The sequence below is a fragment of the Agelaius tricolor genome, unplaced genomic scaffold (assembly GCF_023055355.1).
Source record: "Agelaius tricolor isolate 1412-34295 unplaced genomic scaffold, bAgeTri1.0.p SCAF_30, whole genome shotgun sequence".
In the NCBI taxonomy this organism is placed as follows: domain Eukaryota; kingdom Metazoa; phylum Chordata; class Aves; order Passeriformes; family Icteridae; genus Agelaius; species Agelaius tricolor.
Genome location: NW_027269290.1, coordinates 1,214,199 through 1,268,640, shown reverse-complemented (window position 1 = coordinate 1,268,640; position 54,442 = coordinate 1,214,199). Strand labels below are relative to the sequence as shown.

General features: G+C 45.3%; 2 protein-coding genes across 3 annotated transcripts; one reads left to right on the top strand and one right to left on the bottom strand.

Annotated features, from left to right (window-relative positions):
* Positions 1-3,141: 3,141 nt before the first annotated feature.
* CEPT1 (choline/ethanolamine phosphotransferase 1) lies at positions 3,142-35,674 on the bottom strand. 2 transcript variants are annotated; one of them, XM_071450225.1, is made up of 9 exons: positions 35,564-35,674; positions 33,678-34,078; positions 30,255-30,402; positions 29,049-29,190; positions 21,388-21,472; positions 7,911-8,042; positions 7,098-7,256; positions 5,753-5,878; positions 3,142-4,055 (listed from the first exon to the last, which is right to left on the bottom strand). In XM_071450225.1, the coding sequence occupies exons 2-9, from the start codon at positions 34,014-34,016 to the stop codon at positions 3,936-3,938; spliced, it is 1,251 nt and encodes a 416-aa protein (XP_071306326.1). In that variant the 5' UTR covers positions 34,017-34,078; positions 35,564-35,674; the 3' UTR covers positions 3,142-3,935. The 2 variants fall into 2 exon arrangements, with proteins under 2 accessions (XP_071306326.1, XP_071306325.1); XM_071450224.1 differs by lacking the exon at positions 21,388-21,472 and adding an exon at positions 12,832-12,916.
* Positions 35,555-53,098, top strand: DRAM2 (DNA damage regulated autophagy modulator 2). Its single transcript, XM_071450226.1, has 9 exons — positions 35,555-35,688; positions 40,405-40,496; positions 43,875-44,032; positions 44,962-45,029; positions 45,578-45,717; positions 47,904-48,081; positions 51,443-51,525; positions 52,215-52,307; positions 52,783-53,098. The coding sequence occupies exons 3-9, from the start codon at positions 43,902-43,904 to the stop codon at positions 52,888-52,890; spliced, it is 801 nt and encodes a 266-aa protein (XP_071306327.1). The 5' UTR covers positions 35,555-35,688; positions 40,405-40,496; positions 43,875-43,901; the 3' UTR covers positions 52,891-53,098.
* Positions 53,099-54,442: the final 1,344 nt, after the last annotated feature.

Here is a 54,442-nt window from a genome sequence, read left to right as displayed (position 1 = left end):
CCTTGTTGTATCACTGTTTCCTTGTGTAAAAAGTCACTCTCCTTTTTTTATAGGTATTTGTTGAGTTCTGGCTTTAATACCCTCCCTTTAATGCCCAAAGGGTGGACAGACTGTTTGCTGGGGACACCCTGGCAAGGCTCAGCTAGAGCTGCTGGGAGCAGGGACACTGGGGCTGGGTCACATTGCAGCACATCAGCATAACCCACCGTGTATTTTTAAATCCTTCTTCCTGCTCAAGATTTGCCCAACACTTGATCCAAGCCTACAACAGTAAATAAAACAGCGCCAAGAAATGTTTCCCTGAATTGGAAAGAGCTCATTTATTCTGCTAAATTGTTAACATAGTTCCCAGCAGAGCACTGGCCAACTCACACCATCCAAACAACTCGGGGCTCGGCCGGCAGGCAGCTCAGCCCCCGCTGCTGATTTGGGACTCAATCCCTGCTATGCAGCTGCTCTGGGGAAGATAATTTCATGCTCTGGCATGTGTCACCCTCTGCCAGTGGCCTCGGTGCCAGCAAACAGTCCTGGGAGGGTTCACCCTGCTGGAGCCAGCACAGGGGTGACAGCCCAGTGCTTCCCACTGCTCCAGGGCAGGAACAGCCCCTGCTCCCACCCTACTCCCAGCCCACCTGGCCATAACCTCTGAACTGCTGTAGTCCTCACCCTCTGGAAATGATTAAACTCCTCTGCAGCTCCATTCCACACTCACAGCTAGGTGACAGCAGCACTGGAGGTACCTTGGGCAAGCTGGGTAGGATGGGAAGAGGAAAATAGTGCTTTGAAACAAAGCTGACGCTTCGGTGACACGGAAAGAGGCCCTGAGGTGTCCTGACCTGCCCTTTTCCTGTGTTAAACTCCTTATCAGAGCAAGGGAACTCTTTCAGCAGTTCTTAAAGAGCCAACACAACATCCAGTGGAAATTTCCAGCTTCTCTTTACAAACTGAGAGGAAAACCTGCAGAGCAGAACTTTATTGTTTTAGCAGGGCGTGTTCTCATTCCCAGGTGCTGCTGCTGCAGAAGTTCTCCCTCCTGAGTGTCTTCTCAACACAACAGAAAGGGCCCCATCATGAGATCAGGCTGAGCCCACAAAGCCTCTGTCCTCATTCTCAACCCCACAAGCACATCTGAGGTGACCCATGGCCACAAACAAGGCAGGTGGAAAGGTTGTTTATTCCATTGTCTGTCACCAAACCCAGAGCCATAGGAGCCCTTTAGAGGGCTTGGATTGCTAGCAGTGACTGTTCCCTGATATCTCTGAAACTACATCAGCAGAGAAATGGAATTTTTTCTTGGCTGGAGGCATCCAAACTTCCAGGAAGTGAAAAGCTCAGAAAAAGGTGTCCTATTGCATTTCTTGAACAGCAACGGGCTTTAGCTTTGCACATGGAAGTCTGGTTCTGCACAGTCTTTTAAAGGCTTTGGTTCTTCTCCAGTCTCAAGTATTAGTAACAAATTATGTGGAGTGGCCTAATCTTAAACCCCTGAGGACTGAGAGCAGGAATCTCCTTGTTTACATGGGTAAGTGAGCACGGAGGTGTTTGGTTAAAGGCTGGACTTGACAAACCACCAGACTGATTCTGATTCGAGGAAACCACTCACACTCCAGGGAGGGACTTTCCAAGCAACAGTTCTGCACCCACTTAATGCTGATGAAAGGAAACACGTGATTTGTAAAGAACATGTTCAAACCCTTCCACTCTCTTCCCTTGCAGACTTACCTGCTGCCCTTGAAGGACAGTAGCAGAGGCTACATTGTCCAGATCAACCCTTTCCCACTCACTGCTGTTAAAACTCAATGAGCTCCCTGAATTCCACTTATATCTAAAAATGTCATTCTAGAGCTGTCACCTCATGCATGGAGATGCTCCTGGCACCAAGGTACTTGGAGCAGAGCTCCAGGATACTTGGGAGCTGCCCCAGGTGTATCAGGATGCAGGAATCAAACCCCCTCCCAACACAGAGACAGGTCCCTAAAGAACCCTCAGCTGCTCTTGCCATAAAACTGCTGCTCACAAGATTCAAAGTGGGAGGCAAGGGTGGAGAGGGGAAGCCTTACAGGAGTCTCCTCCTCATCCCAAGCATGTCCCTGATTCCCCCAGTGCCCCCAGGCTGACACATGACCCCCACCTCACCTGCTGACATGGTGCCACTCCATGGGAAGGAACCAAGACTCTTCCAAGCACAGAAGCCACAAGACTGGGCACTTCCTGTGCCAAGGCTGAGCCGAAGGACTTGGCACCTCTGCTCCACTTGCTAGCACAGCCCAGCAGGGCCAGCCTGGGCTCTCCCCACAAACATTGCAACCACTAAAGCAGAGCCACCTTCCTTCATGCTCCCTCCAGTCCTGTCCCTGCCAGGACACAAACACGCTCAATCTCTCAGTCCACAGCAGCCAGACACTGAGCACTGCCCACGGAGAGGGCACAAGGGTTTCAAACTTCTCCAAGCACTGCAGGAACTGAGTTTTCTCTCCACTTCCTGAGCACATTTTCTAATCACCGGGGTATCACAGGAAATCCACATCAGCCCTTACAGGAGCTGAGTGAGGTTTTGATTTACTCTTACTGAGGTGTGAAGTTTTTTGGTTCGGATTTTTTGACCATGAGCTGTGTTTAACTCTTTCAGAGCCATGTCATTGTCCACATGCACTGCCTTGGCCTGAGCTCCCAGTACAGAGGACTTCCTTCCCACCTTCAGAGGGATGCTCCATGGTTAGAGGACTGGGATTTCAGACATAGGATCCCAGCATTCCAGCTGTCCCCAGCAGCTTCCCCACAGCCAAGGCAGATCCTGCTCAGAGTCACTCCCTGCTTGGTACTTCAGCCCCTTTGCTCAGGGCGGAAGTTCCCCTCAGTGCCAGGACCTGTGGCACCACGTGAACTTCATTAACATGCAAGTAAATGCTCCATTAATCTTAGTGTCCCTCATGCAGTTCATGACAGTTAAAATTGTATGAAAACAATGACAGAAAAAAGAAACCCAAACTTACTGCACTATATAGCAAGCAAAGCTCTCAGAAATCCTAGAATGATATGATCCATATAAAATCCCTGGAAAACTACTCTGTAAACCACAGGCAGGTTTGTCATTCACAAGTCTAAGCACGACAGAGCAACATATACATCTCAAGACAACTGTTGCTCTCAGAATTCTTATTTATTAAGAGCAGAAAGGAAATTTTGCTTAAGTTTTATACATAAAAAAGTAAACAGTAATTTTTTTTTCTTATAGTCTTTTCCACTGAAGAAAATTGAGAAATAAGTTGTCTTTTTAGATAATGTTTATTTAAAAAAATAAAATTAATTGACAAAGATACCACACTATTTTGCATGCCGGGCACCCCTTGGCTAGCAGGACCCTGTTCAGCATGAAACCGCTTTGTCAGCAATGCACGAGCAAAAACCACCCCAGCCTGGCTCCCACCTGGCAGCTGCTGCAGCCACACAACTTAGTGAGATATCTCTGGGTTTTTACCAGCTCAGGTCTTTAGTAAATAAATTCCAAGTGGACACTAAACAAGTATTTCACTAAGAGATGATGAAATATTAAAATTAAAAGCAAGTCAGATTGCAGCTGTAATTATACTACATTAGAAACTTCAGTTGGTGGGGATCCATTCACCATAGAGAGATTAATTTGTAATCAAGGTAATTACAAAGACAGAGCATTTTCTTCCTGCATGCTTTCCCGGGCTTGAAACCAACAGAGTTGACTACATGAAAAGTTGACTAGGGTGTACTTGGAATTCACTCTCTCAGGCAGGAGACTAGTTAAGGAGTGTTACTGATAACAAAGAAGAAAAGTTATACAACATTGATTATTATAAATTACTTTGTTCTTATCTGCTTTTAGCCTTAAGTCTCCTACAAGTCTTCATCCACTCCTGTAGAAACCCAACTCTCTCTCCATTCCCCTGCGGCAGCTCCCATCCCTAGTGGTGGTTCGAGTGCGTGGGGCAGCCCTTGATGCGGAACACGTGGATGTGCAGGTGGGCAGCGATCTGGTTGCACACACTGACGCAGTATCGGAGCAGGTCGAACAGGGACAGGATCTGCACAGGAAAAAATCATCCATAGTTAGACCCACACGTTCCTTACGTGCTGTTGTGTGTGTAACAGCCCACACTCCACAACCACAGCACTGTGGTCCATTGAGCTGAATCTCCAACTCCAGGAATAACCACAGAATCCCACACTGGCTTGGGATGGAAGAGACCTTAGAGCCCATCCAGCTCCACCCCTGCCATGGGCTGAGACACCTTCCACTACACCAGGTTGCTCCAAGCTCTGTCCAACCTGGCCTTGGACACTTCCAGGGATGGGGCGTCACTCCCTAAAGAGTTTCTGGGAATTGTGGGCTTTCTTCCAGCCTAAGACAAGACAGACTCTTAATTCTACAATCAGAAAGTGGAAAAGAGTTACAGCAGCTACAGAGATACTGTGAAATGCCCCATTAACTCAGAATGGTGATAGCCACACATCTTTTCCCATCACACCAACAGAATTTTACCAAAAGGTTAACACTGTTTTTGTACATTAAACTTGTGCATTTGATAAGCCCAGATAAGTTGAATTTAGGACGTTTATCCCGATGGGTGCTGGAGTCATGACAGACATTCCAGATCTTAAGCCACAGCCAGAGCACCCCAGCATTGCCCATCACAGGGACCCTGCTAACGAGGCAGCAACACTCATCTGCAAAATATTCTAATCTAAGCTTTGAATACTTGCTACAGTGCTTTGAAATTTTTAAACTATCACAGTCATCAAGGCTGGAAGTGACCTTCAAGATCATGGAGTCCCACCATCACCCCAGAGTCACCATAATCATCCTTAACCCATGTCACCAGGTGCCATATTCAGACACCTCCTGAACTCTTCCAGGTATGGTGACTCCATCACTGCCCTGGGCAATTTATTCCAATGTCTGCTTAATTTTTTCAGCTTTTTTTTTTTTTTTTCAAATATCCAACCTCAACTTCCCTGGCCCAGCTTGAAGCCATTTCCTCGTGTCCTTGCCCTTGTTGCCTGGCAGCAGAGCCTGACCTTCTGGCTGCACCCTCCTGTCAGGGAGTTGTGCAGAGACAGAACTTTCCTCCAGGCTGAGCCCCCCCCTCCCCCAGCTGCTCCCAGTGCTCCAGACTCTTCCCCAGCTCAGTTCCCTTCCCTGGACACACCCCAGCCCCTCAGTGTCTCTCTTGTCAGGAGGGGCCCAGAGCTGTCCCCAGGGCTGGAGCTGCCCCAGCAGTGCCAGCACAGGGAACCACGCTGGGCCTCCTGGACACACCATGGCTGTGACAGCCCAGGTGCTGTTGCCCACCTGGGCTCATGTCCAGCTACTGTCACCAGAACTACCAGATCCTTTCCCAGCTTTCCAGCCACTCTTCTCCCAGCCTGGAGCATTTCATGGAGCTGTTGTGACCTGAGGACAGAACGTGGCACTTGGCCTGGCTGACCCTCCCACCTCTGGCCTCAGCCATGGATCCAGCCTGTCCAGATTCCTCCAGAAGATTACATCCCACCCAACCTGGTGTCCTCTGCAAACTGACTGGGAGTGCCTCAATCCCCTCACCCGGACCATCCCTAAAGACAGTGCCCAGGACTGTCCCAACACCAAACCAGGGACACTGTGACCCTGTTCAGCTCTGCACCAGCTTCAAATCCACTCTCCCTCCAAGGGATTCAGCTGGGCACAGTCAACACAATGAATTAGTGGCAGAGCCAATTAATAAAATGAGCTTGGACTCACCAGGGCAATCCAGAGGACAATATACTCGTCAATAAAGCTGTTAAAATACTGGTCAAGGAACAGCAATGCTGGGCCTATGAATGCTGTGTCATACAGATACATCTCACTCTTGGTCATGTGGGCAACCTGCAGTAAAAAAAAGAGAAGTTTAAGAAATAAGTATATGCCAGCCAAGGCAGAGTAATTTCAGAACACACAAAGCCAAAACTATACAGTTCAAGCCACATTACTGAAAAAAACTGAAAAATACCAAATACTCAAGTGGCAGCAACAATATTGTTTGAACCATGGTGCTCCACAGCTACAGAGATGCAAGGTTTGCAGAGAGGCATCTTTTATTAGAGCAGAGAGTGTAGCACAGGAAAAACAAACTAACAAGTTTTCCAGCTCACCTCTTCCTCCTCCCAGAAACCAAACAGTGAAATGGAAGCAGACTGGTAACTTTTAAAGTTGAGCCTGGAAACAAAAACTCACAGCTGCTGGAGCTCAAAAAGTTAAGGACACTTGGTGTTCCTCTCCCTCCACCTCTTTTTCTCCCATTCCATAAGGATCACCACCTCTCTCTGGTTACAATTTGATGACCATTTTTGGTGTTCATGTGTGCCCTTCTCACTTCCCTAGGTGCACAGAACCCATCCCACACTCCATCCTCACTGCACAGCACAGCTGGGATGGGACTGAGCACCAAAGCAGGCCCAATAAGAAAGAAACTCTTCTTCTACTGTGAGCTTAAACTCTTCCTCCACTATGAACTTAAACTCTTTCACTGTGAGCTAAGTCCAGCATTGACCCAGCTCACAATAGCCCAACAGAGGCCTGCAAAACTGGGATGGCCTTTGAGGCAGGAGCTGTTTAACCCTCATTCAATTACACCTCTGCCCTTGTATAAACCTGTTAACTATTTTAACCCTATTTTCCTCCAATTCTTCAAGTTAAACACTCAGGAAGTGTTCCAAACCTCAGCAGCTCCATCACCTCCTCTCCTTTTGCCAAACCTTCCTCCCCTTTGTGTCTGAGGGGGATTCCAGCCCCCTCTGTTCCAGCCCAACTCTTCACATGTGCACAAATACATTGCAAATGTGTGAATTAACATCTGGGGAAGGGGGAGAAACAGCTCTGAGCTGTCTGGTGCTGCCTGTGCAACCACAGCATCAACTCCACATTTACACTGTCCTTTCAAACACAAAAAGACTGCTGCACCTCCAGGCTACTTAAAGCAAAGCACAGGTATCTCTTCAGTGCACAAACAAGTGCCAGTTACTCAGTGGAATGAATACCCAGAGAGCTCCATAATCTACAAAAAGTTCTCCTGCAACAAGACTGGGGAAGGTTCTGGCACACTCACCACCAGTTTATTTGTGATCTTGGCAGACACAAAGCCAAAAGTTAGGATGTAGAGGCAGGGGTGCCTTTCAAAGAGCTGCACAGCAGATTTCTTGTAGATCATTGCAGCCAAGGCGATCACTGAGCCAATATGGAGAAAAGGTGAGAGGACACTTGTTCCCTGTGGTGAGATTAAAGCATGAGGTTAATAAAACGTGCACATTGCAAAGAAACCTCAAAGAGCCCCTCATGTGGTGTGCAATGAGGGGTTAAAAATAAAATCACATTAGAAACATCTTTCTGAATGCTGGTGGTAAAAGAAACAGAAAGTAGTGAAACTTGAGCATGCAGCAGCTGAGAATGTGGTGGAAACTTTCTGGTTCTGGGGAAAAAAATCAGATTTTAGGCAGCAAGAACACTGCAACAGAAGGTGCTTGTGCAGACACGTCCACTCATTCTTTTACATTGGTAATATAAATAATATAGATCTTTCAGAAAGATGAAACCCAGAATCTTCTTGAAAAATTTCTTTCTGAATGGATTTTTGCACAGGATTTTTCTATTAACTCTTCAGTGAGGGGTGTATTTGTATAACTTTGTTTACCTCATTAATTCAAAAACAAATATCAAAGTACAATGAGTACTTTTAATAAAAAAATTTAAAACTTTGACTCCTAAATCTACTATTCTTACACACGCAACATTAACTTGTTTTTCCCAAGCCGGCAAGGAGCTAAAGGGAAAATATTTTCCATGGAGGAGGGATTATATTAAATAGAAACTGTGGCTGAAGAGCCTCTGTGCTGAGGAGGAACTGGCAGCCCAAGGTACTCACTGCTATAGTGGATCCATTTTTGCCAACTCCACCCGTGAAGATCACACCAAAGTAGTTTGTACAGGAGAATATGGTTCCTGCCACAGTACAAAGAGCTGGGAATATTTTCACCTGAATATTCAGTATTGGAATCTTAATGGAAGAGAGACAAGAAGTTACAATATGTACAAACTCAAATTTGGGTTAATATTTCAGGTGCACTCAAACACTCCACTTTTCAACAAATTTGCTCTTCTCTCTCTGCTATACAGAGATTGACATTTCTACAGAGAAAAATTTATTTTCCAAAAGCTTCCATGAAGCTTCCCAGAAAGCCAGACTTATGTTCAATTACCAGAGAAGAGACTAAAAGCAGAGAAATGGACTTGCTCTAGACCAAGAACTTGCTCTAAATCATCCCAGAGGAGAAAATCATCATCTTTCCTGAAGCTGAAGTCAAGATCAAACTGGGCAGAAGAAGAGTCACTTGGGAATGGTCAGATAAACCCTATCAAGCACTGGATCCAAACTTTTGTGCAAGGCAAGGCAAGCAAAGAGATCAGACAAGTCAGATCAGAGCCAGTGACCCAGGAGAGGAAGGATGAGGTTGCTAAAGAAGGGGAGAACAAGCACAGGGAGTTTCGAAAGTTTCCTTCGTTTTTTAACAGTCACGTTTCACGCAGAACAGGAAAAACTAGAAATGAAGAATAGTCCAAAGTAAACCACAGGAAATATGTTATGGGAGCAAGTATTTAGAGATAACTTCCCAAAACCTCCCAACTGTATCTATTCAACTACTAAAAGCTCTTTATTCAGGAACTGAAGTCATGGCACTCAACTGAATAAATGCTTGGCTCCCCAATGAGTCCAGCCAGGAACAGAAGACCAAAGGAGGTCAGATTGCTTCTCTTTTTCTTTAATTACACTCTCAGAGGAGCTTTCAGCAGGTAAACAATGAAATATTATGAGTTGGAAGGGACCCATCAGGAGCATCCAGCCCAACCCCTGTTCCTACACAGACAGCCCAACAATCCAACCCTATGCCTGAGAGCGCTGTCCAAACCCTACTAGAGCTTGAAGATTGTTCTTGAAGATCCTAAGTTTTCTATTCCATTCAACAACTCAATCTCTTTATCTTTCCAGGGCATGATTAAGAGGCAGAGGAGCTTTAACCCTTCATGCCTTGTTCAGCCCACTCCCCAAACCCCACCCAGTTTCATGACACTCAAATATATTTCTCTCTTGCTAAGGCTACCCTGTTAAGGTAAAAAAAAAAAAAAAGGCATTTCCTACAAGATTGTACAGAAAGAATAAAGACAAGTAAAGAGAAGGCTTGAATTGCCAGACTGGAGCACTACTTGTAATCATTAATGTCAGGACGCTCAGGACTCCTCAAGCTCTTCTAAAAGCAGGTACCTGTGCTGGCCTCTGCCTCAGAACTTTGGTATTTAAAGAATGGGGTGGATTGACTTTTACAAGCAGAAGAAAACAGTAGCAAACTCCATTACAGGAGTCAAACTCCATTACAGGAGTCAAAAGACATTAAGGTTGACATTTCCCCAAGACAAAGGGAATTGGCTGGGAAAAACATCCCGTGAACTCCCAGCTACCACTCCAACACTGGAGAAGGATGCTCAGGGAAGGAGAAGATAAGGCCACACTGTTCTAACACCCAGTTTGACCAATTTTAGCTTCTTAACACCCTCCCTTTGGCCTCCACAGCAGCTGCATCACTGCAAAACATGTCTGAAGAAAAAAAATATTGAGAAACAGCCACATACAGAAATTTGGCAGAGGAAAGCCAGGAGTGGATTAAAAAGTCAGCACCTGCTGAATTTCTCTGTGTACAAAATGGGATCAACAAAACCAAAAGTGGGAAGCAGCAAAATCACAAAAATATCAGATTACTTTTATTTTTTCCCTCTGACTGGAGGGAGAGAGGGAAATGTTCCTACAAAGTGGCACCGCAGCCCCTGAATTTTAACTCAGAGGACACTGGAAGACAGCTGCAAGGCTTCCCTGCCTGGTATTCCATGTATCACTATAGTTCCTGCAATTATTCTGCCCTTCCTGGTGATTCCAGGGGCTTCACCCAAAGCCAGGCAGGCAGAACTTCCCAAAATCATGTCAGCAATGCAGGGAAGCATCACTAGTCACATCTTTTACAGGCAAATGTAAAAGACTTTTCGCTTTTAAACCCTCTGAGACTGATCACAGATGGAAAGCTGCAGTGCCCAGAGAGCTGCAGAATCCAGGTAAACCCTGGGAAAGAAGCATTCCAGGCTGGACAGGGCTTGGAGCAACCTGGTCTGGTGGAAGGTGTCTCTGCCCATGGCAGGGGGTGGGACTGAATGAGCTTTAAGGTCCATTCCAAACCAAACCATTCCATGATTTCAGATTTGGTTTGGGAAGAGCCCAGGCATGGCAGTAACCAAGTGGCAGCAGGCAACGGATGGAGTCGGGAGCGGCTGCCAGAGCCAGCATTAAAGCAAGTCAGGAATACTTTGCCAGAAAATTACTCCCAGGATTCCAGAGTACATTTCATCAGTTTTGTGCAGAATGAATTGGGATTTAAAAAATAAAATTATGAGGGAATAGGCCAGAGGAGAGCCCAGCTAAGGGCTCATGGAAGCAGCAGGGAGGGAGATGTAAGAGTCTCGCTTCCTCCAGGAACTCCTCCTGTCACCAATCCCACAAATACCACAGCCAGCTGGGCAACTCAGACCCTGGAGTCCTTCTCACAGGGCTGGATCCCAGCTGGAGTTTGGAGCTGTCCGGATAAACTGCAGTGACATCTGCCCAAGGAACAACTTCCAGAGGGCTGAATTCCAGCTTCATATTCCCAAAGTGTTTGTGCTTTTTCGTATTCCAGACACTACAGGAGAAAACTCCAACAATTGCATCACTTTTCTTGCTTCAAGCAGGAAAATCAACTCCAAATATACAATCTATTAAAGGAGTTACCCTAAGCTTCCTTGCTTTACTCACATGTCCCAAATGATCCAAGCTGAGCCATACTCAGCATCCCACAGGAATTACCCAGCTCCAGGAGCATGGGGAGCAGCATTTAACAGGCTTTGAAGAGAATTTACACTGCCAGAAAGGAGGGAGCCAAGACAGGCACACACAGTTTCATGAAATAAAAGAAAGGTAATTAAAGCAACAATTTCCAAAATTCACAACTCTGCATTTTGCCTGTTCAGAGTGTTTTGCTTTTCCCATGAAAAGTGGAATGTTTGAGTACACAACCACATCTACTCCCCATTTCCCCCAAACAGAAGCAAACAGAAAATACCAAACCACCAACTTTGCAGTCACATCAAGTATTAAAGGATTAGAGAGGGCTGGGTGAGAAGGGCTTGTGTGATTTATTTTGCTCTGCAAGCAGTAAGTAAGATTTATCTCTAAATGAACACAAAATCTCACTCATTGAATTAAACAGGATTGTCATGGGAGACCTGATTAATGTTGTTCTCTGGAGAAATGCTCTGTTAAACTAACCAAAACAGTTTAATATTTTTAGGAGCTGCCTTAGGCAAATGCTGCTCCAACCCAGAACTTCTGATAGATTTCAAGATTTTGCTGAAAAGGGTTATTTAAAAGGCCATTTTGGAGTTATTTAAGCAATTTAATAACAAGGGATCCATTTCTAAGCTCACACAAACATTACTGAACTATGCCAGAGGTTGCTGTAGCAGCATCCTCTCCCCCCCCCCCCCCATTTTTTTTTTTTTTAAGGAAACTGAGAACAGGAATTGACAAATTCTCTTGATAACACAGAATATTAAATTATAGCTGCATCGGGATATTGGCCACATTAATATTTCTAGATATTAATGGCACCAATAAGGTTACATGTAGCCTTATTTTTATTCTGTAATCAATCCTTCCCACCCTCATTCCCTATAGATAGTATTTCCTTTGCAGTTTATAGAATTAATTAAGGCCTTTAGGGTTTTAAACCTGAAAGCATAAGCAGCAAAATCAGGATGGCCACGATTTGGGATCCCTTCCACATACTGTGGGTTCACTGTGCCCATTACACAGAGCACATTAGAAATTCATCCACTTGGGGTGAAGCTTTTCAGGGACTTTTGACCATCTCTTGGTGTTACTGAAATCAAGATTTCTTTCTCCTTAAGAATTGCATTTACCAAATACAGAGGGAAGATCAATAACCAGGAAGGAAAACTAGGAAAACCTTTCAGGAAATCAATGCTTTGGATTTTATTTCCAGTAAACTTATTTAATTTATGTATGCACACACATGCTTTTCTGTGGACAATGCCATTTTGACAGCTCAATGTGGCTTCAGTAATACTTACTATTGTATTACTATTATTATAATTATAATTAAGCTGTCAGCTGACATGGCCTGGGAAGCCTATATCAACATATCTATATTATATATAGAAAAATACATAGACATAGATATAAATAAAAGTTCTGCAGCCAGGCTGTGCCAGCAGCTCATGTAATCAGGATCATCTTAGTTTAAAAGGAAAAACCTGACAAGTGGGGGTTGTCCCCTTACACAAATCAAGAGTCATCAGCCACATTCAGGCCTAATTATCTACAGATGGCTCCCAGCTGCTCTCCAAGAGTTCCCCCAAATCTTCATCCCAGTTTAATATTCCTCCACTGTTTCTTGCATGAAATTCATTCAGGTTTTGGCCAGGATTTCACCAAAGGTTTAAGTTCATGCAATGTCTGATAGCTTTTTACCAGCACGCACAGGGTATAAAATAACCTTGTTTTAATGACTCTGGTACAGACAGAACCCACAGTTAATTCCATGGGATCTGAATTCAAAAATCTGTTTCCATTTATAAGGAAAAGTGAAACCTTCCTGCAGAAGTGAAACTGTCTCAAGATGTGCAGCAGTCCTTCAGTGATCACTGGATTATTAAAAAGGATAAAATAAGAACACAAGCAAAATTACCAGAGATTGCCAAAAAGGTGGTCCTCCAATCACTGCCAGTAAATGCATGATTATTATGAAGATTTGTACTTCAGTCACATCAATTCTGATTAGGTATAAAAAGCCAAAAAAAAAAGCAAAATTATTCAAAGCAATTTCAAGTCAGTTATTTGCAAGCTCAGCAGCACAGCTCTGTCATGCACAGTATAAAGGCTGAGGAAAAGAGGGAAAACTCACCAATAATTTAGAAGGCAAAAATGTATTTAGCTTTATTGTTCAAACTAAGAGCAAAGTTGTACTATAATTTTGTTTTACTTCACAGTGCAATAACAGAAATTCATTTTATCAACCAGAAATATTGGAACTCTTCACTGCCCAGTGGCAGCTGCAAAAATAAATATTCAGTTTTAACCTTGTCCACCAAAAAAAAAAAGAATTTAGTAGAGATGATAAAATTCTAAAAATGTATTTTTAACCCCTATTATATTCCCTACCCTATTTTAATATGAATATCCTCTGAAAAGCATCAAGCTTTGAAAAGAAACACAAATCCCTAAAGGGTTGATGGAAATGGTGCAGTGGCAGCAAGAAGAGAAACCACTTCTGGTTCCAGCAGAGCTAGGATGTGCTGCAGGAAGAATGGGAGAAAACAGAAAATTTATGGCTTTATTTTAAGGAGCATATAAAAGTCTTGGAGGTAGAAAGAGGGGAAAATGGGTGTACAAATGAATGTCAGAAATAGGAGTATATAAAAATACAAGTGAAATGAAGAGGATGGACTTGCTGGTGTGAGATATATATATATATTTTTATATATTTATATATGGGGTGTATATACACTATATATGTTATAAATAGGGACACACATTCTATACACCTATATATATGCATATAGATGTAGGTTATATAGAACATACATATTATAGCCACATAATAATATCTTGCCCTGAAGTGCTACATCAAAAATAATCCTTCAAGTCAGTTTGAAACATTTCTGGCTTATCCATATTTCCAATTAGATAGTTCTACCTAAAAGACTCCAAATCCCTTCCTGCACACACAAGCTTTGCTGTGACAAAACCCTGCTGATATCACCTGCACAGGGAAGAAGCATTATGGGCTGGGCTTTCCTCTGTCTGCCTTAAATGAGCTACAAGACCATGGAATTGATTTTAGTATCAGCTCAGGGTTTCTCCATAGACTTTGTTTCAGTTTGGGAGTGGATCCTCTCATTTGAGGATCTCCAGTCTGGTCAGCAGCAGAGCCACATGCATAAGGAATCATTCCAAGGCTGCACCTAAATCCCATGGTGGATATCTCCATGGCAGGGGTTGGAATAAGATGAGTTTTAAGGTCCTTCCCACCCCACTCCATTCCATGATTGCTTTGCCAATTTGCTTTCCACTACACAAACCTGGAGATGGAACATCCAGGAAGCAACCTTTGGAGCCCTCCTACATTCAATTTGCCCAATAACAATCCTGCAAGGTGATCACAATTGGCTGGGGAAAAAACTGACTTCCACTGAGGAAAGAATGTTCTAAAATATCTCAGGTTTCAGTCCTGATACAAACAAATAGAGCCATTGAGATACCTTGCAAGAAAAAAAATAAAAATGCTCAGCAGAGATACACAAACCAACTGATTTAATGCAAATTACTTCCTCCCAGCCCTTGGAGTCAGCATGGAAATGTGTTCTCAGTGTGTCCAGCCAAGGAAGGACTGGAGCAACTCCATTCCAGGAGTGCAGGAATGTGTTTTAGCCCATTTCACTACCTCTGTCAATCTCCTAAAGAACAGAAAGAAACTGAGAAAGTTCACAGGAACAGTGACTAATAAGTCATGGAGGTAACTTACAGCTTTCCTGGGATAGGAAACCAGGTTTCTTTTGGCAGCAGAAATCTTATGCACAATAAAGTAAAGTCATGTATGGAAAACCAAGTTATTCTGCCAGACAAACCTTTGCACAAGACTGAGAGCCCAACAAATACACGGGGAGCAGTGTCTGGATTGAGGTTAGGGAAACAGTTTTATCTTTACACAGCCATGGCACAACCTTTACTCCCCTGCCCAGGGCTCTGCCCTTCCAACTCAAACAGAAACAGTATCAGGCAGCCAAGGATATTTGTTAAAAACTTGCCCCTGGCTTACAGTAAGAATCTCCTACTGTAGAACAAATATGAGTTTTAACTTCGGTTCCACCTTAATATTCTGTATTTTTAATACCAAATGGCTCCTTAAAACAGAAGACAAAAGCATTAAGACCTACTGAGGAGAAACTAAACACCAAACTATCACCTAAAGAAAGCATAAATTCTTAATGCCAAGGAGGAAAATGGCCTGGGAACATCCCACGCTCATTAAAACCACTGTCAGATGACTTAAAATGATAAGCTTGATATCAGTAAAGCACATGCCTGATGTTGGAATTATTCAGTGAATTTTTTTTTTGCAGGATGTCAAGTGGCCTCTGGACAGAAATCTAAAAACCCAGACATCTACGGGCAGCTCCTCAAAGCTGGACCACAGAAGGCAACAAACATCTGGAAGCACCAAGTGTGAAAAGGGGCACATTGTTCCTCTCTGGGTTTAACTTGAATTCAAGATAAGTGTGCAACCACAGCATGAACCACATACATCTATGATGCTGCTACATGCAGCAGTCATCCCAAGTTCCTTAAAATCCAACCACTTTCTTCCCCCAAAAACACCTGCTCAGCCCCACTTTCTTTCCTGCGCCAGCACCCTCTCCTGCCATCAGTAGGGTCAGGACATTGGCTTGGCTAAAACAGTCCAAGCAAAAAAGAAGAAATTCCTGTCCCAATTCCCAGCCCATCAGCTTTCCTGGTGTTTTTTTTTGACCTCGGGGATGCTGGGAGCCCTGAGGAGGCGGCAGGGAAGGTCTGCTCAGCCACACAACCAGCACTGAGCCAATGGGACTTGGCAGAGAGGGGAGGAATAAATGGAAATGACAGACAAGTGGATTGCTACCAGCCTTCATAAAAGTCCTAAACAGCTCCCTAAAATGAAAAAGAAGTGAAAGAATGCCATTTTAAACCAAAGCAACAATGGTTTTGTCAAGACAGACGTGAACAAAGCAATATCCACACTGCCTGGAAAACATTAACACATCAGGTGATCCAGAGGACATTCTTACACCTAAATTATTAACTTCAATTTATGCATTGTATCCAGGTAAAATGAGCTAGCAATCAAAAAAATCCATAAATTGCCTAGGTCACCATAATGCTTTAAACTCTGGTAGAGCTGGGAACTTACCCAATAAATGGGAAGGCGAAAGCAGGGCTGCAGGAAAGCACTTGCTCCACTTGGAGGGATGTTGGAACCCAGGGCACAGGGAATATTTCTCTGCCTGTCCTGAGATGTTCTGATCCTCAGGAAAACACTGCTTTTAACCTTTGTCCTTTTAACCTTGGAGAAAGCTTCCAAGACTTTGGGATTAATTGGAATCTATGAGTGTGTAATAGTGTGAAATAGATAGTAGTAGAGTTTATCACAGGGTGAAAAACTTAAGAGCTTTAGGTTTTTAGTATGGAGGTGGATAGGAGACAAGATAGAAGATTTTGGGCATTGTCTGATCTCCTTCTTGCTCTTCATCTACTCCATTTTCTACAGTGTTGGCAGTACAGAGTGATTGGTTAAAAAAAACCACAACGCAGATGTTGCGTAGACAGAAAAATAATTAGTTATTGGTAGAAAGGTTGAAATAAAGTACAGTCTAAGAGTTAATTGGACAAAATAGCTTTAAAAGACCTTGAATCTGTGTGTCTTGTGCCTTTTGGTGCCTTCTCTTTGTATGCTAAGTCTGAGATGTAGACAGCATGCAGAACTTCTGATAAGAGAAAAATAAACAACAACCTGAAGACCAAAAAGCCAAGCATTCCATCTGTGACTCATTCCTAGCACAGAAGTTTTTAGGGGTCTCCCCATCAGGGGGCCCCACAAGGGAGGTTTCTACAGAGGGTATCTGAACAATCCCTTTCTTTTTGAGGGAAAATACATCCAACTTGCTTTAGTGGATGAGGAATTTATTCACAAAGCAGGGTGATAATGTTCCTGCTTAGGTATGACATCATTAATTAGTACTGTATTTTATTCTACATCAAGTTCCATTGCATATTCAAGTGACTCTCCCATGGTAAACATTAGAGAAAACATAATTTTGGAGCAATGGATCATGTGTTAAATTATAGTAAAAAAAATAAGGGAAAAAAGGCAGAAAATAGGGAAAGGCCTTTGTTCCTCCAGACTGCCTCATTTAATTACTATAATCACATTTAATTACATAGAAGCAGGTACCACACACAGAGCTGTAAGAAAGCAAAACCATTTCAAAGCAAGAAGAAAATCAGCCAGTTCAAAGATTCTATTTTCAACTTGTGTTTGTATTTATTTACTCATTTAAATACTACAGTGGAAATCCTAAGAAAAAACAAATGGGAAGAGCAAGCAGCATGAATTCTGCAAGAGGTTCTTAAAGCCTCTGAACTGGGATATTTTTATTATGTGGGTTATTTTCAGGCACCACTGGAGCCACACTTCCCCCCAACCTGACAGCTTTGCTGCCTGATGTTTCCTGACAACTGAGTCATGTCAGCACTGCCCTGACTCTGTGCACATTGTGTGGAAGATCATTAAGGCCCACGAAATGAAGAAAATGAAACAAACCCTTTTCCCAAGACATTCCCACACTACAACAGATGGACGGAAAGTTATTGTACAAGTTCAGAGGACACAAAGAATCAAGTTCCAAAAATCTCTTCTTCAAATAAACCAGGGGCTTTTTCATCTTCTATAAAATAAACAGAAGACCCTGTATTGAGGTTTAAGATCAGCAGGAACATCCAGGCAAAGAACAAGAACAAAGAGCTGATGCTGAAAACAGAGCAAAGAGCCCAGACTCAATATCTGACAAACTAAAATGCCCAGACAGAACATCCAGTGGCAAGGTTGGGGAGAACACTCACAATAATGCTGAGAAGTACTGATTCTGCAGCAAAGTGATGTTAGGGAAGAATAATAACCAGCAGCACTGTAGAAGGCAGGGACAGGGTCAGGCAATGTCAGCACTGCACTGGGGGTAACCACAGCCTAGAAACCAAAACACCCAAGGTTTTAATTCAAATGAAGTCAGAGAAACATAGAAGTTGTGAGTTTTTAAATGCACATTTCAACCCTCACTCCCCATCTGCCTAAATTCACAAGACAGGAAAATTCCTGCAGAGTTTCCAGGGGCAGCTGCAATTCCTGTGGTGACACTGCCATCCATGGATTCTCCTGCACACACTGCAGTGTTTTCCTCTATTGATCCTCCTTTCCCTGTTGTGACAAATTGAAATGCAGATTATTTGCCTGTCTTCAAAGCTGTACAGTCTTCCCACATAAGAGAAGATCCAGAGAACCCCCAGCATGGTTTGAGTTAGAAGGAACCTCAAAGCTCATCCCATTCTACCCCCTGCCATGGGCAGGGATGCCTTCCACCATCCCAGGCTGCTCCAAGCCCTGTCCAGCCTGGCCTCAGACACTTTCAGGGATGGAGCAGCCACAGCTGCTCTGGGCACCCTGGGCCAGGGTCTCACCACCCTCACAGGAATTCCTTCCCACTATCCCATTTATCCTTGCTCTCTGGCAGTTTGAAGCCATTCTGCCTTGTCCTGACACTCCATCCCTTGTCCAAAGTCCTTTTCCAGCTCTTCAGGCACAAGAAAAGGCTCAAAGGTCTCCCTGGATTCTTCCCTTTTACAGGTTGAACATCCCTAGCTCCCTCATCCTTTCCTCTTAGGAGGTTTCCATCCCTCTAATCACTACTGTAACCAAATATTGTTAGGAACATTATTATTTTAACATGTTGTTTTTTATAAAATGATGAGCAGTCTCCAGATTGAACCATCCTCAAGACCTTTATTTGCAATTCCTCTATATTGTTGTGCTAAACTGTATTAAAACAGCCCAATTCTGGCCTTTGAAAAATCACCAAGCCAAAATGTTCCAAACCAAAGTCACATTCCATCAGTACAAGAACTGCTGGGTGACACTGCAGAGCTGCAGGGAGAGGGAGGCAGGGCTGAAACACTGGCACTTCAAGTGTGAATGTGGGGAATAATGGACTAAACCTATTTTGATTCCCAAAATATGTTGATTTTCCAGCTTTTTAGGCCTTCAGGTTATTCTAATTAATTTCCCATTGGTTACAGGGATAAGTAAACGTCATTAACAATTTAAGATATTTTCCCCTCTTTGGTGAACATAAAACTTCCCTGTCCAACCAAGTACAAGGTTTAGCTGTGCTGCAAGAATTTGAAGCTACTCACTTCATACTGTCCCAGCTCCTGTATAATTTTCAAGACAAGGTTATATTCTTATATTTTCTCAGTACAAATGTTTGTCACATGAAACAGCCAGAGTATGAATACACATTTTCTGTAGCTTACCCATCTGAGATGTGCAATACTGACCTAAACATCTGTTCTGCCTGACATCTGAGTGTGTAAATAAGTCAGTGAAGCTTGGTGTGTCTGAGTAAACCACTTGGAAGCAGTGTCTTTAGTTATGAGTTAAGACTAAAACTAAAGATGCCAGAAGGCATCTGAAATTACTCATGAAAGAATTTAAATAGATTTAAAAGTCTATCCTGTAACTCAGTGCCTAAAACTGGGTTAAAATAAGTGTGTGAGGAGACCTGTCAAAGGCAACACCTGGGGTTCTGTCTCAGGAGCCAGTGACAGGAGCCTGAGGGACAGGAAAAGGGGGAAGTGCTTTCCCAGTTCCAGAGGGCAGGGACAGATGAGACATTGGGAAGAAGTTCCTCCTTGAGCAGGTGGTGAGGCTTTGGCCCAGGCTGCCCAGAGCAGCTGTGGCTGTTCCATGCCTGGAAGTGTCCAAGGCCAGGTTGGACTTGGAGCAACCTGGGCTAGTGGAAGGTGTCCCTGCCCATGGCAGGGGTGGGATGGGATGAGCTTTAAGGACCCTCTAAACCAAACCAGTCTGGGATCCTGTGAAAATGCCCTGCCTGGCCCATCCCCTCACAGCCTACTCCCCAGCTGGCTGTAAAACCAGTATCACCAGCATCTCCTGGAATGGCAAAGGCCTCCTTTGCAGGGGGGCTGCAGATGGACATCTTCAGCAGCTCCAGGTCCTCTCTTCCACCCCATGGTAAATTGTCCTACTCCAGTTCAAACAATTTCCTTTCATCACCCAATCAGAGTTATTTCCACCCCACAACCATCACACCAGGGAATGATTTCAGACACTCAGAGAATCTGAATGTTTCAGAACTATGTGATTTTATAATTTTTTCTGCCCTAAGCGACTCCTTGGTCAGTTGATATTACAGGCTAAAATCTTGATTTAACCTCTCCCTTCCTTTGCATTACTACTTGCTAAATTACCACTTCCTGACACTATTTCCAGCCTTTCATAGATTATGAACAAAGTATTTTAAAAATTAAGTTACTGATGTCACCTGACTCCCTGTAGAGCCACCCAGCTCTCAAGATCAGCTGAAGACACATCAGGTTTTACCAGATTGCTGATGGTGCTGCATCTAAAGCAGAGCCAGTAATTCATCTTCCTAAATAACCTCCTGGAAGCAGAGATTTTGCTGAGCTACTACAGGAAAAAAAAACCAAAAGAACTATTAGAAAATAATTAGCATCCACACAGGTTGAACAAAGGCTGTGCAAACCAACCATCAAAAAAATAACCTCACTTTTGTTTAACATCTGATGCAGTTCTAAGAAAGAGATCAAAAACCAATTGTTATATCCTCAAATATTTAAGGAAAAGTCCAGACTAAAAATGCATCAACAATAATCATAATCTATGATATATTTCAAGGAATCCACTTTTAATGATAACATTTTATTGGGAGGGGACCTCACCCACATACAAGATATTAGCAAAAAAAAAAAAAAAAAAGCAAAGGAGAAAAAGAGGTGAAAAAAAGAGGTGAAATAAGGAAGAGAAAGTCTTTAATGCTAGCAAACTAGAGGGGAGAAGGACTTATTTAGCACAGACATAAGGAAAAGCATTTTAAAAATAAAGACAAGCTGGAAAGGAAGTTACTTCTTCATGAAGCTACAAGCACAGGGATCAAGCTGCACAGCTTAAACCAGACATTTTTACCCAAACTTTTTAAGTTATTACACAAGACACAGTTCCCTGAAAGAGCCAAGAAATTCTCCTTTTTTTGGTGGAAAGGTATTGAAATGGCAGCAACAAAATAAGTTTTAAAAAGTAGTTCCAACAACATTCTACACCCACACTTAAGAGCTGCTTCCACAGCCCTGCTTGGCTTTTAGGTGAAGCCAAAACCGTGATAAAAAGAAAAGTTTAAATCAAACTTTTGTTGAACAGGCAGGTTTTGCTTTGGTTTTAAATAAAATGAGATGCTTTCAAAAAAATTTGTTTCCAGTTAAATCAAATTTTTCCTACTCATTCAAATATTTTTCCTCCTTGTGTGAAAGATGAACACGCTGTAGAAGCTGCTTTGACAGAGCAGTGCATGACAAAGGTGCTGCCCTGCGCAGTGCAGGCGCTGCCCAGCGAGGGCTTTACCGTGGAATTCCAGAAGGAGGGCCCCAGCGTGCCCGTGAGGAGCTGGATGGCCACTGTGCAGAGCATGGACTCTGTCACATCAAATCTACATGTGAGGGAGAGAAACAGTTCAGAGCACTGTCCTGAGCACTCCTCTGAAGGGGAAGGAACCATTAAACATCTTCAGTCAGGCTGAAGGACAAAATCCAGGATCAGGATGATTCAAAGGGCAATTCAGGGTAGGGATTAACAATCACAAAACCCAGGAGTATTAATGAATTAATAAAACCATTCTAACCCACATAGTCTTTTACACATTTAAATCTTCATTCAGAACTTCTGCAGTTTACAGTTCTACCGTATCACTCCAACACATGAGAAAAAACAATCATTCTGTGTGTGCATGAGGGAACAAATGAAATTCCTTGATCTGAGTCATGGTGAATAAAACCCATAACCAAGCACAATCCACAACTCTCATCTCCTGACCTCATGCTTGTGTCTGCAAACAACACTGAATATATGAATTCTTTAGCTGAAGATGCTCCTGCATGTTTCAGTGGAACAGAAATGCAGATCGTATTTCAGTTTGACACCTCTGAGGAAAAGGAAGAAGTTTCACCTCCCTCCTCATGCAGCTTCTTGTCATATAATGCTCCAAGAAGTGAGCTCTGGACCCCTGCTCAGGGGTAATCACACTCCATTCTGTATCTATTTATTTCTCACCCCTGACAGAAAGGGATGAAAAAATATGCTGGAGCCAACAGAGCCACAGAAACCACCCTTTCTCCTAATACAGTGCCATAAATCTGTATTTTACCATAACAAAAAGATTTTTAAATGGGATCAAATTTAAAAAATCAAACCATCTAGTTTAAAAAGAAAATAACTCAGCAGCAGCAGCAGGGTCAGCCAGAACACAGCTCCTGTTTATGGCTGTGCTTATCAGAGTGTGCTGGAACAGACACCCACCACGCCAAGAGATTTCAAATGGGCAGCACAGAAAGGTCATTGTGGCCCCACCGCAGGGCTCAGGTGCAGTGATGATATGCAGACACCAGGACTGAGGAGAGGGGCCACTGAAGTTCAGCCTGATAAGCATTTTCAGTTTAATTATCACAGTACATAACACAGTAAATAGCTAGGAGAGGTAATAGTTGGTATTTTAGGGAATACAGGAAGGGAAAGCCCCATGCCCAAACCCCACAGCTACTTTGGTGCTTCACAACAGCTGCAGTTTCTATTCCTTTTTTCCTATGTTAATTTAGGTGGTATTTGTAATTCAGACATTGATCCATCTTTAAAACACCATGTGGCAAGTTTAAGAAGGGGCATTGACCTTGGCATGTGCTTCACTCCACGGAGATACTGGCACTGACAATCCCTGGGCCTGCTCTGCTGGGAACCCTGTCAGGCTCCTGAGTCTGGAGCCAATTAACGCACAGGGGGTTAGTGCTGCATCTAGAATATTCCCTTGTCAGTGCTAATTTATTGAGTGTATTCCATGGGCAATTCTTAAAATGCTCTGTTTGACTAAACAAATCATTAGACAATTCAAGAGCCACCACTGGCTCAGGGCTCAGAGACAGCTGCAGTCAGTCCCTTCCTTGTGCTAACAGGGAACCCAAACTGAATTCAAATGGAGAAATGCCCTGAGAAAATGAGCCAATGACAACAGGAAACAGACACTTACACTGGAGATGGCCCTGAAATCAAGTCAATCTCTAGCAACACAGCTGATCTAATCCAGCTTTTTAAGGCTATGTAAAACTACAGTGGAGGTTTATGAATCATCCTCCTCTTCTTCTCCCAACACACAAAACTCCATGAAAAAGTCCCAAATCACAGCAGACAAGAAAAACACTCCTGCCTCAACAGAAAACAGAAGTTATGGGGCTGGAAAACTTACAGGGATCCAACTACCAGTTAATGCTCTGGTCTGGAAAATGATGATTCTTCCACCTGTCTTGTCCGTATCTACTGAGTGTGCAAGTGGGATTACTAAGGCTGAGCAATGAACTGGGAATCTGAACAGGAGACAAAGGACTGTTTTCTTAGGGGAACGACAGCAGCAAGAAAAGAATGTTCAACATCAGAACACAAGAGAAAGAAAGGCTGAGAGTCACATGCCAGAAGTGCAAACACTTCGTTATAAAGTTATTAGAGTTTTATCCTAACTCATTGCAATCCAGCAGTTTTACTCGGATGCCATGAAATACAACAGCATGAATAAAGCAAACTGTACAGAAAAAATGAGAACATGAATTAGAATTATTTCCAGCACCAGGAAATTCATGTTAAGGGAAAAACAATATTAAAAATTAAGGGAAAATAATTTGAAATAAGCCCCCTTCCTTGTTATTATACACATCCAGTATGTAATTTTTTCCTTCTGCTGCTCACAGAGGTACACAGGAGTTGCATGGGTAGGCAATAGCCATATGCTTGTTATGTTGCAGTTCATTATTTCACAGACTAGTGAGAACTCCAATGATTTATCAGAACAATCAGGAGCAGCATGTCCACACATGACCAATGGGACTGTGGCTGAAAATGCTGTTGAAGGACTTGTGGGAGGAAGAGGAGGAGGATGTGGAAACCACCCCCCAACTTTTCTGTGAGCCCTCACCAGCTGCACAAGTTTCTGTGACGCTGCCAGTGCGACTGAGGGAGCAGGAGGTGCAGGTTACCAACACCAAACTTCACACCCACCACAAAGACACTTCAACACATCCTGCTTGCAAGTACAGAGAACCCAACATCCCCTGACATCAACAGAGGCTCTACTTAGCCTCAGACTCTCATCTGTAAATAACCTGGGTATAAAAGTTCTCCAAGAAGTGTTGGAAAGTTTTAAGCTATACAATCATAGGAATGATTGCCTTATCTCAGAGTGGAGATGCTGAGGCTGTTCCCAGGAACAAGAACTCAATGTGCTAAAGTCTAACTTGGAAGGCTTCCATCCCTGTATGTCAGTGTTTGGTGTGTGTTGTCTATGCAAGATAGAACATCAACTCCTCCTCTACTGAGGCTGAAGAGGAAGGTTGGCTTAGCTTTCTGAAATCCCCCATTTCCTCACCTCTCCTTTGGACCTTAGTGGCAGCAGTGGTGATAGGACTCAGGTGAACCAACCCATTATCCCACAAGCATCCTGGAAGCAGCCTGGAAGGCTGCTCCAGAGTCACTGAATCAGAATGTTTCCCCAAATTCTCCAACTCTCATCAAGAAAGGCTGTTTTGTTCAGCAGCCTGAATTATTTTGCTTTCTCTGGGGAATATTATTCAAACAGCAGTGTAACCATGTTTAACTTTTCAGTTAGATGAAAGGTGGTAAAAACTGATTCTTCCTCTCATATTTATGATATTCCTTTGTGAAGCCTCCTTGGAAACTAATTTCCATCTCATTGCGTCTATATTTACCCACATATATACACAGCTATAATTCCTACCATCACAACTTATGGTATTTTCATTAAAAAAGGTTGTAATAAACCAGAAAATACAGTAACTTGTAGGAGAAATGCTGGAGTCCATGGTACAGCCCTCATGTCTCTGGATGGACCCTTGAGTGTTCAGTGCCCACTGGGTTTTTTCAATATGATTCAGCACCTCCAGCACTTCCATCATGAACAAATGCACCAGGACTTTATCTGAACAGTTTGTGTCTCATGTCTCTCAAGAGTATATCCAGGTTGGACAAGGGGGAATGGCTTCCCACTGCCAAAGGGCAGGGTTAGATGGCATATTGAGAAGAAATTCTTCCCTGTGAGGGTGGTGAGGCCCTGGCACAGAATGCCCAGAAAAGCTGCGGCTGCCCCATGCCTGGAAGTGTCCAAGGCCAGGTTGGACAGGGCTTAGAGCAACCTGGGCTAGTGGAAGGTGTCCCAGCCCATGGCAGGGGGTGGAAATGGATGAGCTTTAATGTCCCTTCCCATTCAAACCAATTCCATGGTTCTGTGATTCTGAGCTGTGCTTCAGAATCCAGCTCTGACAGGGACAGATAGCCCCTGCATGTGGGACAGCCCCTGCAGTCAGGCTGTGCTCTGACCTTGAGCAGCTGGAACATCCTGAGCCTGCACACACTTGCTTCTCCTCCTGCACTTCCTGCAGGGACCAGGACCACTACTGAATCCAAGTGAGATAACCCTGGATTGGGGAAGAACCAGGTGATCACACCTGGGCTCCAGATAACATCGGAAAAATCCTTTCAGGATTTGTACTCCATAATGATCTGTTTTCTGCAGCATGTTCCTGAAGCACCTCTCATCTGCTTCCACAAGGACACAAGGAAGTCCATTGCAGCTTGGCAGTTTGATTTTTGGGATATGCAGGAAAAAATTCTTTGTTTCCAAAGCAGAGGAGCCCCAGTGATGGCACAGCTGCCCCAATACATGACTCAGCTCATCCTCTGCTGCAGCACAGCAAATCCACAACCAGACAAACCAGTTCCTGGGCTGGAAACCAGGTCAGGAGAACAAAGTCATTATTTGGGCTGCTTCAATACTAAGTCTCTCTGCCATTCAAAATCCCCTTTCTCTTTTTCAAATGTGCTGACTATTCCTGTTTTTCCATAAGATCATTCCCAGATCAGGTGTTTTAAGTAAAACTTCTGCATTTAACTCTATCCCTGCTGTTCCCTGCTGCCTTTGCACTGCTGATATTATTACAGTGACTTTCCTGGAGCCTGCCCTACTTGCCTTGAGACACTTCCTGCTTCCTGCTGGGGAATTTTTAAGCAATACTGACCTCTAGCTATTTGAGCTGTTCCATCAACACCAATTGCTTTTTGAAGAGTGGTGGTTGCCAGGATCATAATTAATGGAATTATGTGATCAATTGAAGATGGAGACAGATCATAGAACTTTATTGACTCAACTGATTATTCTAAATCCTGGAGTAGCACAGGGACATCCCCCACAGCTGTCAGGCAGAAGACAAAGAACCTACACAGCTGATGGATTCAGTAATTGGGCCCAACTGAACAAAGTTTTCCTCTCCACCTGCAGAATCTGTAGGAACCTCACAGATTGGATCCCATTTCCTCCTCCCTCAGGGGAACTGATCTTGCCCTGCAATCTGACAGGCTCTGCTCAGCTTCAGGGACTTGCCAAGGTTGGCACAGTGACACCAAAGAGAATCATGGAATTGTTAAGGTTGGAAAAGCCCTCCAGGATCATCAAGCCCAGCCTGACTGATCCCCACCTTGTCACCAGCCCTGAGCACCACATGCAGTTGTTCCTTGGGCAGGGATGGGGACTCCAGACCTCCCTGGGCAGCCACTTCCAATGCCTGACCACCCCTCCCTAGGAAGAAATTCCTCCCGATGTCCAACCTGACCCTTCCCTGGTGCAGCTTGAGGCCATTTCCTCTTGTCCTGTCCTTTGTTCCCTGGGAGCAGAGCCTGACCCTGTCCAGGCTGCCCCCTCCTGTCAGGAGTTGTGCAGAGCCAGAAGGTCCCCCCTGAGCCTCCTTTTCTCCAGGCTGAGCCCCTTTCCCAGCTCCCTCAGCTGCTCCTGGAGCTGCAGTCCCTTCCCCATACACAAACCACACACTGTTCCATGAGCACACACTTTGTTTGACACACTCATTTCCCTGTTTTTTTTTAAGATGGACTTTTCCAGCAAGACAGGCTGATTCTATAACTCAACAGTTTAGGCCTGTGTGGAAGGAGGGAAATACAATCTCTCCCTTTAGCACCCTCTGCTCTTCTCCAAGCCATTTCATTATCGAGCTCTCTCTGCACTGAAATACAATTTCTTGGACATACCACAAATAGAGTAAGTGATAACCAGCTGTCTACTCTTTCCTGCTGCTTTGGAATTCAGGCAAGTCAAAAACACTGTCACATTCCCTAAAACATCACGACCACACCCTCTCTCTGAGAGTCACAACATGAGATACAGACAGGAAAAAGCTCCTGTGCACAAGGATCTTTTTAGCTCCTTTCAACAGCTGTCTCTGAGCCCACTTATTCAGGATTAAGGATACCTAAGTGTGTGTACTGCAGTGAATCTGAAAGAGTTGATAAAATACCATTTTTCAGTTTTAGATTAGTGAAATGAAAGCTTCATAAAAAAGTGTCAAACAGTGAGAATCTGTTAACTGGATAAATTGTCTCATGGTTTAGGCATTAAAATGAACATCAGCTTATGACAGTCTATTAACCTTGTGACAGAGGGCAAAAGAAGGAACAAATATGTTTACTACACAGTGCTGTGTTATCTAAATTAATGATACACACATTTAGGTGCTTATTGCCTTATATGAATTAGCTACATATTAATGGTCACCATATTCTTATATTATTATAAGGCCAGGCAGAAAAATCAAATTTGCTGAAAAATGCCTCCAAAATACAGACTCCTCACAAAGTAATGTCCCAGTCAACACCAGCATTGACCCAAACACTTCTCTGCAGCACAGCAGCAGTTTGGGGAGGCTGATACTTCCATCTGTAAAGTCAAGCAGATGTCAAGGTCAGGCTTTTGTGTTCTTTGATCAATATCCAGAAATCTTTGATTATCAGAGCCCTGTAAAGTTTGAAGGAAGCTAAAAGCATTCAGACTTCTGGTACAGCACAGAAGTGAGACTCCTAAAACAGGAAAGTATTTGAGCCACATGTCTTATTTTAAAGATTTAAGTACCAGAATGGGATAGTTTCAGTCAATATGCTTTAGTGTAGCCAGAGTTGGAACAGAAGCCTAGATATTCTTCTTTTCTTCCTCTAATACACATTTAAAACTGATCCAACATCTTAAATTTTTGAGCAGAAACACATAAGTTTCTCAAGAGCATCCGCATTATTGAAACAGCATCCTGCCATTAAAAGCTGTCATATACAAGAGACTCACATTTATACTGTTTTAGCCTATAGACTAGCAATTATAGACCATAAATAACAGTCTAGTAGACATCTGTATGTAGTTGTTCTAGAATTGTTTCAAAATCCCACAAACTAAGGGCAAACTTCAGTTTCCAGATGCAAAAAAAAAATTCTCCAGTACATTTATTTGAAATGTGTTTGTTTACTCTGTGAACATGAACACAGAATAAATTCTCAACATAGAATACATTTATTTCCTTATTAAGGTTAGAGAATCCCACAGCTCACCAAGCCCATGTGTTGCACCTCCCACCCAGCCTCATCCAGCAGGAAACAGGATTTCTGCTCCTGACCTTCTTGGCATTGCAATTTTGGTTCCATTTATTGACAGAACCATGATCTGCACTAACTAAAAGGGATTCTGAACTCTAAATTGGAGGCACAAGGGCAATTACTACAGTATATTTTAAGGGTTATGGTTAATATTAACGAATAACTGCACATCACAATCAAGCAGTATCAAGACAGAGTTTAATGAATGCTAAAGCCAGACTGCCACCATCTGACCAAAGCATTCCAGTCTTAGGATAAAACAGCAGGTACTTTCCATTACTTATTTAGCTTTACATCACAACAAAAGCTCTAATTAACTAACAGGCCAAAATTATATTTCTACCACTCCTAACACAAGCTAAGGGACATCCACTATTAATTACAGATCCAACACCTGCCAAAAGCTCTAAGGGTGTCACTGTGGATAAAAACAATTTGCTACTGCTCTGAGAAGCTGCACTATGGCCACACAAGGTGCAATTCAGGAGAACAGGGTGCCTTTCCCTTTCTCTCAGCCAGGTACTTACATGCCAAAGCGCAGCGTCCCCGAGACGTACGTCTGCCAGTGCGCGCAGTAAAACATGAACGTCCCAGCAAAACAACAAAAGAACATCCAGTCAGGGTTGGTGCCCAGCTGCACAGCAATACAAGTTCCCAAAACCACAAAGACTGCAGGAGAAAATCAGTCACAGAGTGAAAAGGGTGGATGTGTGTAAGCATCCTCACCAGAAGCAAAGCTAACAACAGGGCCCAGAGGAGGGACAGTGGGAAGGTTATCCTGGCATGGCTATTTCACAGGCATAAGAGATTAACGCTTCCACTTAAAAATATACAGGCTGCACAACACAGATTTCAATCCATATCAGCTATTAGAAGTCATCAATATTAAGGGTTTCTAAGTCTCCTACATTTTTATTCCCTGTGATGCCTAATGTCATTAAGGGACTTGAGTAATTTCTGCAGCTGCAGCCTGCAACAAGTTTTGGGGTTTTCTCCTGCGTTTGCCAGACATTTTTCCCTGTCTTCTGAATTTCTCTGATGGCATTAAGAAAATCAAAGGTCTGGATACATTCAGGATGAGTAACATATCTAAGCTTTCCCCTCCACCCTTTCCATATACAACTCTAATAAAGAATTCATAAAATTTAAAGCCTAAGACCTTTAGAATTTAAGGAACCCAAAACATCCAATCAGGAGTTGGACTCAATCTTGTGGGATCCTTCCAACTCAAGATATTCTATGATTTTACAAGTTTTTTGCAATGGGCTTAAACTTCAGACTGGCTCAATGAACTCCACCTACCCAGGAAATTACCTAGATGATTCAAATCCTAAACTCTGACTTGTAGAGTCCCACTGCTTAGGCTTAGACCTGTCTTGGTATCACTCTGTATCAAGTCAATATGAAATAATATAGCCAGAGTATTATGACAATTTCTTACAGAAAATACCTTAGAACCAAGACTCTGCTAAAGCATCATATAGAAGTGCTGGCTCAGGTTGAATTAGTCACATGCTTAGTTTTGTTTTCAATGTAATACAAGAGAAGACATTCAGCTGATCCAGAGCACTGTTCTATGGAAAGAAAGGTGACTTTCTTGGTTGAAATTGATACATTCAACACTATCAGTTGTCCTTTCTTCAGTAAAGAAGCTTTTTTTATTGTATTGCAGATTTGATCCCTGAAACAGAGCAATTTAATCCTCCTACTTCAATTAAAAATGACAACAATACCTGTGGACAATGAATCACAGCCATGATCAAAAAGCTCTCCTAACGGAGTGCTGCTGTTTGTCCTTCTTGCTTGTTTTCCATCTATAGCATCCAGGGACTGGTAGATGAAAAGGCCACAAGCACAAGCAATGTATGCCCAGGGAGGTGCCTAAGAGAGAAAGGCAATCACAATAAGGTTTAAAATAGATAAAATTCTCTTTAAGAAAGAGAAAGCCTGCAGCTGTCCCACAGCCTGACAAAACAGTTTTCCCTTTGCACCTATGTCCTCCTCACCCAGGGACCTTTCAGCATCTGATCCTTGCAAGGACAGACAGAATGGTTGTTACATGTGGAATGTAAATAAACCAGTGACAGATTAATAGCTACAGCCCCTGCTCTGAAGTAGGAAGTTGCACTGTACAGCTGGAAAAATTGTAATACTACATTTGCAAAGCGGTGCGTAACAAAGTTCTCGTTAAATATATGCACGTTGTCATTGCGATTTCAGAAACTTGGGAACTTTTAGCCCCCAGCTTTGTCACAAACACTTCAACAGTGTTCATCTTCACCAGTCCACCACCATTTGAGAGCTGTGTCACTACCAGTGCCCAGACTTTGAGTCCAAGTACATTTCTGGAGCTCTGCAGCACAGCCCCTCCACCACCAAGTGTCCCCTCCAGTACGAGGCACCAGCAGCTTTGCCAAATCTACATTAAGAACCTTTAATGGTCACATCCATGAAAACGATTTCTACTCTGACAGAAACACAAACAATGCCAAAGCCCTGCTGGAGCAAAGATTACAATCCAGGCTTTTTTATGCTTTCTGAAGCATAAACCATTAAGAACACAAAAGCCAGGGAGTTGCCATTACTCCATCTCCATTTACACATCCATAAATCAGATATTATTGGCTATTTTGCAATCTTCACATTTGACACACTCCACAGAAGTGAGCATTTACAAGCACCTTTATTTTACAGACCACACCAAGAAAAACCAAATACAGCTTAATCAAGCTGACCTGCCTCTCATAAAGCCCTGAAGTCCAGCTGGTTTTGGCCAACACAACCATGACTAATTTGTAGCACATCAACTTAAATGTATTTCCTTCTAGGAGCAATTTGCATTGCTCCTGCCATTTACCAAAACAGTTCGTTCTGCCCCAAAAGCTGCTGCTGTGATGTGCTTTCAGTACTGTCTGTACAGACAGCACAAGGTGAGAAAGGGGAAATGTGTCACCCAAGAGCAGAGCACCACATTTAGCCAAGGTTCTGATGCCACACAACTCCCTCTCATTTTTATCCCTCACATACAGATTTTATCTGCTACATTTAAGTTAAATGGCATCACCCTGAAGGTTTCTCTATAAACTTAAAAATCAATCTGCTGGCTCTCCTTTCTTAAAAGCTCCTTTCATGAGCAGTGTAGGTGTTTCCACTTAGACCTATTTATATCCAAGTAAGATTTCACAGCTCTTTCCTTATCCAGGTAATTTTTCCTTTTTTTTTTTTTTTAAACTCAGGTACCATTCCATCAGTCAGCACTTTTCCAGCTGGGTCCTCCCAGCTAAGCAGGAAGTATTTGCATCTCCTTTACTCTCTGGTTGCACGAGGCCCTGAGTGACAGCCAACTGCCCTGGCTGCACCTTTCAGCAACAGGAAGGGAGGAGTCACCCTTGAAAAAAAAGCAGAACTAAGGCTGAGCTACAAGGAGGAGAAAATTTACATCAGAAATCAATAGTGGTTTGGGGGGAGGAGGAGAAATTCTGCTCCTGGAGTTTCAGAGCCCCATTTTCTTCCCCACACAGCTCCTTGACACTTAAAAAGCACCTCCCTGGTCATGCTGTGCCATGTGGCAAATCAAATCAGGCCAAAGCTGCCTCAGCACTAAGTTATTTTTCAGTTCAAGTGAGGAAAAAAAAAATCTCATTCACCTCACACAAAGTACTTCTCAAACTGTTAAACACCAAACAGTGCTTTCATACAGCAGCCTTCAGCTAACACTGAATTTCTGATGCTCTGAGTGCAGCTTCCTGGGCACTTCAGAAGTTTAGTTACCAACCAAGATACAACTCTTCTCCAAATTTTAAGTTCTGCTCTGGTTTAGTGACCCAAACCAGCTCTGGGTTCCTGAGAGCTGAAGTCTCTCTATCAGACCAGATTTCAGAGTCTGAGCCCCCACGTAACCCTGCTCAGAAGTAAACACAAGTTAAACCAACACACACCACAATGCCACAGCCTGGAAAAGGAAGGAGCTGCTCCAAGTATTCCCTGCTCAAACTGAATAGTCACTGTTTATTTTACACCTGCCAAATTCCACAGATTATTGTGAAACAATCTATTTCAACAGATTTCTAGGAGAGGCAAACATCCCTTTCCCATGTCATACGTGGAGCAGGGATGCAGTGCTGATTACTACATGAGATTATGGAGACTGGCGGGGAACAAACTGTGCCCTGCTGGATTCCCAACCTCAGCTGGGAGACTTGGTTAGGAAGGAGTTCAGATGTTTTAAAAGCTGGAACTCTTGAGACATTCCCAGCCATGTGGTACGTAACACATTTCTACACCAAATAACTCCCTTTCTCAGTGCACACACATAAAAGCAGCTTTTAAGATTCAACATTCAAGTGAAAACTCTTCCAGTGCACAAAAATGATTCTTCAAGTGCCTTATGAGGTAAGTGGTGATAGAGGGAAGTTGAAATGCCTCAAAAAGACTTTTGTATCCCTGAAATCAGGTTAAAACAGTTCTGCTCAGGGCAAGTGAGGAGCTTTTAGAGCAATCAGAACAACGAATAAAGCCACTGACTTTTATCTGGCCTTCTCACAGCACAGCCACAGCTCAGGAACAGAACTCCACCATGCTGTGCCAAAGTCCTGACTGAGCTGCCAGGACACAGAACCTGTGGGGCCCAGGAAGGTGTCCCTGTGGCTCACTAAGCTGGGTTTGGTCGCACCGGCTTTGATATCTTAAGTGGCACTACTCTAGAGCTCAGTGCCTTGGCTCTGGTGCAGCCCCAGCATGTCCAACCCACCCAGCTCGTGTGGCAACTCTGATCCCTGAGCTGAGGGGGAGTTGCCCTGCTCTGGTCACAGAAAGTAAACAGGTACCAACTCCTCCTGCCACGCAGGCCAGGCAGCTGCAGAGCCACTGCTCCAACTCCTGGCAGGGCTGAGCTTTGTGCAGCAGGCCCCTCATGGCTGCTTCGGTGTCAGATCCTGCTCCATATGGGTGCGTTGGCCCCAGGAACTGCTGGCTCACTCCAGCATCCACACATGCTCTCTGCATGCCAGCATCACAGAGAGGCACAAACATTTACAGAGAACAGGTGACAAGGACTGTGGGCTGAACAGCAAGAACCAGCTCTCCCCAAAGCGACAACCCATCCAAAACCAGTGACAGCAACCAAAACGAAAGAGTGCCAGGAGTCCATAACTCACCTGTTCTGTAGCTGTTGGGCAGTAACATACTAATAGCAGAGTTGTAAATATATTTATTAACAGTCCAATGATGGTGATCAGGTTGGGGGCAATCCAGGCTGGAACTCTTCCAACTAACCATTCCCAGTAGCCCTGCATGAGGGGCTCAAGCAGGGAGCGTCCGGCACTCTGGTACTTGTGCTCCTCTAACCGTTTGAGCTGGTGCTTGGACAGGGGCGGCGTGGGCAGCTGCACCAGCTTGCTGAGCACGCAGGCAGCGCTGGGGCCGTGGCCGCAGCCCGCGGGGCCCTCCAGATGCAACTCCCCACATCGCCTCTTGAGGCTCCGGTGCCCACTCATGGGTTGGGTGGCCGAGGAATTGTCTTGGGCAGGCAGCAGCTGGGCTGGAGAACCATAAGATCCTGCAACACAGAGGGGCAAGACACGCCTGAGCACACAAATGAGATTTTAGGACATCAAAAGTTCCCAGTTGCTGCCCTAAAGAGTATTTCAATTGCCATCAGCAAAGCAAGATGATTTCATAGGACTACTCCTTTGAAAGTTATTTGGAGAATTGCTGACAGAACGACAAGAAACAAGTGCTCCAAATGCAGCAGTAAAACTCTGCAGCCACCAGCTGTAATTCCAGCAGCAGCAGAAACTCCCAACCCCAGCAGTGAGTTGTGTTACAGACTGGGGGCACAGCCAGACCCCTCACACCTCTCCCAGGAGAGCAGGTGACACCATTCAGGTTATCAACTGACAGCACCAAAAACTGCACTAAGACTGAAAAGTCTTAAGTTAAATTGGTTTGGAGCATCTCCACAGCAATGCTGGACAACCACTTAAAAACAGTTATGCACATTTTTTTTTCAGATTTCTGTTCCTTATTTCAGTTTTGCTATAGCTTTTTCCTTCTCTAAATTTAACCCAGCTCATTGTCTGTTCAACTTTCAAGAGATGCAAGAAATTATGCAGGAGCTGGAGAGCTTTAGCTGGCCAGAGACAGCATGAAGCAGCTGTGAAAGGAAAATACAGGGTCAGGAGCAACTTTTTCAGCACAAACAAGAACCCTCACAATGTTCCATCTCCCTTGGAAGCAGATGACCAGGGACATGTAACTCTCCACAAGAAGTAGAGAAGCAGCACAGAAAGGAGACGCAAAATAAGAGTTTGCTGTTTATCTGTAGGAGACAACCATGGGGAAAAAAAAAGAAAAAAAAGAAAACCCGGTTGAAGGCCAGCAAATAAAGCCGAGAAAGGAAGAAGACAGAGAGCTCTAAAGCCATCTGCACTGCACGGGTAGAGAAAACTGAGCAAATCAAAGGTCATCACTGGCCTAAGAACAAGTGATCTGAGCTCCACTCTCCACTCCCTCAGCAAGGCAAATTCCAGCAGTGAAAAGCCACCTCAGGCAGCCCCGTCAGAGGGAGGAGAAGAGAAAGTGGCAGGGCCTTCGCTGTGTTCGACAAGCTCGGGAGGAAGCCGAGCTGCACCTCTACAATGGCAGGAGACCAGAATTAGTCACCGCGGAGGTCCCTGTGGGCGTTGCCCTGGATGACCAGAAAAATGACTCCCAGTGCATTAAACGGGGCTTTTCCCTCATCCTGAGGGGACGAGCCGGGGAAAAACAGCCTAGGAGCGTCTCATTCTCCAAAACAAACGCCCGGCCCGGCTGCCGCGGGACTCGCCCCGGGCCTGGCACACACCCGGGCCGGGGAGGGGCCCAGGGCACCCCCGGCCCCGCCGGCGATTCGCCCCCGCCCACGGCGCAGCCCCGGCTCCCTCCGGACCCCGGCCCGGCCCCACCTCGGGGCCCTCCCCGCTCCCCCATGCGCCCTCAGCCCCCGCCCGGCCGGGGCCCCGCGCAGACCCCGCTGCCGCCACCGGAGTACCCCCAGCACTACCTCCGCTCCCCGCACCGGGCGGCGCTGCTTTTACGCCTCTTTTGCGACGGCCGGAAAGGAGGCGGTGGCAGCGCGCGCCGAGGGCGGGGCCGGGGCAGTGCGGGGACGGCGCGGGAGCGGCTAAGGTGAAGGAGCGGGGGGGGGGCGGGGGGAACCCAAACACCGAACTCGCGTCGCTGTCACCCCTGCCACCCCCTCAGAGAACCCACAACCTCCCCTTCACCCCCCCCCCCCAGCTACCTTTGTCACCCCCCAGCGACCATCCCCCGACCTCTTAGCGACCGCCCGGTCTTCCTGTCACTCCCTATTACCCCCTCCGAGATCCTCTGTCACCCCCTCAGGGACCCCTCTTCATCCCCCTCAGCGACCTTCACCTTCCGATGTCGCTGTCACCACGTCAGAGACCCCCTTGGAAACGGGGGGTCATCCCCTCCGAGATCCCCCATCCTCAGTGACGCCATGGCCTCTCTGTCATCACCGCCTCAGTGGCCCCCCGGTGTCCCCTGACCCCCTCCATGTCACCCCCACCCTACTGCACCCCCCACCACTGCCCTGCAGTCCCCACTGCCCTTCGGGACCCCCAGAAACCTCAGCTGTCCTCTCTCCCTCTCCTGACAAATCCCCCTCATCCCCTTTGTGCCCCCCTGTCAGCCCCGGTGATCCCCCCCACCACATCCCCAATGAACCCCCATCACTTCCAGTAACTCCTCTGCCCCGAGGACCCCACTGAGCTTCTGCCCCTTCATCTCTCTGTCTTCAGCCTCCCGTTTCTCCCCTTTATTCTCTTTTCCTCCTTTCCTAAGCCTCCCTCCATCCTGGTTCCTTTTCCCTTCCCTCTCTGATTGCCCCCAGCGCCCCCACTCCCGGAGTGACCTTGCAGTGACTCCAGTCCCAGCTGTCCCCTGGGAATCTCTGGCTCTGCCCCGAGGACTCAGCTCAGGCAAGTGGGATTGGCCAGTGCCGTGACACGGAGCTCCTGGATCAGCCGGAGCACCCAGCCACTGTCACCGTGTGCCGGGTGTCCCAAGCAGGCTTGGGGACATCCTGTGTCACAGTGTCCTGGCACTGTTTGGGTTGGCTCCAGGCCTTGCTGTGTCTTCCCAGCCAGGGCACAGGAACAGGGCCAGAACATGGAGACCCCCTGGAAGCTGCCCTCCAGGACTGAAAGATTTCATGGCAACTTTTTTGGTGTCTGTACTGAGAAAACACCCAAAATGAGTCACCTGTCATTACCCTGCAGCAGGGACAGCAGAGGTGACACATTTCCTACTTCCTGACGTCAGCACTTTGAGGATCAGTGACCTTTACCCGTGGCTTATCAGTAGGACCTAACCTGTGCAGGCTGTTCAGACACAGCCCCATCCAGCCTCTGTTTGTTTAGGAAGGCACAGACAAATTCCTCTGTCCTCCCCTCAGCACTGTCCACTGGACAGTTTGCTGGAGACAAAAGGAAGTGTCCCTAGGTAGTGCTTTATCACTGCCTGTCTGGCTGCAGAGCAGGGAAGAGGCAGGTTGACAACCCAGGGATCATTTGTAATTCAGGAATTTCCCTTTTCCCCATGTAATTCAACCATCTTTGCAGCTTTGTCATTCCAGGTAACATGAACTTCCTGCCCTTGATGGTCTTGCCCACCTTTCATTTTCCTTTGGAGATTCTAGTCCACATGCTCCAGCCTGGGTAGGGTGTGGCTGCATTCTTGCACTGGGGGAAACATTTCCAGAGGGTTAAAATCTCCTTTGCTTTTGAAACTCTTTCTTCACTTGCCCTTGATATTGGAAACAATCTGTCATACTCAAACTGGAGCTTAAAAAAAAAACCCTTAGAACCTTAAAGTGCCTGAAGATCGGAATAGATGTTTAAGAAAATCATGTTGAAGAAAATCATAGTTATATGGAAAATTGAGGCTGGCCATTGCTGTTGTATAATCTGCTTGCAAAGGAGCTTATGAAAAAACGAGTTTGAGTGTATGTTTTCCTTCTTCCTGTTGAAAACAATGGGATAGGACAAGGTGTTGATAATAATTTATCTCAGGACCTTGCATCTGGCACATGGCAATTCCTTTCTGCCTCCTGGTGTTTGGAGGTGCCTCTTTCTGCGCCCAGACAGAGCCTGGGAGCTGGCAGGGATGCAGGGCAGCTGCACAGCAGGAAGCTGGGACAGCCTGGAGTACACCCTGCCCTGACTGTGCCCAGGGATTTGCAGAGTGAAGCCTGTGTTGGAGATGTGCAGTCTGCACCAGAACAGTGGGAAAACTGACTTGATTCCACTGTAAAATATTTAATGAGGAGAGAGATGGAGGGAGAAAAGAACTCAGGGTAGATCTTGACTGACATAAGAGAATTTAAAGGAGGAGAAAATGATAAAACTTCTTTTACTGTAAGGAGAGTTAGTGAGAGGGTTTCTGCTGGGGAAGGCAAGAGGGGCAGAGCCCAATTGGTGCCATCAGGATGATCCTCCTGAGGGGCTGCAGATTCCTCCTGAGAGACAGCTCTGATCTCTGCTCTCTGTGAGCAGGGACAGGATGCAAGGGAATGGCTGGAGCTGTGTCAGGGGAGGGTCAGGCTGGGTATCAGGGAAAGGCTCTTCCCCAGAGGGTGCTGGCACTGCCCAGGCTCCCCAGGGAATGGGCACAGCCCTGAGGCTGCCAGAGCTCCAGGAGTGTTTGGGCAGCACTGCCAGGGATGCCCAGGGTGGGATTGTTGGGGGGTCTGTGCAGGGCAGGGGTTGGACTGGTGTGACCATGTTCACAGGGGTCCGAGGATGAGGGAGGAGACGAGGATCTGACTCCATGTTTCAGAAGGCTTGATTTATTATTTTATGGTATATATTATATTAAAACTATACTAAAATAATAGAAGAAAGGATTTCATCAGAAGACTAGCTAAGAATAGAAAAAGAAGAAATGAATAACAAAGGCTTGTGTCTCGGACAGAGAGTCCAAGCCAGCTGGGCTGTGATTGGCCATTAATTAGAAACGACCACATGAGACCAATCCCAGATGCACCTGTTGCCTTCCACAGCAGCAGATAACCATTCTTTACATTTTGTTCCTGAGGCCTCTCAGCTTCTCAAGAGGAAACATCCTAAGGAAAAGATTTTTCATAAGAGATGTCTGTGACAGACTGGATGATCTTTGTGGGTCCCTTCCAGCTCAGGAAATTCCATGATTCCACCAGCCTGCATATACACTCTCAGTAAGAAGCTGTGCCTAAGTAGTGCTCTGTGGTGTGACTGAAGGTGCTCTTTGTGCCAGACCACATGAAAATGATGATAAGTCATGTGCAGGGCTCAGCTCTGGGCTCAGTGACAGCTCAGGGTACAGAGATTCCCAGTCCTAACAGAGTGAGGGTTTCTCTGCTGCCCAGTTTGCGTTGGAGCAGACAGTGCTGATGAGCTGCCTTTATTTTGCATGAAGGGCAGTATGCAGGGAGAAGTTGGGAATAGCTGTTCTGCTTTACTAAGCTTTTCCTAGCCCAGGTAAATCAGTCTGCACAGGCACATAAATACCATCAGCAGGTAGAGAATCTGCATTTTCTGTGACCTTCATCCCCACAGAGCTTCAGCCCCTCTGCATCCCCAAGGCAGCGCCTCAAACCTGTGGGAGGAGAAGTCAGGAGTTATGGAATGTCTGATTAAATGGACAGGCAGGATCCATGGCTGAGGCCAACAGTGGGAGAGTCAACAAGACCAATGCAATGTTCTGCCCTTGGGTCACAACAATCCCGTGGAATGCTCCAAGCAGGGGAAGGAGTAGCTGGAAAGCTGGGAAATGATCTGGGAATGCTGGTAACAGTGGCTGGACGTGAGCCCAGGTGGGCAAGTAGGCCAGTGGCATCTGGGCTGTCACAGCCATGGTGTGTCCAGGAGGCCCAGTGTGGTTCCCTCTGCTGGCACTGCTGGGGCAGCTCCAGCCCTGGGGACAGCTCTGGGCCCCTCCTGACAAGAGAGACACTGAGGGGCTGGGGTGTGTCCAGGGAAGGGAACTGAGCTGGGGAAGGGTCTGGAGCACTGGGAGCAGCTGAGGGAGCTGGGGGGATCAGCCTGGAGAAAAGGAGGCTCAGGGGGGCCCTTCTGGCTCTGCACAACTCCCTGACAGGAGGGGACAGCCAGGGGAGGTCGGGCTCTGTTGCCAGGCAACAAGGGCAAGGACAAGAGGAAATGGCTTCAAACTGCACCAGAGGAAGTTCAGGTTGGATATTGGGAAAAATTTCTTCCTGGAATATGTTGTCCAGCACTGGCACAGGCTGTCCAAGGCAGAGGTGGAGTCACCATCCCTGGAGGGATTTAAAAGCTGTGGATTTGGCACCTGAGGATGTGGTTTAGTGGTGGCCTTGGCAGTGCCAGAGGAATAGTTAGACTTGATGATCTTAGAGGCCTTTTCCAGCTTAAATGGTCCTATGATACTCAGGTTGCTCCAGCCCCTCTCCAGCCATGTATTTAGCATTGCACCAACAGGACATTGGGTCGTGTGTCCACAATGAAATGGGAAGTCTCCATGTTCTGTTCCCTTTCTTAGGTGAAAGCCATGGTCTTAGGCACTGGTTTTAGTTGCATTCACTTCATCTCTTGAAAGCTCTTCAGTTCAAATTAAATGGTTGTGTAGACAACTCCTAAAATCAAAGAGCCTAAAACACCAGTTTTTCTTCATTTCTACCTCCCCACCACACACAAGCTTCACTCCTTAACCTGCTTGGAATGCAGGAAATACACTGTGGGGCAAGCCAACAGTCAAACCTGTGTCCAGTCAGCAGCACTGACTAACAGAAGGTGCTAAGAAGAATAAACATGGCAAGAGGTACAGAAGAACCTCACATCTTGCTTTTTTTCCTTTATATCTCAGAGTGAGAAAAATGACACGAACGTGGAGCTTCAGCAGAAAAATGACCTTGGATTCCCCTTAAGTGACATGTCCTCTGATGCCCTTTTTCTCAGGTATGTAGAATGTGGTTGGTTGGGTGGTTGGTTGGTTTGTTTGCAGGGGAAAGTATGTTAGCTCAGAAATAAAATTAAGGCACTATGAATATTTAAATGTGAAATGAAAAGTATATTCAGACTGACTGGTTGGAGCTGGGAATTACATACCCAGGAACATAACATTTATAACAGAGAATGTCATGCAAAATCCTCATTTATCTTTCAAATTCCCAATTTGCTCATACTAGAGGTGGGATTGTGAGGTTACAGTCATTACTGCTGGCAGTCTTAAAATCATGATCAGATGGCAAACCTTATATTTAGCTTAAAAATGGGCAAGAGATCAGGCAACTTGAATTCTGTCAATCTGTTCTTATTCACTACATATCCTGTTAGACACCTGTACCTGTCACCAACCAGCTTTCTCACAAGCAGCTGAACCTTCACCTTTACAAGGCTGTAGTTGTCTATTCTGTGCAAGGGTTGTGAAGGTTGACTAGCTCTGATCTCTTGCAAGATTCACCCACTTTTGTTTCAACTTTTTTCTGGCCATGAGACTTTCTAGTCTTGGTGCTTCCTCTTTCTTCCTTTCTCTTCCTCCTTTCTTTCAGCCTCTCCACCCCAGGCCATGCCCTTCTAAAATCTCTCAATACTTCCTTCTTTCAACATTATTTTGCTTTTCTCACATACAGATCTTTGCCTGGATGCCCCTGGATGTTCACTCTCCATTATTTGCTCTTCACCTTTATCCTTTTTCATCTTCCATTTACAGTCTCCAGTTTTAACCATGTTGAAACGCTTTTTCTCCTCTTCTCTCCAGTGACCATCAGGAAACAGTTTTTCCCTGTGAGGGTGACTGGCACTGGTGATCCCAGGCTCCCCAGAAAGGTTGTGATATCTCCATCCTTAGGGTGTCATCCTGCACTACTAGCTCTGGTGGCCCTGCTTGAGTAGGGGGATGGCCCAGGTGACTCCCAGAGCTCCTTCCCCACCTCAGCCATTCTGGGAGGCTGAAATGGCTCTGGTTGTGTTTCAAGCTAGTTGCAAATTACTTTGCTTTTGCAGAAAGAGTAGGGATGAGTCACAGTTCTCTCTGTGTGAGCACACTAGGGTGGCCCTTTGTCTTGGTTTGAAAAGACAGGTGTCTGCTAAGGAAGGCAGAAGCCTCCCCTGAATGGAAAATGTAAACCTCCTCCCTCCAAATTATAATTTTGAAATTAAGGGGGCTCTCAGGCAAAGATATGGGAGCAGGAATAACAGTTCTTTATTAGGGAAGAAAATAAAAATAAAATTAACAATGCAGTAATACAAAACAACACGAACAGTGTCAGAACAGGGTCAGGGGTCCTGTGGGTCAGGGAGGTGGCAGCAGCCCCATTCAATGGTGGCTCAGCCCTCCTGCAGTGACAGGTGTGATTCTGTTGAAGCAGGGATCCTGTAGAAGGGTGTAGTCTTCCTCTGAAGATCCATGGGTGGTGTAGATGGGCCTGGTCTTCCTCTGGGAATGCAGTGGGGAAAAGGCTGCTCCTCTGGGAATGCAGTGGAAAAGGCTGCCTCTGGCCTTACAGATCTCTGATTCTATCCAGGTAGGAATGCTTGGCTCCTTCCTCTGGGCAGAGCTTCTCCCAGTGGGATGATGGAATTTTATCAATCATGCAGTGACACTCAATGGCCTCATTAACAGCACATACCTCCCGGAGGGAGGATGGGTTGTGGAAGAGATGAAGAAAAACTGCCCAATTAACAGAAGATAACTCCTCCATCAGATAGGAATAGAATACACCCCCCATTTCCAACCTAAGATACCCTTCTTGCTCTTAGAGAACTGGGTTGAGACACAGATTTGCTGTCAGGCTAAGATTTAGGGAACTGGACAGTGTGAGTACAGAGTCATAATTTCACTGTACTGCACGTGGATCTTTTCCTCTCACCTGTAAAACAGCAACTGCTGTGAGCAACCCTTGAGTGTGAGGGTTGTGGTTGGTAGCAGTGAACTCAGATAGCTGAGAGGTCGTGAACCCAGGCTCGATGGAGCTCAGCAACCTGCTCTAGTGAAAGATGCCCCTGCCCTGTTAATATCATCTTGTTATTATTGATATTACAAGCCATGGGAAAGTTCTGATTCACTCTCCAGAAAAGAATTGGGTTTATGTTCTCAAAACTCCGTCAGTGGTATCTTCCAAAAGTTAACTTCACAGCATAGAATAAATAGATCTAAACATTACTTCATTTTTTTTAATCTAAACTATGAAGGGTTTTTATATTTCATCCTAAACATTGATAAATTTAAAAAACAAACTAATTTTGAAAAATTGTTGCTGAATGGCAAAGTCATTTTCTGTCCCACTCTGTGAGGTACCTCAGTACAGGTACCTCAGTACAGTCTTTTCCTTGGCAGTACCCAAATCTAGACAGGATGGGAGATGTGGGGAAATTGAGCTGTTTGCTCAACATTAACACAGTGAGCCCAGGAAACTCCCCCAGTGCTTTGAGAGAGCCCATCAGCATATTATGGAGGGACAGCAAAATGAGACTGTGAGACAAAGAGGACTCAGAGTAGAAAATAAAACATATGTGTGTGCAACTAATGACAGGGTTAGTGGGATTTTGGGATTTTCCTCCCTGTGAGGGTGGTGAGGCTCTAGCACAGGTTGCCCTGAGAAGCTGGGGCTGCCCCATTCTTGGAAGTGTCCAAGGCCAGGTTGGGCAGGGCTTGGAGCAGCCTGGGATAGTGGAAGGTGTCCCTGCCATGGCAGAGGGTTGAACAAGATGGAGTTTAAAATCCCTTCCAGCCCTGGGACTCTATAACAGATGTCAAGTCACAATGTCTGACAGGGAATAATCGAGGGCAGGTATTAAAGTAATTTTGGGTCATTTCCTCCACATGTACCCAGCTAAGTGTTAATAGAAGCTGGAGGCTCCACCATGGCCACCATCAGTTGCAGTGTCAGTGCAGAGACACGTTCTGTCAGCTCACTCTACTGACCTGCTGTTGTGACACAAGGCTGAGAAGAAAATGGAGTCACTTATTCACAGTGACCCACTTGACCCTTTTCTGGCAGCAAAAAATCCAAGCCACATAGTAAAATGACAGTACTGGTTTCTAATGATACTCTAAGAATTTCAGAATTAACATTTCCAGATTTAATTCTGCTTATTTATCATTTCTTCTGTGAAGTCAGTGTTCACTTTGGGTTTGCAGGAGGGGAATGAGATATATCAAACTGCTGTATGGGAAGCAGCCTGCCTCAAGGAAAGCAAAACTTCAGAGTCCTCATAGTAAAATCCTAGATAACCTTTGAGAATCTCAGTAAACCCTTGAGAACTCAGTAAATTTGAGAATCTCAGTAAATGTTTGAGAACTGTTAGTAAACCTTTGCATTTGGTTCTTCCCAGTGTCTGGAGGCAGAAGTCAGCCCTGGGATGTGGTGGTTCCAGCAAGGCCTCTCGTTCCTGCCCGTGGCACTGGTTGTGTGGTCAGCAGCATCATTTGTGTTTTCCTACATTACTGCAATTGTCCTGCACCACGTTGACCCTTTGGTGCCCTACATCAGGTCAGTGATGTCCACCTGTGACAGAGCACTGAAATGACCGCACTCCTGTGAATTCTTCCCAACTCCAGACTTAAATAGCAGTTCTTACCCAGCAGCTCCAGTTCTAAAGTTACTCTTTAGAGCCATTATAGATGTAGTTATAGGTGATATTAAACTGACAGAGGGGAAATTCAGGTTAAATGTTAGGAAGAAATTCCTTCCCTGTGTGCCCAGAGATACTGTTGCTGTCCCATGCCTGGAAGTGTGCAAGGCCAGGTTGGACTGGGCTTGGAGCAACCTGGGATAGTGGAAGATGTCCCTGCTTGGAATGAGGTGGTTGAGATGAGCTTTAAGGTCCTTCCCAACCAAACCCATTCTGGGATTTATGTGTTACTCTATTTAAAGGTGTCTGGTTTTGTGCCAAACTCTTAAGCTTTGGCTCTGTGAGCATACCCTTAAAATGATGATGAACTGGGGGTGCCTCACCACATCCCTGGGGTGCTTCACCACATCCCTGCTCAGAGTGAAACCACTTGCTGCCACCAGGTTTGTTGCACCAGAAAATCCATACTAAAATCTACGTTGCCAACTTTATTCTGTCAAGGCTGATAGATATAACTCAAGCTTTGCTCTTTCAGTTTTCCATGTTCTTTATTTTTCCAGTTTTAATCCTTTTTATTCACCTTTTATGGCATCAAGATCAATATGAAAGGAACAGTTACTCTGAGCATGATCATTCCCTGCGCCAGGGAGAGCTTGTCTTTACCATGGTGATTTCTACAGCTCTAAAACCAGCACAGCATAGTTTGAGTAATGAAAAATTCAGTGAAAATCATCTGGGAGGCACTTTTTTACATGTCCTTTGTAGACTGAAATAAGTAAAGTTGTGTTGGAAGTATTTTTAACATAAATAATACAGGATATGTTATTACTCCATTTATCTTTTTCAGTGATACAGGGACAATACCGCCTGAAAGATGCTTATTTGGGATCATGTTAAATGTTTCAACCTTCTTGGGTGAGTACAGAAACTGTCCTTGGTGAGCTGCAGGCAGTTCTGGAATGCATCAGCTTTAAAAAAGTTCACTTCCCTCTCAAGATCATTAAACAGCCCAGAATTCTCACTCAAAAACTAAATACCGAGCAATAAATCTCACTTCTCTTAAGCAAGTCAAAGTGTGTGTCAGGGATGTTGTCCATTAATTGCCAGTATGGCAATTGCAGATTCCAGAAGGACAAAAAATGCATTCAAAAAAACAAACAGAAAAGTAAAGCAATAAAAATGCAAATTCAAGGCAGTCACCTTACCTGTGCTGCAACAATGGAGGCAGGGAAAACAACCTAATATGGCTTTTAAATGAAATAGATAGAAAAATCTATTAATTTGACTAGTTTGCCATTATATTATTTCAATTTTCATTTCCAGCCTTTCACCTTTCCTATTTCACTGTGCCCTAAAAAAATTCCTGTATTTTAAAAGTTGCCTCTGACCCTCAGCATCTTCCCAGGTAAACAGGGACACTGGTCCCCAGCAGGAATCTTACTGCCTGTGGCTGTCTTTGGCAGGGATGGCCACCATGTACGTCCGGTACAAACAAGTGTCTGCCCTGAGCCCAGAAAAACACAAGATCCTCAGGCTGAATAAGCTGGGCCTCACACTGGGATGGATGAGCTGCTTTGGACTCTGCATTATTGCAAATTTCCAGGTTTGTGCTCTGCCTGCACTGCTCTGCCCCTGCCAGAGCTGTGTCTGTTCTGAGATACCCGATGTCACACCTGATAAACTGCAGAGTTATGGAAAGCAACTTTCCATGGCAAACTGCTTCTTTGTGAAATTCTCTACAGAGAACAGTTAAAAAATATAAGGTTTGACTTTTAATTTGTTATTTATTCCTTATTTGCTTTGGGACTTGTGAGCAGCTGTTCATGACATTTCAAAACATTCATAACCACCAAGCATTGCAGAAGCCACACTTGGATCTCCTTCCAGGCAGGTTGAAAGCCTGAGATCCAGATTGAAAGCCCACAACTGTGGCTCAGGAAAATCAGGTATCAAGTAGTATAAAAGGTATCAAAAACTTGTTACAACTAGAAGTAAAGTACAACAAAACCACCCAACCCCACAAGCCCAGCTCTGGAAAAACTGCCCTCTTGGGTAGTTCAAGGAACCTCTTGAAGGTTCCTTCAAACCTTCTCAAATTCTTGAAAATTCTGAAACATTATTTTTTCTGATTTTCTCCATCCCAGGTCTTTTTTTTTTTTCTACCCAATACTTTCCACTCCAAAAAAACCAAATCTGATATTCTCACTCATCACACCATGAGCAGCTCCCCTTCGTTGGCTTTATTTGCCAGGTGATTGTATAATTGCCAGCCTTATCACATTAATTACTTGATGGATTTTGGGGCTCTGTTGTGGTACCTGTAGCCACCACAGGCTATAGTGTCACCTCAGGCTCCTGCTGGATTAGGGACAGGGAAAACAAAAGAGGAAAAGCTCTTGGGAAGCTCCACCTTTTCCCTAGCACAGCTCCTCAAGTGCTTTAGCACCCCCTGTCTTAGAAACCTCAGCACTCTCATTCTGGCATTTTTTCTTTTGGAGGCCTCAATCTATTTACTATTTTCTAGAGCCCTCAGAGGTCCCAGCCTCCCATTCTGCACTTCCACACAAGAAGAATCTTCCAGGGTCTGCTCAACTCCGTTATTTCCCTCCACTGCCCTCAAGAAAGGGTTTTTCTACTTTATTTGTATTTCACAACAGTCAAAACCCAGTAGGTGCATGTTAATCTGGTAACAGTTTGTGTCTCGTTTGATCTTGAGCAAAACAAAAGTTGGAAGTGATGCACTTGCATATTGCCCTGAAATCCACTGGTGATTGAAGACCCCAAAGTGTGAAAATAGAATTTCTCTCTGCTGACACCTCCCTGCACAGTACATGATTTTGGAGCACACACCTTTGCAACCTGCCTATTTCTTAAATAGAAATTCTCACTGTAGATGCAGCACTTAAAATTCGTTTGTGCACAGAAAGTGCACAAGGAAAAGCTTGATCTTAAGAGTTACTCAGTAAGATACACAGAGAACCTCATGTTTTAGGCCGGAAACATCTGCGTGATTGGGGTGCAGGAGGCTGCCGGGCCGTGCCTTGTGCAACAAGTCAGATGACACTTTTTGTTCCCTGTCTCTGGCTCATGTGCTAAGCTGGGCATGAGAGTAAAGGGGTGAGCACACCTGGGTTTTCACTCACATGTATTTTAATAATAAATTTTTACTTGGGTTGGATTTTTTGGAATATTTTCTGGTTTTAGTTATTTTTGCTATTTGACACTTGGTCCTCCTGGTGGTGTTTTTAAGTATTGCTGCTTGATTGAACCTTGTTCCTTCAGAGTATTCCAAGGTACTAAATTGACAAACAATCTTTATTCAAACCAGAGTTCATTCAGAGAAATGCAAAACCTCATTATTTTTAATCCAAAATTGGGTGCTAGAATCGTGTTGTGTCTGTCCTGTATTATATAATCTTTCATAGATGCACAAGTTCCTGGGGTAGAAATGTTGTCACTCCCACTCCCTGCCCACCTGCAGGGATTCTCTCACCCAATTTCTGTGGTATTGTCCGTTTATGAGAAGAGCCCTCACAAATTCCTGTACTGAAGGTGCAGCTGTGACCTGTAACTTCACCACAAGAACTTAACAAAAGCAGAAATTCCAGAGGCTGGCAGGTTCCGGCTTCCAGACATCTTACAATGGTGCTTCCAGAAAAGTCTCCTGAGGACTGGCACAATCCAGAACTGCTTAGCTCAGAATGGGAGGAGGTCACTGAGGGGTGGATGCCAGAGGTTTACAAAAGAAGATGAAACCAGGTTTTCACATGCAGCACTTTCTTTCCGTAGAAATGCATCCTGTACTACATCCACGTGCTGGGAGCCTGCCTGACCTTCGGGGTGGGGTCCATTTACATGCTGGTTCAGACCATCCTGTCCTACCTGATGCAGCCAGAAGTTCACAGCAAAGACATCTTCTGGGCCCGCTTGGCCGTGTTCCTGTGGAGCTGTTCCAGCATCCTGAGCAGTATCCTTTGTCTGGGCACTGGCACCAAAACCCAACAGTCTCCACAGGATTTGCACCTACTTGAGCTGAACCACCACCACATGCCACAAGAGTCCTTGATTGTACACCCCGTAGTGTGCCCTGTTCTGTATTCCAGCCTGGGAATTTCAGGGAAAATGGTTAATCCCTTTAATACTTTTAATATTCCCCCCTGGATGTTAAAAAAAAAAAAAAAAAAAAAAAAAAAAAAAAAAAAAAAAAGGGACAGTTACTACCCTTTCTCCTCCCCTTTCCTACTGCACACCAGAGACTGAAAACAGGAAAAATAGGAGTTTATCCCCAAGAGGTCTGACTAAATTAAGAAATATGGGGCCAAAGGGAAGTGTGCTTAAAGGATGGGTGGTTTCAATGCGGGGAAAAAACAGGTAAGATATAAAAGTGTGTTCCTGAGGACAAAAATGGTGCAGAGTGTTAGAGTTGAATACAACTGAAAAAGAAGCCCAGAATGTAGCACAAGAGGAAAACAGACCATGTGGAGCAGGGCTGCCTGTGCCAGCTGGGTCTGGAACAGGGATGATGTGCTGGCACTTGCCAGGGAGACAAGTCTGGAGCACATTTCAAGGGTGAGTCAGGGGGGGGACTTTGACCTCTGATCTCCTCCTTGCCCATCCTGCAGTTCAAAAGACAAGATATTTCTGACTGGCATTCCCTACCACCTTCCCTCAGCATCAGACTCCATCACCCCCTTTAGCTCTGAATTCCAAGTGCTGGAAGCAGCTGTGGGGTTTAGAGAAAGAGAGAAACACAAAATGGTTTGTGTTGAAGGGACCTTCTAGCGCTGCCCCCTCTCAGTGGGAACCCATTCCCATTTAGCCATATATTTATATAACAAATGTGAGCAAACTCACTCAGAAATAGAGGCCTTTTCCTCTCCCCAATCATTGAAACAGTCAGGAAACTCCACCAGAACAGTTCTCCTGCTCACTACAATGGACTTGGAAACTGGATTTAAAAATTATACTCAGTTGTTGTGTCAAACAGGACAACAACACCAAACTTCCTGAATTCCAGAGACACAAGTTGCAAAACCTATTGCTTAGACACTGTCTCTCTGCAGCTGTAGCCAGGCCACTGATTTAATCCCCACCAATCCCATGTATTTCCAGGCTGGCAGCCAATACCAACACTAAACCCTATGTCCCATTTCCCAAGGTTGGAGCATCTCACTGGGCTCCCATCCCTGCTGCTGCAGGATTATAGAATCTGTAGGAGTCAGAGGAACAGGGACAGTGGGGCACAGGCTTGTTATCCATCATGAAGAACCTTCACCTGCTGAGGGGCCTTGGCAGACAGCAAGGAAATCAGAAACTTTGAGAATTGTTGTATTTAACAGAAATTTTTGGTATTAGCAAACAAGATTTTCAGCTTTGAATAGGGAGGAACCAAATGGGTGAAACTAAAATATGTTCTATGAACAATATGATCTGCTGCAAGTTATGTTCCTCTTACAGATGCCAAAAGCCCACAAACCTCAGATTTATAGAGGTTTTTGTGCCAATGTAGTCTAACCAAAATTATAGGGAAGTTGTAGAAGTAATGATGTGTACATATATAACAATGAAAGAGAAAGAAAGGGGAAATTATTGTTCTAAATTTACAGCTCATAATGTAATAAGGGAAAGAAAGGGAAAGGGAAAAGTCTGCAGCTTTGGGTTAAATGGTTGTAACAGGTACTGGAAGACAGAAGGAAATGTATTTTGTGTCAGCTCTGGGGTCACAGCAGTGCCCATCCCCTGTGCTGGCACTGCTGGGGCAGCTCCAGTCCTGGGACAGCTCTGGGCCCCTCCTGACAAGAGAGACACTGAGGGGCTGGGGTGTGTCCAGGGAAGGGAACTGAGCTGGGGAAGGGTCTGGAGCACTGGGAGCAGCTGAGGGAGCTGGGAAAGGGGCTCAGCTTCGAGAAGAGGAGGCTCAGGGGGGCCCTTCTGGCTCTGCACAACTCCCTGACAGGAGGGGACAGCCAGGGTGGGGTTGTGCTCTGCTGCTGGGGAGCAAGGGCCAGGACAAGAGGAAATGGCCTCAAGCTGCGCCAAGGGAAGTTCAGGTTGGATATTAGGGAAACTTTCTTCCTAGAAAGGGTGGTCAGGCACTGGCACAGGCTGCTCAGGGCAGTGGTGGAGTCACCATCTCTGGAGAAATTTAAAAGGCATGTGGATGTGGCACTTGGGGACATGGGTTTGTGGTACCCTTGGCCTTGGGAAAAATTGGACTCAACTTCAGAGGTCTTTTCCAACCTAAACAATTCTCTGAATCTATGAAAATACTGCTGGTCCTGTGGTGGAGTGTAACAGCAGAACTGCCAGCCCAGAGCAAGGCAGTTGATGACCCACTGTACTGGGGGGCAGGGGGGGAATGGGAACCAGTTATTTTTATATCACAGTGATTAAATTCTTCCCACTGCAGCAGGAACTCCTGCAGATAACAAACAGCTCCTAAAGCTGCCCAGTTCAATTAAGCAGAAAATTGGGTTTCTTTGGTCCAATCAGTAACCAGAGCTCCTAAACCACTCACATCCATTTTTAAATAAGCTTTGGAAGTCTAGGTTCTTAAGGCCATGTTTGTGCTAGGAAGTCCCGCCTTGTTCACCACCAAAATTAATTTTTAACATCAGGAGGCTCTTCATGTTTAATCTCATTAACCACTGAAGAATTTAATATCTTAATCCTATGAAAATCAGGTTGTCTATAAATTAATGATCTGAGTTTTATTTGTTGTGTAGCAAGAGCACTTTTTTGGGTACCTTCCCTCTCTAAGATGTTGAAGAAGGGACATCAAACACTCCAGAAAGATCCAGGTCTTGGATTAAATGGGGGATCATTGTCACATGGGGTGAAATCCAAAGCACTTCTCAAACCTTGACTAAGAGGGAAATAGAAAAGCCAAAAACCCTCTTTGCTGCAGGTGATACAGAATTCCAACCTGTGGCCCACAGCAAGAATGCAAGGTAGTTGAGACATTGACAAGCCATCAGAGGAAGAGATCTAGACTCTTGTTAGGGTGGGAAATACCAGTAAAATGCTCAGTAAGTGTGCACATCTGATCATAGCTTAAACACTTCCATGAGAGTGCTGTGTTTGATCAGAGGAATAATGAGAGGCAGCACACAGAGAACAGAAATAATGGGTTTAGGTTCAAATTAACTTTTTCACGTGACAATAACCAGTGGGTTGGGACAAGCTACAGGTTGAAGGGCACAATATGAACAGTCCTTGGCACCATTATTGCTCCTCAGGCTGAGATCTCATAGCCTCAGCTCAACACAGTCTGCAAGTTCCATGTTCCTCATTCTTGGCTTTGAATCTTCCTTAACCTCTTCCCTCAGTGTTTGTGTCCTCAGTTGTGTTGTACAGTGGCTTGTATGGACAGAATCTGGTGCAGAAGCTGCACTGGGACCCCCAGGAAAGAGTAAGTGATTGGGGGGGGGAATAGAGACCAAATCCAGCTGGATTTTGAGGGACAGGTGGGAACTTCCTGCAGTTCACAACACAGACTGGAGTGGGAGAGGAGAGAGCTGTGCCAGCAGAACCAGCCAGCAGCTCCTTGGAATTGTGGGATCCCAACTGGGGTGGGTTGGGAGGGACCTTAAAGCCCATCCAGTTCCATCCCCTGCCATGGGCAGGGACATCTCCCACTATCCCAGGTTGCTCCAAGCCCTGTCCAACCTGGCCTTGGACTTCCAAGGATGGAGCATGCACAGCTGCTCTGGGCAAGCTGTGCCAGCACTTGTTGAAGTTCTGATTGCACAAAACTGTTGGATCTTCAAGTGTAACTCTAAATTAATCCCTCCTGCATCTTGAGGAGGGCCTTGAACCTCCCTGCTGTTTGTTAGTTGAGCTCTGGAGTGAGCTTCAGGTTTTGCAGGTGCATATTAAAAGTGGGCATCATCCCAGTTGAAGCAGGTGTTTTCCTGGTCATTTTCATTCTTCAGTACTTCATTCTTGGAGATTCCAGATACAATAAGGGATTTTGGTGTCCAGTGGGAATAGTTCTGGATGCAGGATCTCACCTGGGATGTCACAAGCCACAAGCCATCCTTGTGCCACTGCAGGCTCCAGAGCAGTTTTCACACAGATTTTTTCCCCTCTGTAACGTAGGGCTACACCCCCCACATCATCAGCACCGTCTCCGAGTGGTCACTGGCATTCTCCTTCCTCAGCTTCTTCCTCACCTACATCCGTGACTTCCAGGTAAAATGAAGTTAACATTCTTTGTTTCTGAATAACCCAGTGTGGTGCTGCAGGGCAGCCTTAGATTTTATGGGATCATGGAATCGTTTTAGTTGGAGAAGACCTTTAAGGTGATGGAGTCCAACCATTAACCTGGCATGGATCAGTCACCAGGGCTGGAGACCCATGAGCAGCTCTAAGTTACCCCCATAGAGTCTGTCCCTGCTGTGTTACCACAGCTCCAGCATCAGACTGGCTTTAACTGGCCCTGCCTGACTTAACTTCCAGGCCTGTCACAGCCACAGGGGCCTTTTCCTCCAGGACAAGGCAAATGATGGAGCCAGTCCAGAGCACAGCTAGGAGGCAGGCACATGGTTCTGAGCTGATCTGTTGGTGTTTACAAAAATCTTTGGTATTTCCTCTGGCCACTGAACTTCCCAGTGCCAAGGCAGTGAGGGAGCCACTCACAGGGACCTCCTTTGCTTTTCTTCCACAGAAAATCTCCCTGCGAGCCGTGGTCAGCCTGCAGGGCCAGACCCTGCACGAGAGCCCAGGGAGCTTCAGGGCAGAAGAGCAGGCACTGCTCATAGCAGGGAGCATCTGATGGATGGAGAGAACTCAGGAATTTAATAGCAATAACAGCTGTTATTTCTAAACATTTATTTTATATAAAAAAATGTATGAAGCGATTGTCTTGTACTTGACATCAAGGGCTTTGCACAGCTTTGCAAATGTTACCAGTACTGTGAATGAGTCTGTGACATTTCTACATTTTCCAATGTCATGAAGGATTAAATGAAGGTTATTAATGAGTTGTGTCTCTTCGTCTCTTCCTCCACACCCAGTTTGACCTCCCTCACCCTCCTCTGTCCAGTGCTCCTCAGGCCAAATCCTTTTGGATGCCTCCACCCTCACCTCTGCTCCCCTTGGGCCTAGGGGGCTGATCCATGCCCTCTAGTTTGGGCCAGATGGAATGGACCCCAAAGCCACCCCATCCTTTGAGCAGCTCATAGGGAAAAACCTCTTCACAGCACAGCCTGCTCTGGAGGTCAAGAGGCAGCTGAGCAGCTCCCTCCTGCTGGAAGGGCAGCCCTGTGCTGGCTCTGGAGAGGAGTGACAGGGAGCAGCAGGAACCACACAGCCATGGAATCCCAGAAGGGTTTGGCTCAGAAGGAACTTTAAAGCCCATCCCATTCCATCCCCTGCCACTTGCAAAGACACCTTCTACTGGACCAGCTTGTTCCAGGCCCTGTCCAACCTGGCCTTCCTTCCCTCCCTCTCCCTGGGAGCTGTTGGAGCTGACAGGCAGGTTGACCCAGGAATTCTCATGCCAAGCATCCCTGTTACACAGGCGGAAAGTTGGCCAAGGCAGCCCATGTCCTGTTCCCACTGAGCCAAGAGCTGTCCCTTAAACACCCCAGAGTGCGACCCCTGTCCTCGTGTTCTCGACATCCCTGGTGCTCCCCGAGAGCCTCCAACCTAAGCCAGCTGCTCCTTCCTCCAGCTGCTTCCAGCAGCTCCCAGGGTGCTGACAGTCCTTATCCCAGCCCTGTGGAGTGTCTGTGTGCTCCAGAGGCCGAGCTCTATGAGCCTCTAAGTGCCAGACACACCAGCTGCTTCTAGGGTCAATCCATAGGGACAACCTCCCACACTCATGCCCAGGGCCAAGTCAGAAGCCTTAAAAACAAATATCTCTAATTCTACCAAAGTATAGCAGACTGAGGGGATATTTGATTGCACACAGACCTACCAAGTACCTCCACAGCTGCCTCTGAGCCCTGCTTGGCAGGAATAGCTCAGTTCCCTTCCTAAGTTACTGCTCAAGGCTTGTACATGAGTTCCAGCACATTCCCTCCCACTCCAGAATTCCTTACTTTGACATCTTCCCTTCCTGGAGAAGCAGACAAAAGCACATGGAGAGAAATTAATCTAAGCTGGAGGCCTTCTGGAAACCCCAGTTTTCCCTGAGTAGCTTCTTTCTTCCAGATTTAAATGGGATGTCTCCATCCTTGTTACTGCACCTCCAGCCTGGTTCAGCCAGAGTTCAGAAAATCCAGAGAGTAGAAACAACATTTGGGGCCAAAAGATGCCATACTACTGAGGGCAGTGGGGTAAGAGGACAGGTGGATGTGATTCCCATGGAGCCACAGAGAACC

Coding starts and splice junctions, on each gene's coding strand:
- CEPT1 (XM_071450225.1), bottom strand. CDS start 34,016: ATGAGTGGGCACCGGAGCCTCAAGAGGCGATGTGGGGAGTTGCATCTG. Junction 29,191..30,254: donor CTGTGATTCATTGTCCACAG/GTATTGTTGTCA, acceptor TTTCTCCTGCAG/TCTTTGTGGTTTTGGGAACT. Junction 7,257..7,910: donor AAAATGGATCCACTATAGCA/GTGAGTACCTTG, acceptor ATCTCACCACAG/GGAACAAGTGTCCTCTCACC.
- DRAM2 (XM_071450226.1), top strand. CDS start 43,902: ATGTGGTGGTTCCAGCAAGGCCTCTCGTTCCTGCCCGTGGCACTGGTT. Junction 51,526..52,214: donor ACTGGGACCCCCAGGAAAGA/GTAAGTGATTGG, acceptor TCTGTAACGTAG/GGCTACACCCCCCACATCAT. Junction 52,308..52,782: donor CCTACATCCGTGACTTCCAG/GTAAAATGAAGT, acceptor TTTCTTCCACAG/AAAATCTCCCTGCGAGCCGT.